The sequence below is a fragment of the Erythrolamprus reginae genome, chromosome 4 (genome assembly GCF_031021105.1).
Source record: "Erythrolamprus reginae isolate rEryReg1 chromosome 4, rEryReg1.hap1, whole genome shotgun sequence".
Classification (NCBI taxonomy): domain Eukaryota; kingdom Metazoa; phylum Chordata; class Lepidosauria; order Squamata; family Dipsadidae; genus Erythrolamprus; species Erythrolamprus reginae.
The window spans coordinates 133,010,379-133,082,467 of NC_091953.1; positions in this window are offsets into that span (position 1 = coordinate 133,010,379).

Below are 72,089 nucleotides of genomic sequence, written 5' to 3' on the forward strand. Positions count from 1 at the left end.
CATGTTTAAATTCAGTTACTGTGGATATACCAACCACGTCTGCTGGAAGTTTGTTCCAAGGATCTACTACTCTTTCAGTAAAATAATATTTTCTCATCTTGCTTTCGATCTTTACCCCAACTAACTTCAGATTGTGTCCCCTTGTTCTTGTGTTCACTTTCCTATTAAAAACACTTCCCTCCGGGACCTTATTTAACCCTTTAACATATTTAAATGTTTCGATCATGTCCCCCCTTTTCCTTCTGTCCTCCAGACTATACAGATGGAGTTCATGAAGTCTTTCCTGATATGTTTTATGCTTAAGACCTTCCACCATTCTTGTAGCCCGTCTTTGAACCCGTTCAATTTTGTCAGAACTGGACACAGTATTCCAAATGTGGTCTCACCAGCGCTCTATATTTATTGTTGTTCTATACTTCCAAGGTGAGTAAAATGAGGAGCAAGATTACTGGGGATAATATGCTGATTCTGCTTAGAGAAGGCCTGAAAGCACTTTGAAGAGGCATATAAGTCTAAGTGGTACTGCTATTGCTAGTTATTGAACTGATAATAAAAATATTTTCCCACAAGTCTTCCTTGTTTCTCGTAGCAAAATTCTGCACACAGAAAGTTAGCCACCCTCATATAAAGATCAGATTGTTCTGCTGAGCTTTTAATTTGGAACACACTATGGAAGTATCCTTCTTAAAGAAATGAGCATGTTGAGGATTTAATAGAGGACTTAATAAAATTCTACATGTCTTTGAGCCTGTACAGAACCTTAGAGATGATCTCAAGATCTTTCTGAATTTTTCTTTTTTGAAAATCGTCAGAAACGTTGCTCGCTGATTCAGTACAAAAGCTTACTGGAAACAATACCGAGGCAGCAGATAAAAAGTTCATCTTGACTCAAACAGGACTCTTAAATCAATTCAGCACAACATCCAAACTAAAGCTCCCTTGACCTTTTTTTTTTTTTTTTGTATTATTATTTTTTGCCTGATTGTTCCACTTCAAGGATGGGAACAATTTCTTGGTGACCTCTTCCAACATCCATTTATTAATGACGGGCTGTTATTTGATTCAGAAAATTGGCACTTTCTTCCAAAAGATTTTGGAAATCATTCCAGCTCGTAGCTACTAGCTTAATTCATGTGTGATGGAAAATTGCAGCGTTTATTGTGTTCCTCCCAATGTTCAGATACCCAGGAGTGAATTTTGCACTCATTATGTGATCTGACACATCAACAGGCTTAAAGACACACCATTATATTTAGGGGAGGGGGGAAGGAATAAATGTCTTTTCCTCTGCACTTTAACAGGCTTATAAAGAATACAAAACCCAACCCCTCTTGTTTCTGACAAAACAATTTATTAAAAGGAAAGGAGGGAATTTACACAGCCTTAGTTAGCTTCTTCTTGTTTCTGTTTTACACAGCAGAGATTTCCCCCACCCTTAAAAAAAAAAAAATCAGAGATATCACATGCTCTCTTTGAAAACTGTTTTGTCATCCTCCGAGTTCTTAAAGGAGAAAAAGATGAAAGGGAAAAGATGGATGCCTTTCCAGTGAGGGTAATGAAATCCAAAAGCTAATTCAAAACCACCGAGTACCTGTAGACAATGAACTGAAAGGAAGAAGTGATGCATAATAGGGCTTTAATGGAAAGAAGAGGCGGCGCCAATAAGCAAAGTGAGGAAAGGAAAGAAAGGTTTGTGCACACTGGAGGGCATCAAAGAAACAATGTGCATTGAATGGCACAGCAGAAGTGTTTGTCCTTTGAAGTAATGAGCTGGGGTGGTGCACTGGTTAGAGTGCAGAACTGCCGGCTATTGCTGCTAACTGCCGGCTGCCTGCAGTTTTGCAGTTTGAGTCTCGCCAGGCTCCAGGTTACTTAGAGACAGTGATAGGCTCCTACAGGCAAAACTGGTAAAAAATATTTGGTCAGGTACGCAGAACTCGTAGAAAAAAAATGATTTTTTTTCTTTTTTTCCCTTCTGGGCTCTGGTCTGGGTATTTTTATTATTATTATTATTATTATTATTATTATTATTATTATTATTATTATGTCAGTACAACACAGCAAACGAGATCACTATGCTGGATTTCGTATTTCATCACCAGTCGGGCACTTCCCAAGCACCTAGGACTGCATGATGTAGCGGCGAATTTAAAAATCGACCTGCAACCACTCTGGCATAAGCCAGTGAAAGTGGTCCCAGTGGTACTTGGCACGCTGGGCGCAGTGCCAAGGGATCTCAGCGGACATTTGAAAACCATCAGAATTGACAAAATCTCCATCTGTCAATTGCAAAAGGCCGCTTTACTGGGATCGGCAAACATAATTCGCCGCTACATCACGCATTCCTAGGTGCTTGTGAAGTGCCCGACTGGTGATGAAATACGAAATCCAGCAGTAATTGTGGGTCGCCCCAAGAAACAGGTTCTGATTGGACGGTACCCACCAACCTCTTGATGGCTTTTGCGTCTATTGTACCAGTTAAAGCTTCTGTAGACCTCTGTGGAGCCAACTCCATGGAGAGCATTTTACCATTGTATTTCAAATCTGGAGGTGGCTCCTTTGCCAACTATGTTCCTTGTTCATTTTAAACCCCAGTAGATTTTCAGTATATTGCTCCTGATATTGCTACTATTGCCATATCAAGGATATAGAATCTTTTTTTTCAGGCACACTCTGTTTAACTTCAGGTCTTCCTTTATCAGACGAATTCTCTGCTTGAAAATAGATGTTCTGGGGGAAGCTGTTGAAAGCATTTATTATTACTGTGGAATAGCAGCATTGCCTATTTAACAGGTGTGTCTTTGTATAGGCAGCATACGGGCACATTCACAGATGATAGCAAGGGCAGTTAGAGTTATATAATGCTTCCTAGTGCTTTACAGCCTTCGCTAAGCAGTTTGCAGAATCGGCGTATTGCCCCCCAACAATCCGGATCCTCATTTACCAGTTTAGGATGAAAGGGTGAGTCAACCTTGAACTGATCGGGATTGAACCTCTGGCAGTGAGTTGAATTAGCCTGCAATGCTATGCTATGCTATGCTATGCTATGCTATGCTATGCCATGCCATGCCATGCCATGCTATGTTATTTTATAACGCTTAGCAGTACTTTTCAGCCCTCTCTAAGCAGTTTAAAGAGTCAGTGTATTGCCCCCCAAAATTGCTCCTGGGTCCTCATTTTACCAACCTCAAAAGGATGGAAGGCTGAGTCAACCTTGAGCTTGGTGAGATTTGAACTGTCAAATTGTAAGCAGTCAACAGTCAGCAGAAGTAGCCAGCAGTACTACACTCTAACTACTGCCCCACTGTGGTTCACATGTTATGTTATGTTGTGTTATGTTATGTTATGTTATGTGACGTGACGTGACGTGACGTGACGTAGAACAATAAGAAAATGTTGATATTCTCATATTAATGCATATATGACTATACCTTGTAGATAGTTCCTTGTGAGTCTACATTTCTTTCTTTCTTTCTTCCTTTCTTCCTTTCTTTTTTTCTTCCTTTCTTTTTTTCTTCCTTCCTTCCTTCCTTCCTTTCTTTCTTTCTTCCTTCCTTCCTTCCTTCTTTTCTTTTTTTCTTCCTTCCTTCCTTCCTTTCTTTTTTCTTTCTTTCTTCTTTCCTTCCTTCCTTCCTTGGAGGAGCGACCTCATTCAAGCTGAAATGGCACATTGACAATCTTTATACCAAGCCCTGTCTTAGTTTCTGAGAAGGAAGGTCAACCTTTAAAACAATGCCTGACTATAAACATGACAAATCTGATTGAGTGCTCTGTTTTCATGCCGCTTGTATGCAGCTTGCACTGGTAACATGACTTGATGAAAATCATGACCTCCATCAGAAGCGATGGGTATAATGAACTCCTCATTATACTGGTATGCATTGTGTCGTCTGGAACACCAATCTGAGGCTTCTGTCTTTTGTGCAAATGAAGGGATGTTATGTGACAGAAGTGCAGGCTTCTCGGAGAATAATCAGATCCAAGGCAGACAGAAATTTAATTCGATGGAAAAGAAGATAAGATAAAGGCTGGGGAAGTTTCTGTATCAGTAGTATCAACAGCAAAACAGTGACAGGAGTTCAGCTGTTGAAACCCAAGTGGTGGTGGGTTCATCTTTATTTGGAGATGTTTAAATAGAGGGTGTATATCTATCTGTTAGAGATGCTTCAATTAATTGCGGATTCCTGCAGAAAGGAGGAGGTGGGTGACCTCGATGCACCTTCCAGTTTTATGAGTCTGTCAAATGAAGTGTGCAATGAATCAACAATCCGGTCCAGTCATTCCAATCTTCCAATCTGCAATATATTTTGTTCTCGACTTCACCGCAATCAATCCACCAGAATCTTCAGAAGCCGAAGGAGGCTGCTCACTAGTTCTGTGGCATCAAACAGGGGTGGGCAGCAGGCAGGATGGAGTGGAATGCAGTTCCACCAGCGGAAATGAAGATGGTTGTGCAGCTCCAGCTGATCGGCGGCTGTCACTTCCTGGATTACTGGTCTCGGTTCGGCTTTCCTTCCCCCCCCCCTGCTACCAGTGTTCCCTCTAATTTTTTTTTTGGTGTGGGCGGAAAAGTATAGTGTCTGAGCGGCAGTCCCTTTGGGACTGGGCGGCACAGAAATAATAAATAAATAAATAAATAAATAAATAAATAAATAAATATATAAACAAACAAACAAACAAACAAACAAACAAATAAAAAACCCACCCTGTTTTGCCTCAGAGAATTTCAAAATAAAATACTGTACTGTGTGTCTATAACAGTGAGCTCATAACAGGGCAACTCTATCAATATCAAAATGCCACTTAAATAGTTGAGCTAGTTTCAAACTAGATTTTGATTTTCTTTCTCTCTTCCTTACTCCCATTCTTTTTCTTTCTCTTTTCCTTCCTCTCTTTTTTCTATCTGTTTCTCTCTCTTACTCTCTCTCTCCTTCCCTCTCACTCTTTCCCTCTCGGCTTCTGGGCAGGTTTGCAAAACTCTGAGTTGATGATGATTTTTAAGTGAGCGATTGCTCACTGCTCAGCTTAAAGGGAACTATGCCTGCTACTGCTGCTGCATCTGCGCTCCTTGCTTTTTTCCTCTTTCCTCCTTCCTGGCCTTGGACAAGCTTCCCTCTCTCCTGCCCGGCTCCCCTCCAGCCTCCTGTGGCCACCTCTCACCTGAGGTGCAAGCAGAAAGCGTGGGTGGAAGCGGCGCTGGCAGCATTTATGCTTCTGGCAGCACCCGTTCGCCTAGCTACTCAGCCTGAGGTGGGGGGCGACCGAGGAAGGAGAGCGCGGGGAAATGCGAAGCAAATTGTTGCTCCAGCGAGCAACATTGGTGAGGTTGTAAGTCGAGGATTTAACAGTTCACTTGAACGATGATGATCATTCAAGCCACTCCCACCTGGTCACATGGCAAGCAAGCCCCTCCTACCCAGTCACATGACCATCAAAGCCACACCCACAAAATAAGCCACACCCACATTTTGGCAGTAAAAATTATCAATATCTTTTTGTAGGTGAGGTCCCCAGAACTGAACACAGTATTCCAAATGTGGTCTCACCAGCGCTCTATACAGCGGGATCACAATCTCCCTCTTTCTGCTTGTTATACCTCTAGCTATGCAGCCAAGCATTCTACTTGCTTTCCCTAACCCCTGGCTGCACTGTTCACCCCATTTTGAGACTGTCAGAAATCACTAACCCTAAATCCTTCCCTTCTGAGGTTTTTGCTAATACAGAACTGCCAATAAAATACTCAGATTGAGTATTCCTTTTGCTCAAGTGCATTATTTTACATTTGGAAACATTAAACTGCAGTTTCCATTGCTTTGACCACTTATCTAGTAAAGCTAAATCATTTGCCATATTACAGACACCTCCAGGAATATCAACCCCATTGCACACTTTAGAGTCATCGGCAAATAGGCAAACCTTCCCTACCAAACTTCCCCTATGTCACTGACAAACATATTAAAAAGAATAGGACCCAGAACAGACCCTTGCGGCACACCGCTTATAACCAGTCTCGTACAAGATTTCATTTCCTGCACATGCACAGAAGCCGAATCTCATCCGGGTGCGTGCGTGCATGCATCTGGATGCAGACATGTGTATGCATCTCCATTTTTTCTACCGGGATGATCCATGCTGCAGCCCAATATTGGGCACAAAGCCAACGGGATGTTCCTGGGCCAGTCAGTTTTGGGAAACCACTTCTGAAAAACCTGCTGAGAAACCAGTGGGATTTCATCCAGGCAGTCATTTATTTATTTGTTTTGTCTAGTACATAATGTAGGTATGTGGAGACATAATCATACTGATATACATGAATAAAATATTAGAATAACATTAGAAATGATAGTACTCATATACATGATGCTAGTAAAAAATAAAGAGACAATAGGACAGGGGACGGAAGGCACGCTGGTGCACTTATGCATGCCCCTTACTGACCTCTTAGGAATCTGGAGAGGTCAACAGTGGACAGTTTAAGGGTAAAGTTTTGTGGGTTAGGAGATGACACTACAGAGTCTGGTAGTGAGTTCCAGGCTTCGACTACTCGATTACTAAAGTTTAGTGATGGGCAAACCCAACGGTGTTCAGGTTCGGCAAGTTTGGATGAACTTTACGCAAAATTCGGCCGAACCCGAACCAAACCCAAACTCGAACCCAAATGGGGAATCCCACCAGGTGGAGCTTTGACGTCACCGGCTGGTTGCTAAGGACGCCAAGGTGATCACTTCCTGGATTCCATGGAATCCAGGAAGTGATCACCTTGGCATCCTTAGAAATCTGCCGGTGACGTCAAAGCTCCGAACGCCGAAGACGACCCTGAACTTTGCCCGAAGTTTAAAAAATTTTCAGGTTCGTGTTCGGCATACCGAACACCGCAAAATTCAGTATGGACCCGAATTGTGCAAGTTCGGTTCGCCCATCACTACTATAGTTGTACTTTTTGCAGTCGAGTTTGGAGCACTTTACATTAAGTTTGAATCTGTCGTGTGCTCGTGTGTTGTTGAGATTGAAGCTGAAGCAGTCATTGACAGGAAGGACGTTGTAGCATATGATTTTATGGGCTATGCTTTAGGTGACGTAGTTCTAAGCTTTCTAGACCCAGGATTGTAAGTCTAGTTTCGTAGGGTATTCTCTTGCGAGTAGAGTTTTATTCAATCTTTGAAAGACGATGAAGATTGAATGAAACAAAACAACACAACGGGAAACAGTGCAAACCCGAACGTATTTTAAGAGCATACACATTACCCAACATTACATCTAATTGACCTTGAGTAGTGCTCGGAAAGTGTCAATCACAGGGTTATTTTCAGTCCTGGCGAGAGAAATACAAGGGGTTGAACTGTTCTGCATGCCAAGCGTATAGACTTCCTTCAAGAGGTCACCTAACACAACAAGGACAAAAGATGCTGTGTAAATGCTATGGAATGGTCCATCAACGAAGGCATCAAGATGCTCTGATGGGACTGCCAGGAAAATAATTATCCTACATACTCTCACCTACCTCCCCTTTCCATTTTCTGCAGTATCAGGTTCTGACACTCTTCCGTAGGTTTGAACAAAACCTTAACGTTCTTGAGTTTCCAGAGAATGAGAACAGCTGCATTCAATTATTCTATCAAGGGTCACCTCCATGTTGCAGAATTACCGGCATATTTCCATTGTAAAAGTACATATTTATTTGCCAGTGGGTAGCCTGACATGAATTTGCACAGTCTTTTGAAGATAATTTGTGAGTGTGCATGTATAGAAAGCTGTGGATAACGTAGTGAACTTTAAATCAATATTAATTAACCCCTACACTTTTTCCTATATATAACTTCCCTTTTTTCATGCTTCACCCACCTTGGCAATTCTCACAGTTTTTCACCACTTAAAAATAGGGAAACAAGTATTTTGCCCAGGAATCTTAAAAAAAAAAAAAAGTTTCCCGAAAGAAAGTCCATTAACCAGAAAGTAATCACCTTTCCTAGATAATTATAGGAGAGAGAGCTATAAATTGTACCAATTTCAGAATAGCATATAATCACAATTGGAGAACATAAAATAAATAATGTACATACACAGTGGGCAATTTTCATCTAAGGTTATATTGGCTAAGGCTTGATTTTGCTGAATATTATGTGAGCACAAATGGTAATTAAAAGTTTGCCTGTTAGACTGAAGTTCCAGAAACTACTTAAACAATTATAAGGTTTTGGGGTTATGTTTTCACCGGATCAAATTATATATTTTTTTAAAAAAAACAGATCGGGGTTAAATATCTGGTCATTGCTGATAATTTGCTAGTTATTATTATATTTCTTTCGAATGTACATATTATAGGTATCTGTTGGTCGCTTTTGACAAACTACATAGGTTGTTATTAACTTCGCACACAGTCTTCGTGTGACTATAAGGTGAGGTGCAAGTCATTCTGATCAATAAGATTGGAAATAAAATAATTCAGGAAGCAAATTAGAGACTTGAACATTGGGCACTATCTAATAAAATGAAATTCAATGGTGAAAAAAGGAAGGTTCTACATTTAGGAAAGAAAAACAAAATGTACAGGTACAATACATGGCATTGGACCAGAATTCTTCCGGAACTGCCTTCTACCGCACGAATCCGGAACTGCCTTCTACCGGCCGATAAGGTCCCACAGAGTTGGCCTTCTCCGGGTCCTGTCAACCAAACAATGTTGTTTGGCGGGCCCCAGGGGAACAGCCTTCTCTGTGGCAGCCCCAGCTCTCTGGAATCAACTCCCCCCAGAGATTAGAACGGCCCCCACCCTCCTTGTCTTTCACAAGTTACTTAAGACCCACCTATATCGCCAGGCATGGGGGAACTAAGACATCTCCCCCAGGCTTATTATATTTCACATTTGGTTTGTATGTGCTGTATGGTTTTTAATTGTTGGGGTTTTTATATATTTTATTATTAGATTTGTCCCATTGTTATACTGTTTTTTGTTACTGTTGTGAGCTGCCCCGAGTCTTCGGAGAGGGGCAGCATACAAATCAAATAATAATAATAATAATAATAATAATAATAATAATAATAATAATAATAATATCTTGCTTAATATTGGTGACTGGTTCCCAACTTCTGGTGGGCCCAGTAGGCTCATGTTTCACCCTCCCCAGTCTCCAAAGGCTTCTCTGGAACCGAAATAAGGTAAAAACGCCCTCCCCATCCCTCTGGTGGCTCTCTGGAAGCCAAAAATGCCCTCCTGAAGCCTCTGTGTGAGCCAAAAATCAGCTGGCTGGCACACACATTTATTTATTTATTTATTAGATTTGTATGCCGCCTCTCTCTGTAGACTCGGGCCGTCTAACAACAGTAAAAAGACAATATGAACAAATCTAATATTAAAAGTAATGTAAAAAATCCCCTAATTTAAGAAACCAATCATACATACAGACATACCATGCATAAATTTTATAAGCCTAAGGGGAAGGGAATATCTCAGTTCCCCCATGCCTGACGACAGAGGTGGGTTTTAATGAGCTTACAAAAGGCAAGGAGGATGGGGGCAACTCTGATATCTGGGGGGAGTTGGTTCCAGAGGGTCGGGGCCGCCACAGAGAAGGCTCTTCCCCTGGGTCCCGCCAAACGACATTGTTATTGGAGCTGAGCTAGGGCAACAGCTCATGTGCCAGCAGATATGGCTCTGCATGCCACCTGTGGGACCCGTGCCATAGGTTCGCCATCACTGCTATAGGGTTTCCTGCCTAAGCAGGGGGTTGGACCAAAAGACCTCCAAGGTCCCTTCAAACTCTGTTATTCTATTCTAGGGATGCTGAATGAGTCCAGTCAGGTGCATATAGCAAAATCATAACAAGATGGAAATAGTAAGTCCTTCTTAAACACTCACGGATAGTCTATGGTGGCCTGTACGTTTTGCTCTACTGGGAACCATTGGCCTATTTTAGCACCATCTCATTTTTCTCTCCTCAAGGGCCTGTGATTGTATTGACCTGCTCTCTGCTAAACCCTTAAGCTAGAAGATGCTGAAGGAAAAAAATTAATCTCCAAGCACATCACCAACATTCAATTAGAGGAATGCTTGGTGGGAGAGTAATTATCATTGAACAAAATAATAGATTCTGAACTTTGGCAGGCTGAAACTTAATGCAAAGCAATAATGCCGAAAAAGCCAACACAGTTCTAGGCTACAGTAACAGAGGGATAGGATCAAGATCAAGTGAAGCATTAATACCATTTTATAATCCCTTGGTAGGGCCACACTTGGAATAATGCATCCAGTTTTGGTCACCGTGATGCTGAAAGGACATTGGGACTCTGGAAAGAGCGCAGAGAAGAGCAACAAAGATGATTAGAGGCTAAAACATATGAAGAACGGTTGCAGGAACTGGGCATGGCTAATTTAATGAAAAGAAGGACTAAGGGAGACATGATGGCAGTGTTCCAATATCTCAGGGGTTGCCATAAAGAAGAGGGAGTCAACCTATTCTCCAAAGCACCTGAGGGCAGAACAAGAAGCAATGGGTGGAAACTAAACAAGGAGAGAAGTACCGGACCAGATTATCTCAGGGACCGCCTTCTGCTGCACGAATCCCAGCGACCAGTGAAGTCCCACAGAGTGGGTCTTCTCCGGGTCCCGTCAACTAAACAATGCCGCTTGGCGGGACCCAGGGGAAGAGCCTTCTCTGTGGCGGCCCCGGCCCTCTGGAACCAACTCTCCCCAGAGATTAGAATTGCCCCCACCCTTCTTGCCTTTCGTAAGCTGCTTAAAACCCACCTCTGCCCCCAGGCATGGGGGAACTGAGATACTCTTTCCCCCTAGGCCTTTACAATTTTATGCATGGTATGTTTGTTTGTATGTTTGGTTTTATAATAAGGGTTTTTAACTGTTTTAGTATTGGATTATTATTATATGCTGTTTTATTGCTGTTGTTAGCCGCCCCGAGTCTGCGGAGCGGGGCGGCATACAAATCCAATAAATAAATAAACAAGAAATAAACTTAGAACAAAGGAGAAAAAAATTCCTGACAGTTAGAACAATTAATCAGTGGAATAAACTTGCCTCCAGAAGTTGTGAATGCTCCAACACTGGAAGTTTTTAAGCAGATGTTGGCTAACTATCTGTCTGAAGTAGTGTAGTTTCCTGGCTAAGCAGGGGGTTGGACTAGAAGACCTCCAAGGTCCCTTCCAACACTGTTGTTGTTGTTGCTGTTAGGATAGGATCAGGATCTCGTGAAGCATTGATACCACTTTATAAGGCCTTGGTAAGGCCACACTTGGAATACTGCATCTAGTTTTGGTCACCATGATGCAAAAAGGATGTTGAGACTCTAGAAAGAGTGCAGAGAAGAGCAACAAAGACAATTAGGGTACTGTAGGCTAAAACATATAAAGAATGGTTGCTGAAATTTGGTAAGGTAAAGGTAAAAGTTCCTTTCACACATACAGTACGTGTTAGTCATTCCCGACTCTAGGGGGCGTTGCTCATCTCCATTTCTAAGCTGAAGAGGTAGCACTGTCTGAAGAAGTGTCCATGGTTATTTGGCTGCCATGACTAAATGATTAAGGGGCATGGAACACTGTTACCTTCGTACCATAGAAATATAGAAGATTGATGGCAGAAAAAAACCTTCTGGTCCATCTAGTCTGCCTTTATACTATTTCCTGTGTTTTATCTTAGGATGGATCTATGTTTATCCCAGACATGTTTAAATCCAGTTACTGTGGATTTAATGTCTGCTGGAAGTTTGTTCCAAGCATCTACAACTCTTTCAGTAAAATAATATTTATTTATTTATTATTTTATTTTATTTATTTATTTTGTCCAATACACAATAATACACAATGAAGGTTATAGAGGATATAGTAGAGAAGAAATACAAGATATAGGAGAGACTATAGGACCGGGGACGGAAGGCACTCTAGTGCGCTTATGTACGCCCCTTACTGACCTCTTAGGAATCTTCCCTTCCCTTCCCTTCCCTCCCTCCCTCCCTCCCTCCCCTACCCTCCCATTCCATTCCATTTCCTTCCATTCCATCAAAGGCTGACAATCTCACAGGAAGAGAAGCCAAGGGGCTATTAAGTACAGTATAAACTGAAATGTGAGGAGTGGTTAACTATATTGAACTATATGGCCCAAGGGAAGAAGCTGAAAGGAACTCACAACACTACTGGAGCGCAGACAATTTTTGCGAGAAACAAGATGCTGCTGTGGGATTTATATACATGCATACATATATCAAAAAGATGGAGGAATATGAAGAGAAATGTCACTCCAATATAGGATGGCCTTTTCTTTCTTTATACTGAGGGTAGCAAGGGAAAGTTATCTACTCAAGAAATAATCCAGCAGTGCCCATTTGAGAGTAACTCCATTGTATCAACATTCGGAATGACAGAATGAAAGAATGAACACCTGAAGTGGACGACATAAACGTTTAAGGATGCTAAAAGTGATAGATGTCAATTGGCAGAGTGCCAAGTATGCAACAGAGCACACGGTTACAGCTTGCAAGAGAGATATTTTATAGAGAAAATTGGCTGGTGCGACTGAAAATTTTATTTTATTTATTTTATTTATTTATTTATTGGATTTGTATGCCGCCCCTCTCCGCAGACTCGGGGCAGCTAACAACAGTGATAGAAAACAGCATGTAACAATCCAATACTAAACAATTTAAAAAAACCAAACATACATACAAACAAACATACCATGCGTAAATTGTAGAGGCCTAGGGGGAAAGAGTATCTCAGTTCCCCCATGCCTGATGGCAGAGGTGGGTTTTAAGAAGCTTATGAAAGGCAAGGAGGCTGCGGGCAATTCTTATCTCTGGGGGGAGTTGGTTCCAAAGGGCCGGGGCCGCCACAGAGAAGGCTCTTCCCCTGGGTCCCACCAAACAACTTTGTTTAGTTTACAGGACCCGGAGAAGGCCAACTCTGTGGGACCTAACTGGTCACTGGGATTCGTGCAGCAGAAGGCGGTCTCATTTTCAAGTGGTAGGGTTTGTTTTTGTTTTTTCGAAGGAGATACATTTCCCGAGAACAAAGGAAACAATCATATTTTGTTTTGCAAATTTTTACTTTAACAAACAGCAATGCAATTTCATGTTCCTAATTTCCCTTGTTGCATTGTTAACTCCTGGTCAAATTATTCTCATTCTCTCTCTCTCTTTCTCTCTCCTTCCCTCCCTGTCAACAAATACAACTATTATTAAGACCTACCAGTTAATGGCATGATGACTCCATGTAACACAATTAGTTATGTGAATCTTTTCAGCTAAATTCTGATACTAATCTATTTTTTTCTACGGTAGCATTTCTTCCCAGTCTAATTCTAATTATGGCATCCAATAAATGTTTACAATCCTAAGCGACAATAAAATATCAATCCAAGCTTGTGTGTTCATTTTTCAAACAACTGATCTACAGCAACACCAAATGCCATGTTTATAGTGGCGTTTGATGTATATCAGCATTACGGTGCATGTTGAGTGATGAATCGGAAATGTCTTTAATAAATCAAAAGAGTGGGTTTTGATATCTATTCTGCTTTTGAAAATCCACAATAAAGCCGTGGACGGTGTGATTTTGATGCATTATAGATGCAAGGCTTAAGGCAATTATTTTAATTTTTATCACCTCTTACTTCTTCCCAACAGGACAGACCTCATCTTCTCTACACATACACACAAAGACACACTAACACAAACATAGTATGTTGCCCTTCTGTATCAAGTGTAGAAACTAGCTAAAAATTAGAACTACCTTTACCAGAAAATTTATCATGTCCACCAACTTATTAAGTCCAGAAACTGGAATAGGGACTGTAAAATAATACTGGATCCATGTAAAGTTTTGGTACTAGACTATTTAAATATTTCAAACTCAGTGTCTGCAGTTCAAAATATTTGTCTTCATGTGAATCCATATCGCCCCCCCCCCCCCGCCTTTTAATGGCTCAGTAATCCCTTGCATCAGAGTAGAGTTGTGGCAACTAAATGGGACTGAGCGTTTACTGGCAGGACGCCCTTCCTGATGCCTACAGAGTGCTCACAGCAGACATTTACTCAATGCGTCCAGAGACAGAAAGATTTGCCTCTACCTAGGATCAAGCTCATAGCTTCCTGATTGTGAAATAGAGCTCCACCATGCAGAATCCATATATTTTATTTATTTTTATTTATTTATTTTGTCCAATACATAATGAGGGTTTTAGTGGGTATAGTAAAATACATGATGAAGGTTATAGAGGAGATACTCATAGTAAAATATATCTAAGAAAGAATAGAAAAGAAGATAAAATAATAGAACATATCAATGAAAGAATAGAAGAAGAGATATAGGAATAGAAGAAAGGTATAGGAGATACAGGAGAGCAATAGGACAGGGGACGGAAGGCACTCTAGTGCACTTGTACTCGCCCCTTACTGACCTCTTAGGAATCTGGATAGGTCAACCCAACTCAAGTACAAAGTATTTCGTAATAATAAATTGAAGAGGAAATATAAAAGAACTATATAAGACCAAATATGAAATGTAAATGTGTTAACCGATATGAATAACTGCATAAAATGTAATAAGAAACAATTAAGATTGGGACATCCAAGAGAGAAATAAGAGAAATAAGAGAAATAAGATATTTCTTAGAAATAAGAGAAATAAGATATTTCTCTCTTTTTAAATGTTGTTGTTTCTGTGTTTTGCTTTTTTGGTTTGTTTGTTTTGTTTCTTGTTTTCTTTTTTGTCTCTTTTGTTGACTCGCTTGTTTGTTATCACTACCATTATTATGGTTATATATATATTGTAAGTTATTTTTGTAAATACATTACCTATGTAGCTTTTTAAAAATAATAAAACGTACTTAATTATTAAAAAAAAGGAAAAAAAATCATTGTGGTTGTTAAGTTACTAACGTGGCTATAAAGTTAATCTAACTTTTTCATTTTCAAAACTTTGAAAGTTTTGAGACAGATATATAGCTAGCCTCTGATAAAATAAAAATTAAATTCGCAGAAGGTATCATTTCTTTTGTATCTTTCTCATTTTGGTCAGGTGATTGCAAGGGTCTTTTGTATTTTATTGGTTTATTGACTTGCAGATTAACTTTAAACTTGAAGGAATAGATCCACATTTCTTTCTCAACAGAAACAAGCTATAAGTTTATCATATTTAATGGCATGGTTTTTCCATTTAAAAGTTTTTAGACAAAAGCAAAATTATTGAATAAATGATCCCACTACATCTATTTTACAATCCTTTTGATGTACAGGGTTTTTATAGTTTCATATAGTCTTTCATCAATCTACAGATTTTTTTAAAATGTGAATTTTCCCAGCTCTCTACATAGTTACAAATAATTTTCATCGGTATTCCGAGGAATCAAGAGATAACCACATTCTAGTTTGCATATAATTTCAGGTATGTGCAAATCATCCCTGAGCCATTCTTCAATCCATTTATATTAGATATTCAAAATTCAAAGTGAATAAGATTTAAGTGGAGTTAATGGATAAAGTTTTGAGAGCAAACTCATTCTCTTCAAGCTGCTTTGAAATTTGAAGCAACATTTATTCACAGGGTAAAACTGCGATCGGGCTTCTAAGCGAGAACATATGGCTAAGGTCTGAAATAATTTACTCTGAAATATATCAGAAGTTTGTAACCACCCCTTAAGTACAGCAGAAGTTGCTGTCATCAACTTTAATAGAGGACATGAACCACCAAAGTGATTTAATAAATTTAAATCCGCACTGGCTGCAATTATCGGCGTATTTTCTGAATACTGATAGGTTGAACATAGCCCATCATGTTTCAAGCTGTAATTCTCAGGCTACTCTATTGAAGAAATCTCATTGAAGCCTCATTGATCTCTGCAGAGTCAGCAACATGAACTAAAGCAATTTATTTTCATGTTCCATACTTGGAGCACTCAAATATTGTCAGGTGCAAAATAAAACATGTGGCTGTGAAGTGTGTGTGTGTGGTTTTTTGGCCTAGTCACCCTCGTATACCCAAATAAGGGAGGATCATACAGCTTTCTTTTTGCCTCTAAGACCCATATTTGGGTATATGCTCTTCCAATATGTGGGTATACCAGGGTGACTGGACAAAAAAAATATAACATATTTTATTTTATTTATTTATTTATTAGTTGGACTTGTATGCCGCCCCTCTCCGAAGACTCGGGGCGGCTCACAACAAGTAAAAACAGTCACAACAATCCAATTAATTAAAATATTTAATGATTTAAGAAAAACCCCATGTAATAGCAAACACACACACAAGCATACCATGTATAAATTAACATGCCCAGGGGAGATGTTTAGTTTCCCCATGCCTGACGGCAAAGGTGAGTCTTAAGGAGTTTTCGGAAGGCAGGAAGAGTAGGGGCAGTTCTAATCTCCGGGGGGGAGTTGGTTCCAGAGAGCCGGCGCCGCCACAGAGAAGGCTCTTCCCCTGGGACCCGCCAACCGGCATTGTTTAGTTGACGGGACCCGGAGAAGGCCCACTCTGTGGGACTCTCTTCCTTATAACTCTTCCTTGGTACAAGTTGATGAGGCAGAGAGCCTGTAGTCTAGAAGCTAAGGCCACAGCCTTACAAGGCCGAGGCTGCAAGTTCAAATCCCAGTAAGTGTTCTGATTTCTGGTAGAACTTTAGCTATTACAAATAACTCATACTAAATGCAGTGTTTCATAAACAAAGAAACTCCGTCTTTATTCTCTCCACTTCCGTATTCAAAATGCAGTTCATACTAGCACATTCCTTTCTCTCCCGTTATCTCTCTTAATTACATTCCTCATGCATTCCTTCCAGCCTCCTCCATTTACCAAGATTTATGTACTCACAGCATGATTGAAAAACAGCAGAAATGACTGTAAAATAACACAGAATGAATTTGCTTGCTTGGGAGCTGAACGGGAACACCTTTCATTTTAGCCCTACAACATTGAAACTCCACCCTTCTTCCCCACTGCTCCCCTGACGTACCAAATACATCACTCCAGTATTTAACCCATTCCTCCCCTTAATATCTTCTTCCAAACACCTGTTCCTTACATTTTTGAACCCTTCTGAATTTAGGATTGACCCAGAGAACGTCTGATTCTTCCTCGCTAGATTCTGGACTCATAGCAACATCCTGTGGCTTGCCTCCCACCTGTTCTACTACCTGTAACCCCGGGCCTACCACTAATTCATAAACACTATCTGTATCAGAGTCCTAAGGTTCTTCATCATCCTCCAACTGACCAGGAGTATGTACAACAGTAAGGGTATGGCTGGCTGACAAGAGCAAATAAGGTCAAAATAGATCTATACTAGCCTCCCTTCCTTTTTATTATCAGGAAAAATATGTTACACACACATTCCATAGGGCACAGGAAGTGGTGCTTCCCACCTTTCACGCCAGACTATCTCATTCCTCGGATAAAAGGTGACATAGGATTGACTGCAAGTATGTATGTTTTTTTTATTATACTATAGTTTTTAGCGCATTGTAGATGTTTGTTTATTTATTTATTTATTTATTTATTTATTAATTATTAGAGTTGAAAGGGACCTTACAACTCCCTGCTTAAGCAGGAAATCCTACAGCACCCCAGCCAAATGACAATCCATGTTATTGTTGTATTTTATTGCTCTTTTTATTACTATTGTATTTATGACTGCTGTTAGCCACTCTGAATCCGTTTTGGAGTGAGCGGCATACAAATAAATAAAAAATAAAAATAAAAACCTGATGACAGTAGACAGGATCTCTACTATCTAAGGCTGGGTAGGAGTACACATTTTTTCAACAAAGAAATCGATTATTTCTTTCTTCAAAAAACAGATTTCTACAAGTATATCATCCTTTGGAATTTCAAATCTTTCATTAGCACTGAACAAGGAAATCAAGTCAACATGCCCCCAGATAAACCTATTCATAAGCAGATGTAAACCTATTGATTTCCCCTCCTATAATGCATGTATAATTTTTTTTCTCTTTTAAAATTGCCATTCATGTAAATGTCTCCAGGTATAAACCCAATGTTGGGCGCTTTAAGCTTAACTTGTAACAATTAAACCTTTGATTGATCCAAATAATGCTGATTTTCCTTCCAAACTGCTAGATATTTTTAACCAGTATTTTTTTTAATAACACACCAAGCCTAAAGAAAATTATGCCCCATTGTTGGTTCAATTGTAATTTTCCTGCCAACCTTTTGGTTGCTAACATCCCCATGAATACTCCTTCATAACAGTGCAGCAAAACCTTCTGATATAGTTGTTCTAAATGCTACAAAAGTAAGAGAACCAGTGATTTAAATGTTTAGGCCACACACTATTGCATCAAGGAGCGCAGGGGTGTCAAACTCAATTGCATTGAGGGCCCCATTAGGGTTGTGTTTGAACTCAGGGGCCAGAGTAGGCGAAGCTGGAGTAGGCATGGCCAGGATGAGTGTGACCAACTCAGTGTCACTCATGTTGGGGGCACCTGTGGTGACCAAGTGAGACCCTCACTCACTCATTATAATCTTCCTTCCTTCCTTCCTTCCTTCCTTCCTTCCTTCCTTCCTTCCTTCCTTCCTTCCTTCCGAACCTGCGGCAAGCTAAGTTAGAACCTGCCCCTGCACAGTATGTATATATTTTCTCATTGTAAGCCTCCCAAAGTTGTTTATTGGTTTGTTGGTTGGTTGGTTCGTTCATTCATTGATTGGTTGATTGGCTGATTGGCTGATTGGTTGATTGGTTGATTGGTTCATTCCTTCATTCCTTCATTCCTTCATTCCTTCATTCCTTCATTCCTTCATTCCTTCATTCCTTCATTCCTTCATTCCTTCATTCCTTCATTCCTTCATTCCTTCATTCCTTCATTCCTTCATTCCTTCCTTCATTCCTTCCTTCATTACTTCCTTCATTACTTCCTTCCTTCCTTCCTTCATTCATTCATTCGGATTTCTATGCCTCCCTTCTTCATAGACTCAACGCAGCTTACAAAAATAGGAATAAAATACAAGATACTGTACAGCAAAGGGAAACCCAAACATAAAACTAGTGTAGAACCCCCAAAGCAGGGGTGGGCAGCAGGCAGGATGGGGTGGAACGCAGTTCCACCAGCAGAAATGAAGATGCGTGGGCAGCTCCAGCTGATCGGTGGTTGTCACTTCCTGGATTTCTGGTCTCGGCTCAGCTCTCCTTTTTTTGCCCCTGCTGCTGCTGCTGCATCTGCGCTCCTTGCTTTTTTCCTCTTTCCTCCTTCCTGGTCTCGGATGAGCTTACCTCTCTACTGCCTGGCTCCCCTCCAGCCTCACGTACTGCCTGAGTTGCAAGCAGAAGGCGTGGGTGGAAGCGGCGCTGGCAGAATTCATGCTTCTGGCAGCACCTGTTCACCTGACTACCCAGCCTGAGGTGCGGGGGTGACCCAGGAAGGAGAGCGCGCGATGATGATTTTTCAAGCCACTCCCACCTGATCACATGGCCATTGAGCCACACCTACAAAATAAGCCACACCCACAGTATGGCAATAAAAATTTTGGCTGCCCATTACTGCCCCAAAGTTATTAAAACCAGACATTCACATTCATTCTAACTACAGTCCTACATTTCTATCATCAGCCGGAGCGAGATGTTAATGCTCAACGGCCCAGGTCTGCCAGCAAAGGTGAGTTTTTAGGACCTTGCGAAAGGCCAGGACGGTAGGGTTGGTATGAATCTCTGGAGGGAGGGGTGGGGCTACCACAGAGAAGGCCCTTCCCCTAGGTCCCATCAGCCAGCATTGCTTGGCTGGTGGGACCTGGATAAGGCCAACTCTGTGGGACCTAGCTGGTTGTTGGGATACCTTGTGACAAGATGTTGATGATAATAGTAGTAGTAGTAGTAGTAGTAGTAGTAGTAGTAGTAGTAGTAATAATAATAATAATAATAATAATAATAATAATAATAATAATAATTTATTAGACCTGTATGCCGCCCCTCTCTGGAGACTTGGGGAGGCTCACAACAACAATTAAAAATATTGGTACAAATCTAATAATTCAAACTATGACTAAAACCCATTATCTTAAAAAAAAAACAATTGATATTGCACAATCAAACTGCTGATATTAACAATCATAACCACACATATATTTTAATGGTCAGAAGGGGGAGCTGTTCTAATTGCCCCATGCCTGGCGACATAGATGGGTCTTAAGGCTCTTGCGAAAGGCGAGGAGAGTGGGGGCAGTTCAAATCTCTGGAGGGAGCTGATTCCAGAGGGCTGGGGCCACCACAAAGAAGGTGCTGCCCCTAGGCCCCACCAGATGACATTGTCTGGTCAACAGGACCTGGAGAAGGCCAACTCTGTGGGACCGGTCTGGTCACTGGGATTTATTGTTTATTAAAGATGGACATTTAATAAACAAAGAACCAAAAAAATATACATTCTGCAATCTCATTGCTACGGAGCTCCCCAGTGGGCCACACTCTCTAGAACGTTTTTGATTGAAGCAACAATTTGGAGAAGATTGCTTGAGCTGATGGGCTATGCGGGTTCTAAATCAGATACGGCTCCAGCAATGATTGTTTATCAGCCTCAGGTCACCTCCTCCTCGCTGCTCAGTGAAAAGGAAACCTGCTCCTCATTCCCTGATTGCTGAGCTATGATAAACTGCCAGCACTTTTTAATTTGATACTTCACATACTCATTAGCAGGGTGGAAGGTCTGGCTTTCTTTATTTTCGTTTCCCAGGAGCAGTTTCTTCTGAAACGATGATATCATTTCCTATTGTAAAATCAGTTGCACTTACTAAAATAGCTTTCTTTCTTTAAAAAAAAAAAAACTAAAATATTGCTGGAATCAATAATGGGCTGCTGCCCCCATGGGGGTGACAATACAGTGGTGGTTACTAAGTTTATGCACTATTTATTGAATACTTAATAGTTTTTTTTTATTGTCCTACCTTCTCTAGTACCTTAGTATGATCCTTAATTACTTTTAAAATAATTAAATAGTATGTTTTTGTCCATAAACACTTTAATCATTTTAATCATTACCTAGAACTGAACGTTATAGCAATTAAAGAAAATTGAACTACTTGCCTAATCTGTTATCATACCGAACTTTGTGGGTTCAGTACAAAACCTTAAAATGTTACTGCGATCCTCAATAAATAATGCTGTCTATCATTTGTCCTTTTGGTAGCTGCTCAAATCATGCGACTTAATCGACTGAAAAAGAGTCCAAGCATCTATTTGAAAATTTATCCACTTCTACCCAGTCACATGACCTTTACGCACACCCAGTCACATGATTGGTCACATAGCCGGCAAGCCACTCCTACCCGTTCATATGACCATCAAGCCACACCCACAAAATATGCCATGCCCAAAGTGTGATAGTGAAACTTTGGCAGCCCATCAATGGCTGGAACCCTGTGGCAGCAAATAACAAAGTACTGAAAAATTAGGAGGGGCAATCAATTACAAATTGCTGATAAATGTTTCCAAATGTAAAATAATGCACTGGGGCAAAAGGAATCCTCAATCTGAGTATTGTATTGGCAGTTCTGTCTTAGCAAAAATTTCAGAAGAGAATGATTCAGGGGTCATGATTTCTGAAAATGGGTGAACAGTGCAGTCAGGTGGTAGGGAAAGCAAGTAGAATGCTTGGCTGCATAGCTAGAGGTATAACAAGCAGGAAGAGGGAGATTGTGATCTCTCTGTATAGAACACTGGTGAGACCACATTTGGAATACTGTGTTCAATTCTGGAGACGTCACCTACAAGAGTCTTCGGAGAGGGGCGGCATATAAATCCAATCAATCAATCCATCTATCAATCAATCAATCAATCAATCAGATATTGATAAAATTGAACGAGTCCAAAGACGGGCTACAAGAATGGTGGAAGGTCTTAAGCATAAAACGTATCAGGAAAGACTTCATGAACTCAATCTGTCTAGTCTGGAGGACAGAAGGAAAAGGGGGGACATGATCGAAACATTTAAATATGTTAAAAGGGTTAAATAAGGTTCAGGAGGGACGTGTTTTTAATAGGAAAGTGAACACACAAGAACAAGGCGGCACAATCTGAGGTTAGCTGGGGGAAAGATCAGAAGCAACACAAGAAAATATTGTTTGACTGAAAGAATAGTAGATGCTTGGAACAAACTTCCAGCAGATGTGGTTGGTAAATCCACAGTCACGGAAATTAAACATTCCTGGGATAAACATAGATCCACCCTAAGATAAAATACAGGAAATAGTACAAGGGCAAATTAGATGGACCATGAGGTCTTTTTCTGCCGTCAATCTTGTATAAGTTCTATGTTTCTATAAAATTGTAGATGCCAACGCAATGGTTGGTCGTAAGAGGCAGACGATGTTATTTCTTCTCCTCTCTCTCTCTCATCTCACCTTCTCCATTACTGTTGCTCTATTTTCCTCCCTGCATTAAAAGTTTGCCATTGTAATGAGTTTTCATATTTATTTATTTTTATTTTATTTATGAATGGTATGTTTGTATGTATGTGTGTTTAGAAAATGGGTTTTTTAAAATATTTTTAAATAGTAATTTAGATTTGTTGTAAATTGTTTTCACTTTGTTGTGAGCCGCCCCGAGTCTGCGGAGAGGGGCGGCATACAAATCTAAAAAATAAATAAATAAATAAATAAATAAATAAATAAATAAATAAATAAATAAATAAATAAATAAATAAATAAATAAATAAATAAATAAATAAATAAACAAACAAACAAACAAACAAACAAACAAACAAACAAACAAATAAATAAATAAATTTTGTCCAATACACAATGAGGGTTTTAGTCGGTATATATCTATATGCACATAATAAAATACATGATGAAGGTTATAGAGGAGATACTCATAGTAAAATATATCTAAGAAATAATAGAAAAGAAGGTATAGTAATAGAACATATCAATGAAAGAATAGAAGAACAGATATAGCAATAGAAGAAAGGTATAGGAGATATAGGAGAGCAATAGGACAGGGGACGGAAGGCACTCTAGTGCACTTGTACTCGCCCCTTACTGACCTCTTAGGAATCTGGATAGATCAACCATAGATAACCTAAGGGTAAAGTGTTGGGGGTTTGGGGATGACACTATGGAGTCCGGTAATGAGTTCCACGCTTCGACAACTCAGTTACTGAAGTCATATTTTTTACAGTCAAGTTTGGAGCGGTTAATATTAAGCTTAAATCTGTTGTGTGCTCTTGTGTTGTTGTGGTTGAAGCTGAAGTAGTCGCCGACAGGCAGGACGTTGCAGCATATGATCTTGTGGACAATACTTAGATCTTGTTTAACCCAATGCCGAAATCCTATCTTCTACGCAGCTATTAAAAGGTCTTGCCTTCTGTTTTGACCAAGACATTCAAGCCAATTACATACGTTGGCTCAAAGCCAAACGGAAACCACATTATGCCCTAACACAAGGACTGCAGTATAGGTGGCATCATCTTATTTGTCAACGTGTGACCGTTTAGGGGAGGAAAAAAAATAAAGGATGCTCCATATTCCTAATTCAAAATTGCCTGTTTTGAAAGCAGGAGTTTTTCACAGCCTTCCATTGTGAATGCACGACACAATACACCAGAGGATTATTTAACTATGCAAAATCCCATTGACATAATAGGCAGGAGAGAGTACCTTTTAATGCATACATAATCCACATATTAAAAGCTTCCTCAGTGTGATACGACATGACAAGCCATAATGCCCCTGAGCTTTAATAACCCATTGTGCTGATGACACACAATCCATAAATTATAGCAAAAGTGTCACTCGTGATTCGGTTATTATCTTTCGGCGTCCCTCCCTTGCATTTGCCTTTCATTAAAAAGAGGATAGATGAGAATAAAATAAAATATACAAGGGGATGTGATCACATGCAAAGCTGGGTAGGTATAAAATGAATCTGGTTGCAATGGTACGTGAAAATGACCTTGGGAGACTGATCCCAGAAATTATTATTATTTATTAGATTTGTATGCCGCCCCTCTCCGAAGACTCGGGGCGGCTCACAACAGTAATAGAAACAATATGACAGTGAGACAAATCTAATATTAAAATAAAACATATCTAAAACCCCAACAATTTAAAAGCATACAACACATACATACCAAACTTAAAATATAAAAGCCTGGGGGAGGTGTCTCAGTTCCCCCATGTCTGGCGATAAAGGTGGGTCTTGAGTAATTTGTGAAAGACAGGGAGGGTGGGGGCCGTTCTAATCTCTGGGGGGAGTTGATTCCAGAGGGCCGGGGCCGCCACAGAGAAGGCTCTTCCCCTGGGGCCCGCCAAACGACATTGTTTGGTCGACGGGACCCGGAGAAAGCCAACTCTGTGGGACCTTATCGGCCGCTGGGATTCATGCGGTAGAAGGAGGTTCCAGATGTATTCTGGCCCAATTCCATGTAGGGCTTTAAAGGTTCTGCCTTCTGATACTACTCTGGAAAATAGATTGACTCCCTCTTTTTTTTGGTTTAAAAAGTTACTCTTTTTAATCCTCAGATTTTTTTTAAAAAAAACTTTTAAAAATTCACGTGCCAGTCTTCAGTTCAAAGATAACCCCGTCTTTATGAAAACGCAATCCAATCAACTCTTTGGAGAACTATACGGCTACATAGCAAACAATCAGTGAAATACCGGAGAGACTGAGTTGATTTTAAGAAGTTCCCACTGATTGTTGATTTGCATCAAGTAGCCCCTTTGGCTTTGCACTCTTATTGTGTGGCTGGATTGATCTCGCTCTCTTAATGTCACGCTCCTCATCTTCCTTATAAAGAAACAGAGCTGCCTGAGATGCTCAGATTGCAGGACTGCAGAGAAACCAAATCGCTCACAGTTTGGCATCTCGCACAACGAAATACGATGCTTAATCGTTTGGCCTTCCTTCTCATTTTAGATCCAGTTTCCAGTATCAGGAAATGTTCCAATTACAATTTAGTAGGCTGTGTATATTTTCCCATGGCTTGGGAAGCAAACTGATCCTCAAATTTATTTATTTTTCTTTTTGGTGGGTTTTTGAGCTCTTTTTGTTGTATTGAGAGGCAACCTCAGAAAGGGCAGGGAAAAAAAGAACCCAAGGTTGTTGTGGTTAGCTCTGGCCCAGCTCCTGCCCCAAGGACTGTGGATGTGGGGGAGACATACACATGCTGCAGGCCTGTTTTGCCCCCGGTGGAATCTGCTGATGAAGGCTCCTCTGACCAAGAAGACATGAGTGACAGGGAGGAGGAGAGTGGGGCAGACAGCTCAGAGGGAGATCAATTATCTAGCTCCTCCTTGGATTCAGAACAAGAGTTAATGATACAGCCACACATGCGGAGAGCGATGCATAGGCAGCAACAACTGAGAGATTATTATCAAAGAAAATGAGGCCACCTGTGGTTGGGTGGGGCTGTGGTAATTAGTGAGGCTGCTATAAAGAGCAGCCTGTGGGTTTGGCCATTGTGGAGGATTATCTGATCGTTGTGTTTCGTGACTGCCTTGCTGACTTTGACTTTTTGTGTGCTGATTTTTCCCTGCTTTGAAACTAAACCAGAGCAAAGTGTGTTTCACTTTGGGAAAGAAGAAGGACTGTGAATTGCCTCACAGCTGCAAGCTAAGTATCACAGAACTGATAAGGGACTTGTACAAATTACCAGTTTGTTTGGAGACCAGTGCTCTTTGCTCTACAAAAAGAGGGCTTAGTTTAAATGAATTTTCATTATAAAGAACATTGTTTTGAAATTTCAAATGCGTGTGTGTCTGAAATTTGTACCTGTGAATTTTTGGGAGGATTCTACCAGAGAGCCCGACAGAACAAAGGTAAGAATAATGTCACTGTTAGTTGACCTTGTCTGCATCAGTTTCAGAATAATAGAATAACAGAGTTGGGAGGGACCTTGGAGGTCTTCTAGTCTGACCCACTGCTCAAGCAGGAGAACTTATCCCATTCCAGACAAGTGATTGTCCAATCTTTCCTTAATAACCTTCAATGATGATGCATTCACAACTTCTGGAGGCAAGTTGTTCCACTGATTAATTGTTCTAAGTGTCATGAAATTTTCTCCTTAGTTCTAGGTTGCTTCTCTCCTTGATTAGTTTCCTAACACCAAGGGAAATTTCTCTTTTCCCATGGTCCTAGGCGACCCCTGTGAAATGATCATTCAACCCCCAAAGAGGTCCCAACCTCCAGGTTGAGAACCTCTCGTCTAACACTAAGAAATAAGACGTGGAGCCAACTTTGCTGATCTTCAGCAAATGCATCAGCAATGAATCCTTCCATAAAAAGAAGTCAAAAGCAGTGTGTCCCCATAAATGATAATAATATTGAAATATGCTTTTTGCATGCGCTTCATATTCAACGGCAGGATAGGTTTCTAACTTTTTAAGTTTGGTTGTGTTTTGTATCATCTAATATCCATAGAACATTTTCCTTCCCTCCTCCCTCCCTCCCTTCCCTCCCCCTCTCCTTCCTCTCTCCCTTCCTCCTTCCCTCCTTCCCTTTCCTCCCCTTTCCTTCCTCTTCCTTTTCCCCCTTCCTTCCTCCCATCCTCCATCCCTCCATTCCTTCCACCCATCCTTCTTCCTTCCTCCCTCCCTCCCTTCCTTCCTTCCTTCCTTTAGATCCTTTCTTTTAAATATTAGATTTGTTATATTATCACATTGTTATTATCATTGTTGTGAGCCACCCTGAGTCTGCGGAGAAGGGTGGCATACAAATCTAATTAATAATAATAATAATAATAATAATAATAATAATAATAATAATAATAATAATAATAATTACAATTATTATTATTATTATTATTATTATTATTATTATTATTATTATTATTATTATCCATCCTCCCTCCCTCCCTCCCTCCCTCCTTCCTTCCTTCCTCTGTTATTCCTCATTACTTTTTCATAATTATACCCCTCCATACATAAACAATCTCATTGGACCATGCTCCATACTTTTGGCTGGCTGCCAATTCCCAGTGGGCAGCCGTTTCCCATGGTGCATTTTGAGCTGTGTTTTGTGTCCCATCTCAACTGGTGGCTTTTCTCACCATGGAGCCAGGAACTGGGGCTTAATTGCTTCGACACAGACTGCTCACAGGCAGGATTCATTGCTAATGCACATGCTTGAGCTGTTACACTTCTGGTGGTCCATGTCATTTTCTAAGGCACAGTTGTCCTATTGTTGGTGAAGTGCTGAAGACACTGTAGCTATTTCTTAATTCCATCATTGTCCTTGGAGGTGAATAGCTACGAAGCTACTTCAAGAAAAGGGAAGATTGAGCATTAAGGAGAAGGCAGGGGTGAAATCCTCGGATGTCTGCTTCCAGTTTGCTTCGCGCATGCTTTGTTCACCCATGCGTGCTGCAGGCAGTACTGTGCAATGTTGAAAAAGGAGCATTTGGAAGCCTTCTGCCACACGAATCCCAGCGACCGGTTAGGTTCCACAGAGTTGGCCTTCTCCGGGTCCCGTCGACTAAGCAATGTCATTTGACGGGACCCAGGAGAAGAGCCTTCTCTGTGGTGGCCCCGACCCTCTGGAACCAGCTCCTCCCAGATATCAGAGTTGCCCCCACCCTCCTTACCTTTCGCAAGCTCCTTAAAACCCAACTCTGTCATCAGACATGGGGGAATTGAAATTTCCCTTCCCCCTAGGCTTATAGAATGTATACATGGTATGCTGGTATGTATGAGTGGTTCTTTAAATTGAGTTTTTTAAGATTATATTTAATATTAGATTTGTTTACATTGTCTTTTTATATTGTTGTTAGCTGCCACGAGTCTTCGGAGAGGGGCGGCATTCAAATCAAATCAAATCAAATCAAATCAAATCAAATCAAATCAAATCAAATCAAATCAAATCAAATCAAATCAAATCACAAACAAATCAAATCACAAACAAATAAATAAAAAAAATCAGAGTCTGCAAAAGTAAGTAGAACAGTGAGGGGGGGATCAATTGTGGTCTGTGATTTAGATTACCTAGAAAGCAGGATCAAGCTAACCTAGATCACACAGCACAGCTGATTGTCGGATATACCAGTTTGACCGAACCTGTAGCATTTTCTACTACCAGTTCAGGTGAACTGATCTGAAGCGGTATCATTTCACCTCTGGCATAGTTCCCTCTAAGCTGAGCAGTGAGCAATCGCTCACTTAAAAATCATCATCAACTCAGAGTTTTCCAAACCTGCCCAGAAGCCGAGAGGGAAAGAGTGAGAGGGAAGGAGAGAGAGAGGAAGAGAGAGAAACAGATAGAAAAAAGAGAGGAAGGAAAAGAAAAAGAATGGGAGTAAGGAAGAGAGAAAGAAAATCAAAATCTAGTTTGAAACTAGCTCAACTATTTAAGTGGCATTTTGATATTGATAGAGTTGCCCTATTATGAGCTCACTGTTATAGACACACAGTACAGTATTTTATTTTGAAATTCTCTGAGGCAAAACAGGGTGGGTTTTTTATTTATTTGTTTGTTTGTTTATTTGTTTATTCATTTATTATTTCTGTGCCGCCCAGTCCCGAAGGGACTGCCGTTCAGACACTATACTTTTCCGCTCCCCCCCAAAAAAATTAGAGGGAACACTGACCTCTGGGTAAAGGGAATGCAAAAGAATTCCAGGGTATCGTAGGGACTGTAAGCAATGGAAGGTTGAGAGGGGACATGTTAGCTGTCTTCAGACATCTGAAGAGCTGTCACATTGAAGAGGCTTCTAACATCTTCTCCTTTGCTCCGTAGAGTAAGACTAGAACTAATGTGGTGAAACTTCAAGCATGAAGATACAGATTAGATATTAGGAAGAACTTCTTGTTCATAAAAGCAGTCAATCGGTGGAACAGATTGCTGTAGGAAGTGGTTTCTTCCCCTTCACTGGAGCTTTTCAAAGTGGGTAGTCATTTTTGTGGGATGGTTTAGTGCAGAGATCTTCAAACTTGTCAACTTTAAGTCTTGTGGACTTCAACTCCCAGAATTCTCCAGCCAGCTATGCTGGTTTAGTGAGTCATTGTGTTGAAGTTGACAACCCTTCCACGATTCTACGAAGACAGGTGCAGAGGGCTATCTCATAAAGGGAGGCAGGAATTTTAAAAGTTCTTCAACTTACAAATAAGCCAACCAATGTTTTAGATATGTGGGAAACATCGTATTATCCCTGCCTGCCTCTCCCCTTTCAGTGACCAAAGTCCTCTCTCTAAAAAAAATGTTGAGGTGAAAAATAGAAAGATAGAAATTGAGATACTAATACAGATGATGAAGAACAAGATAGAGATTTGCAACTTTTAAAAACTGAAAATAGAATAGAGTAGAGTGGAGTGGAGTGGAGTAGAGTATAGTAGATTTTGTTTACTGGCCAAGTGTGATTGGACACATAAGGAATTTGCCTTGGTGCATATGGTCTCTGTATACAGAAAAGAAAAAAAAATGTTATTTATTTATTTATTTATTTATTTATTGATTGATTGATTGTTAGAGTTGAAAGGGACCATGAAGGCCATCGAGTTCAACCCCCTGGCCAAGCAGTCAAGTGGCAGTTCAATCTTCTCTTAAAAATGTCCAGAGTGTTGGAATTCACAACGTCCGCTGGTAGGTTGTTCCATTGGTTGATCGCTCTGACCGTCAGGAAGTTCCTCCTTATCTCCGTGTTGAATCTCTCCTTGGTCAGCTTCCAGCCGTTGTTCCTCGTCCGGCCCTCTGGTGCCCTGAAGAATAAAGTGATCCCCTCCTCTCTGTGACATCCCCTCGTATACTTGTAGACTGCTATCATGTCCGCTCTGGCCCTCCTTTTCTCTAGGCTATCCATGCCCAGTTCCCTCAGTCTGTCTTCGTAAGTCTTGGTTTCCAGTCCCTTAATCATCTTGATTGCTCTTTTTTGCACCTTCTCCAGAGTTTCAATGTCTCTTTTGAAGTTTGTTCATCAAGAATCACAAGGCACAACACTTAATGTTAGTCTGGGTACAAATAAGCAATCCAATTATATTAGGAACCAGTCAATATAAATTGTCAGGATACAAGCAACAAAGTTACAGTTATATAGTCATTTGTAGGAAGAGATGGGTGATGGGAGTGATGAGAAGATCAATAGTAGTGCAGCCTTAGGAAATATTTTGACAATGGCGAGGAAATTATTTGTTTACCAGAGTGATGGAATTCATGAAAAAAAATTCTTCTTGTGTCTAGTTGTTCTGGTGTGCAGTGTTTGTAGTGTCGTGTTGAGGGTAGGAGTTGAAACAGTTTGTGTCCAGGATGTGAGGTGTCTGTAAATACATAAATATGTAAGAGCTGTGTAGTTTCTAGTCGAGGACATGTAACTATCAATAAGGGGCTTAAAATTTATTTATTTTATTTATTTATTTATTTTGTCCAATACATAATACACATTGAAGAGAAAGAAATCTAATAATATAAGTAAAGAAAAGAATAGAAGAAAAGATATAAAAGTATCGATGAACATATTTGAAAGGAAGAAAAGATAAATGAGATAAGGAGAGACAACTGGACAGGGGACGGAAGGCACACTGGTGCACTTATGCACGCCCCTTACTGACCTCTAAGGAACCTGGAGAGGTCAATCATGGATAGTCTAAGGTAAAAATGTTTGGGGTTAGGGGTTGACACTACTGAGTCAGATAATGAGTTCCACGCTTCGACAACTCGGTTGCGGAAGTCATAAATTTTACAGTCAAGTTTGGAGCGGTTAATATTAAGTTTGAATCTGTTGCGTGCTCTTGTGTTGTTGCGATTGAAGCTGAAGTAGTCATTGACAGATAGAACATTTCAGCATATGATCTTGTGGGCAATACTTAGATTGTATTTTAGGCGACGTAGTTCTAAGCTTTCTAGACCTAGGATTGATAGTCTGCTTTCGTAGGGTATTCTGTTTCGAGTGGAGGAGCGAAGGGCTCTTCTGGTGAAGTATCTTTGGACATTTTCAAGGGTGTTGATGTCCGAGATGTGGTATGGGTTCCAGACAGATGAACTGTATTTAAAAGTTGGATAAGTCGACCATTTTGTGAAGTTGCTCCCTGACTGCTATATTCATAAGGAAGCTTTGTAGAAGCATTTTGAAGAGATGGGAGAATAGTTCTGGCCCATTTTAATCTCAGCTTTTCTTTTTCTAGCTTATTCGCAGCACCGAATTTGGCCCGGTTCTTTTGAGTTTCTCAGAGATCCATCCTTCTGACGAACAGAGGAAGGATTTTTTTTCCCCTCAGAAAGTTTATTTCAAACATCCTGTTGGGGTGGAAAGAATTAAAAAAAGGATTTAAGCATTCATCTCAGCGAGAGTATTTTAATGGAATAATATAGAAAGGCTGATTAGCTGTCATCGTACCGGACACAATTTCCTCTTGTTGAACTTGTACAGAATAGTAAGATTTAAAGGATTGCAATGGATGCCTTATATCACCAACCACTTTTTATAAAGTTCTTACCAATGCCAACATCTCTCCAAAGTTGTTGGTGGTGGGGAGAAACTGCAATTAATACTTTTGAGATGAGAAAGCTGGGTTCTGATGCATACATCTTCAGCATTCTTTTATGAAAATTTATTTATATATTTTGTCCAATACACAATGAGGGATTTAGTGGGTATATATATTATTGTGATTCGACACAAAAATATGTAACCCTTCCCTGGTGCAGAGCTGAAGGGATTGGATACTGTAGCCTAGAGGATAATTCTCTGCCTTACAAGGCAAAGGTTGCAGGTTCAAGTCCCAGTGGGTATGGCTAGCTGATGAGGCCAAAATAAGGCCGAAAAAGATCTATCCTAGTCTCCCTTAATTTTCAAATTCAGGCAAAAAAAACAACATATACATAGCAAAATACATAATGAAGGTTATAGAGGAGATACTCATAGTAAAATATATCTAAGAAAGAATAGAAAAGAAGATATAGTAATAGAACATATCAATGAAAGAATAGAAGAAGAGATATAGGAATAGAAAAATGGTATAGGAGATATAGGTAAGCAATAGGACAGGGGACGGAAGGCACTCTAGTGCATTTGTACTTGCCCCTTACTGACCTCTTAGGAATCTGGATAGGTCAACCATAGATAATCTAAGGGTAAATTGTTGGGGGTTTGGGGATGACACTATGGAATCCAGTAATGAGTTCCACGCTTTAACAACTTGGTTACTGAAGTCATATTTTTTACAGTCAAGTTTGGAGCAGTTAATATTAAGTTTAAGTCTGTTGTGTGCTCTTGTGTTGTTATGGTTGAAGCTGAAGTAGACGCCAACAGGCAGGACTTTGCAGCATACAATACTTAGATCTTTTTTAAGGCATCTTAGTTCTAGGCTTTTTAGGCACAGGATTGAAAGTCTAGTCTCGTAGGGTATTCTGTTATGGAACATTTCCTGATATCATGATATGAAGGACCCTGTCTAAAGGGGGGAGAGGGAGGGAGGAAGATGGCCTAGTGCAGTGATGGTGAACCTATGGCATGAGTGCCACAGGTGATACTGTACATGGAAACATATCTGCTGGACATGAGCCGTTGCCCTAGCTCAGCTCCAATATGCCTGTGTGGCTGGCCAGCTGATTTTTGGATCACACAAAGGCTCTGGGAGGATGTTTTTGGCTTCCAGAGAGCCTCCAGGGGGATGGGAACAGGAGTGGGCAGCAGGCAGGATGGGGTGGAACGCAGTTCCACCGGTGGAAATGAAGATGCATGCGCAGCTCCAGCTGATCAGCGGCTGTCACTTTCGTGATTACTGCTCTCGGTTCACTAATCCTTTTCTCACCTGCTGCTGCTGCTGCGCTCCTTGCTTTTTTCCTCTTTCTTTCCTACTGGTTTCGGATGAGCTTCCTTCTCTCCTACCCAGCTCTCCTCCAGCCTCATGTATCCACCTCCCGCCTGAGGTGCAAGCAGAAGGCATGGGCAGAAGTGGAACCTTTTATGCTTCTGGCAGCACCCGTTCGCCTAGCTACCCAGCCTGAGGTGGTGGGGGCGACCCAGGAAGGAGAGCGCGAGAAACGTGAAGCAAATTGTCACCCCCAAATTGACACTGGTAAGGTTGTAAGGGCCAGGACTTAACATTATTATCTCAGGGACCGCCTTCTGCTGCACGAATCCCAGTGACCAGTTAGGTCCCACAGAGTGGGCCTTCTCCGGTTCCCATCAACTAAACAATGTCGTTTGTTGGGGCCCAGGGGAAGAGCCTTCTCTGTGGCGGCCCCGACTCTCTGGAACCAGCTCCCCCCGGAGAGTAGAATTGTTCCCACCCTCCTCGCCTTTTGTAAGCTCCTTAAAACCCACCTCTGCCATCAGGCATAGGGGAACTGAGATATTCTTTCCCCCTAGGCCTTTACAATTTATGCATGGTATGTTTGTTTGTATGTATGTTTGGTTTTACAATAAGGGTTTTTTAGTTGTTTTAGTATTGGATTGTTACATGCTGTTTTTTATTACTGTTGTTAGCCGCCCCGAGTTTACGGAGAGAGGCAGCATACAAATCCAATAAATAGATAGATAGATAGATAAATAATTTCACTTGAATGATGATGATAGTTTAAGCCACTCCCACCCGGTCACATGGCTGGCAAGCTACTCCTACCCAGTCACATGACCATTAAGCCACTCCCACAAAATAAGCCACGCCCACAGCATGGCAGTAAAAATTTCAGATGGGAAGGGTGTTTTTACTCTCCCCCAGCTCCAGGGAAGCCTATTGGGCCCACCAGAAGTTGGGAAACAGGCCATTTCCGGCCACCAGAGGGTCTCTGGTGGGTGGCGGAAGCTGTTTTCACTCTCCTCAGGCATTGAATTTTGAGTGTGGGCACCCGATGATAAAAGGTTCACCATCACTGGCCTAGTGGTAAAAATGCTAGAGGAGAGGGGAGCTCTTCAGCATGGGAAGGAAGAGGAAGCAGGTAGCAGCAGCAGCAGGAGCCAGCTTTCGGCAGCGACTGTCCTCCTCTTCTTCTTCTTCTTCCTCCTCCTCCCAACCAAATTCTGAGCTTTTCTTTCTTTCCTAATGGTTTTGCATGCATTATTTGCTTTTACATTGATTCCTATGGGAAAAATTGCTTCTACTTAAGAACGTTTCTACTTAAGAACCTGGTCACTGAACGAATTAAGTTCTTAAGTAAAGGTACCACTTTATATTGGTAGAAAATGATATATTCACAAAAAATATTCATTCAATGGAAAAATACTCATTTAATTAAACAATTAAAAGGGATGTAAGTATAATTAGTGCATTTTTGTTTGAATTAATAAAATGTTTCATTTATTTACGTTGTATTTTTTTTCTTAATTTTTTTCATCCTCCTTTTCATTGTAAAAATATTGGTCACCTTAACCTAACAAAGCTATCAATGTCCCCAGGAAATCTTTTCTAGTACATAATCAAAATGTTTACACTTTGTGTTTTATTGCTGCAAGTGAAATTGAGTTATTAGTAACTCAGAGTACAGTGGTTTGGACACCACAGGATAATCAAGGCCAGTATAAACTTGTTAAAAACATGTTTGTATAATTAGCAATGCTTTCATCTCGAGCTATCAAATTTGCATAACCCTGATCTAAAATGTTAAATAGGATCCTCTGAGAAACCTTTTTTTATTATTGTGGCAATGGCCAAAGTCCATTTTAATGTGTGAAATATTTGAAAATGTATCAAATTTAGCCTTGTGTAACTACAATGCTTTCAAGGCCAGGAATGTAAAAGCCCCTGCATTTAAATTCCTGCAGTTAGGAGTATTATTTTGTATTTAGTTATTTACTGATTTCATCAAGTCATTAAACAGTTGCATATTTACACATCCTTTTTATGAAACTCATACTCATTGGCTCCACAATTCAAGGAGAATGGTTTGGATGTACGGTATATCTCAAATTTTCTTTCAACAACTGAATAAAATACTGCTGGTGACCTTTTACCGCTGCACCATAGAGAGTATTTTAGCTTACTGGTCTTGTGTATGGTTTTCTAATTACACAATGGCAGATAGGACAGCACTTCAGAGGGTTACGGTCATTGTTCAGAGGATCATTGGTGGCCCTCTCTCCTCTTTGGGAGACCTTTAGCTGCCTTAAGAAAATTCAAAACATTCTTAAAGATCCATCTCAAGCCCTTTTTTAAACTATTACCATCTGGCAAACGGTACAGGGCAATAAAATCAAGGACCAATAAGCTGAAAAACAGCTGCTATCCCAGAACAGTAACTATATTGAATTCTACTATAGAGCATAACACTAATGCTCTAATAACTAGAGCCAGGGTGGAGCAGCAGGTAGAGTGCTGTACTGCAGGCCACTGAAGCTAACTGTAGATCTGCAGGTCAGCAGTTCAAATCTCATCACCGGCTCAAGGTTGACTCAGCCTTCCATCCTTCCGAGGTGGGTAAAATGTGGACTCGGATTGTGGGGGCAATGGGCTGAGTCTAAGGAGAAGGGCAGCATAAAAATCAAATAAGTAAGTAAGCAAGCAAGCAAACAAACAAACAAACAAACAAATGAATGAATAAATAAATAAATAAAGTTTGTTGCAAGACTCAAAACCAGAAGCACACATAGTTGACTGATTCAGCTGCATTCAATTACTGCTTTATAAACATAATTACAGATGAATTTACAATACCATTAGTAGAGTTCTTCTTCAAGCAGTTACAGATAGTTACATTTCAGCAGATTCCAGAGTGGAGGAGTACAGAATGGGGAAGAGTGGGGTGAGCCAAGCCCAACCTTAAGATTAAGTTCCAATTTTGATTCTCTGCACAGACTCAAAAGTGACTAGCTCCTATTGGCTGATTCATTTGTTATGCCTATTCATTGGCTGACGTTGTTATAATCACTTCTAGGCCACTGAGTAACAGCATCCATCTCCAACCTAGAAGTGATGAATTTTTCCAGTACGGTGGTACCTCTACTTATAAATTTAATTCATTCCGTGACCAGGTTCTCAAGTAGAAAAGTTTGTAAGAAGAAGCAATTTTTCCCATAGAAATCAATGTAAAAGCAAATAATGCGTGCAATTTGGGAAACCACAGGGAGGGTGTAGGTTCTGTTTCCTCCCAGGAGATTCCTAGAGAGGCTCCACAGAGGCTTCTCCCCACCTTTTCCGGGCCTGTTTCCTCTTAGGAGATTCCTAGAGGGCCCCCACAGAGGCTTCTTCCTGCCTTTTCCAGTTACAGTTTCGGAGGTTCGGGTTTGTAAGTGAAAAATGGTTCTTGAGAAGAGGCAAAAAAAATCTTGAACACCCGGTTCTTATCTAGAAAAGTTCATAAGTAGAGGCATTCTTAGGTAGAGGTACAACTGTACTGGGGTTTTAAATTGTTGTATATTGTTTTATTGTTGTACACTGCCCAAAGTCCATCAAGAGTTGGGCTGCCTACAAATTTAATAAATTAAATTAAATTAAATTAAATTAAACATTGACTCTCCCAGTTTATGAATATCTTACCATAATGCAAATTATTTTTATTCAATTTTTTTTATGCCGCCCTTCTCCTTAGACTCAGGGCGGCTTAGAATATGTTAGCAATAGCACTTTTTAACAGAGCCAGCATATTGCCCCCACAATCTGGGTCCTCATTTTACCCACCTCGGAAGGATGGAAGGCTGAGTCAACCTTGAGCCAGTGATGAGATTTGAACCACTGACCTGCAGATCTACAGTCAGCTTCAGTGGCCTGCAGTACTGCATTCTACCTGCTGCGCCACTTTGGCTCTTCAGGGGGTTTCCAATTCAATCATATAGAATGTGAAGGATGTGTGTTTTGGTTTAATTCTTCTTTAGTTTTCTTATTTATGATGTACACTAAAGGTGGCATTTAATTTTGTTGTACAAGGTGCAATGACAATAAAGTAAACTTAATAGATTGTAACACTGAAGGCAATGCAGAGCTGACTCCGTTCTGTGATATATTTTTTTTAATGTTCCAAAATGCACCGTTTGATATTTCTGTAAAGGCATCACGGAAAATACTTGTAAAACATGTCTGGGATTTAGTAGAAGCGAATGGCATCACGGTGTGGAACAAATTATGGAGAGCCATGTAAAACCGATGAAAGGATGCTAGAGATCGTGGACTGGCAGCTCTTCCTATGCTTCAAGCTTTAAAGAGATTTCTTCCTTCCAACCAAGTAGATTTTAAAGAATATTGGAAGACATGGAAGGATCCCTATAACATGGAAGAGGAGACCCAACAGACTCAAACTCAACCCTGATAAGACGGAGTGGCTGTGAGTTTTGCCTCCCAAGGACAATTCCATCTGTCCGTCCATTACCCTGGGGGGGGGAATCACTAACCCCCTCAGAGAGGGTCTGCAACTTGGGCATCCTCCTCGATCCACAGCTCACATTAGAGAAACATCTTTCAGCTGTGGCGAGGTTCACCTGGTGCACCAGTTGCGGCCCTATTTGGACCAGGAGTCACTGCTCACAGTCACTCATGCCCTCATCACCTCGAGGTTCGACTACTGTAATGCTCTCTACATGGGGCTACCTCTGAAAAGTGTTCAGAAACTTCAGATCGTGCAGAATGCAGCTGCGAGAGCAATCATGGGCTTTCCCAAATATGCCCATGTCACCCTCCCCCTGTGACATAGCCCAGTTCAGGGATTGCTAAAGTCAATAACAACTGAGGGAAATGGGTCTAGCCACATGTATGCTGTGGACCACACCTTATCATAACTCTTTAGGGGACTGGAGGCTAAAATATACAATGAACAGTTAGAGGAATTGGACATGGTTAGTCTAACAAAGAGAAGGACCAGGGAAGACATAATAGCAGTGTTCCAATATTTGAGGGGCTGCCACAGAGAGGGGGTGGGTGGGTTAAGCTATTTTCCAAAGCACCTAAAGGCCAGACAAGGAATAATGGATGGAAACTGAACAAGGAGAGATTCAACCTGGAAATAAGGTTGACATTGACAACAATCAACCCATGGAATAGAAGTTGCCTTCAGAAGTTGTGGGAGCTTCATAACTGGAGACTTTGAAGAAGGGACTGAACTGCCATCCGTCAGAAATAGAAACATAGAAACATAGAAGACTGATGGCAGAAAAAGACCTCATGGTCCATCTAGTTTGCCCTTTTTACTATTTTCTTTATTTTATCTTAGGATGGATATATGTTTATCCCAGGCATGTTTAAATTCAGTTACTGTGGATTTATCTACCACGTCTGTTGGAAGTTTGTTCCAAGGATCTACTCCTCTTTCAGTGAAATAATATTTTCTCATGTTGCTTTTGATCTTTCCCTCAACTAACTTCAGATTGTGTCCCCTTGTTCTTGTGTTCATTTTCCTATTAAAAACACTTCCCTCCTGGACCTTGTTTAACCCTTTAACATATTTAAATGTTTCGATCATGTCCCCCCTTTTCCTTCTGTCCTCCAGACTATACAGATTGAGTTCATGAAGTCTTTCCTGATACGTTTTATGCTTAACACCTTCCACCATTGTTGTAGGGTTTCCTGCTTGGGTGGGGGGTTGGACTAGGTAACCTACAAGGTCCCTTCCAACTCCGTTAATCTTTGTTGCAGTTGCAACAGCAGTAATTTTAGGAGAGAAGGCAATGTTTGTGTCCCTCCTGGTACTAAAACAGGTAGGAGTTATACCCCCTTTGCATATGTAGGAGAATTCTAGTGTTTCCTCTTATGCCTTTTTATGTGCACCCTGCTTTTCTGTCCTTAGGAATTGTGACACAGCTTTTTTTTTTTTCTTAAAAACCACAGGATCCAAAATGATGTGCAGAACTTATTGCTGATTGATAACATCAGGGGGGGGGGGGCATTTAACCAAGAAATGGATCTAAAGGCAATTTGACTGCCTGGACATTGCTAAGATTCATCAATAAATTGCTTTTTGCTCTTTGGAAGAAGAGGAGAAAAATGGATCATTATAATTCTATCAATCTACCTACCTACCTTATTTGGGGGTGGTTACAACTTCAAGGAAACAACAGATCAAGAACACTTATTTCTACCCCAGTCGCTCGCCATTTTGAGTCCCTGAGCAGCTGAAAGATTATCTGCTTATTGTTATACATGCCAGATTCCAGTATTGAGAACAAGGGGGAAGAAATGAATTACTGCTTTGTTCCAGAGCAAAACAAATGGAATGGAATGAAATTAAATAGCATACTATTGCATTTTGTGGGCCCCTCGTCATATGCTAAAGAGAAGTGGGAAGCTGCCAAAACACTTGCCAATTTTACTTAAGCTTGCTTTGACTGTGCTACTGAGTAGGAGCTGTGAAACTGACAAATAACAGGATCTAAAGAGTGAGAGTTGTAGAAGAGTGAAGCTAGGGAAAGGAAGGAAGGAAGGAAGGAAGAAGGGAGGGAAGGAAGGGAGGGAGGAAGGGAGGAAGAAGGGAGGGAGGAAGGAAGGAAGGAAGGAAGGAAGAAGGGAGGGAAAGAAGGGAGGGAGGGAGGGAGGAAGGAGGGAGGGAGGGAGGGAGGGAGGGAAAGAAGGGAGGAAGGGAGGAAGAAAAGAAGGAATTTGCTGTGGTTGGCTCTGACCCAGCTCCTGCCCCAGGGAATGTGTAGGTGGATGCTGGGGAAACATCAACATGTCATAGGCCTGTTTTATTGCCGACAGAGTCAGGTAGTGCAGTTTCCTCGGACGAAGAAGAAGGTGGGGGAGACTTGGAAGAGGGGGGCTTGGCACATAGCCCAGGAAGCCAATCTCCATTATCTTCGGTCGATTCGGATGAAGAAGTGTGAGACCCACGCAGGCAAAGAATTATGCATCGAAGAGACCAATTGAAGAAATATTACAGGAAATAAGAGAGACAACAACACATGAGCACACAACAGATACAAACTTAAAGTAAACCATTCTAAACTTGACTGCAGGAAATATGACTTTAGTAACTGAGTAGCTGATGCATGGAACTCACTACCTGACTCTGTGGTATCATCACCTAACCCCCAAAACTTTACCCTTAGACTATTCACTGTTGCTCTCTCCCGATTCCTAAGAGGTCAGTAAGGGGCGTGCATAAGTGCACCAGCGTGCCTAAAGTTTCTCTCTTACTAGTATCATGTACTGTATATAAACATTGTTATATCTTTGTATGCCACCAATAAGTTCTTGACAAGACAAATAAAATTTAAAAAAATTAACCGGTGGAACCTCTTCCCTCCATAAATCATGGGCACACCATCACTGGAGGTTTTTTAAGAAGAGACTGGACAGTCACTTGTCTTAGATGGTATAGGTTCTCCTGCTTGACAGGGGGTTGGACTAGAAGATCTTCAAGGTCCCTTTCAGCTCTATTTTATTCTGATTGCTGTTTGTGAATCAACTACTAACCCTTTCTCCTCTCATCAGAAGCAACTTTGTCCACTTCGCCAACGATGTAAAACTCTTCAACACCACTGATAACACAACTACTCTCCAAAAAGACCTTGATGCTGTTTCTGAGTGGTCTAACACATGGCAACTCCAAATCTCAACTAGCAAATGCTCTGTCCTACACATTGGGAAGAAAAATCTGAACTCCATATACGAACTGAATAATCAAATTATCACAGATAATCCCCACTCGGTTAAAGACCTTGGTATACTAATAACAAAAGATCTAAGTGCCAAAGACCACTGCAACAATATAGCCAAGAAGGCTTCAAGAGTTGTAAACCTAATCCTACGTAGCTTCTGCTCTGGCAATCTCACACTACTTACCAGAGCTTACAAAACTTTTGCCAGACCCATCCTCGAATACAGCTCATCTGTTTGGAACCCATATCGCATCTCAGACATTAATACCCTTGAAAATGTCCAAAGATACTTCACCAGAAGAGCCCTTCACTCCTCCACTCGAAATAGAATACCCTATGAGACTAGACTTTCAATCCTGGGCCAAGAAAGTTTAGAACTAAGATCTAAGTATTGCCCACAAGATCATATGCTGCAACGTCCTGCCTGTCGGCGACTACTTCAGCTTCAACCACAACAACACAAGAGCACACAACAGATTTAAACTTAATATTAACCGCTCCAAACTTGACTGTAAAAAATATGACTTCAGTAATCGAGTTGTCGAAGCATGGAACTCATTACCGGACTCCATAGTGTCATCCCAAACCCCCAACACTTCACCCTTAGATTATCTAATGGTTGACCTCTCCAGATTCCTAAGAGGTCAGTAAGGGGCGAGTACAAGTGCACTAGAGTGCCTTCCGTCCCCTGTCCTATTGCTCTCCTATATCTCCTATTCCTTTCTTCTATTCCTATATCTCTTCTTCTATTCTTTCATTGATAAATTCTATTCCTATATCTTCTTTTCTATTATTTCTTAGATATATTTTACTATGAGTATCTCTTCTGTAACCTTCATCATGTATTTTACTATGTGTATATAGATATATTTATGGAAACTGCAGTTTAATGTTTCCAAATGTAAAATAATGCACTTGGGGAAAAGGAATCCTCAATCTGAGTATTGCATTGGCAGTTCTGTGTTAGCAAAAACTTCAGAAGAGAAGGATTTAGGGGTAGTGATTTCGGTCTCAAAATGGGTGAGCAGTGTGGTCGGGCGGTAGGAAAAGCAAGTAGGATGCTTGGCTGCATAGCTGGAGGTATAACAAGCAGGAAGAGGGAGATTGTGATCCCCTTATATAGAGCGCTGGTGAGACCACATTTGGAGTACTGTGTTCAGTTCTGGAGAGCTCACCTACAAAAAGATATTGACAAAATTGAACGGGTCCAAAGACAGGCTACAAGAATGGTGGAAGGTCTTAAGCATAAAACGTATCAGGAAAGACTTAATGAACTCAATCTGTATAGTCTGGAGGACAGAAGGAAAAGGGGGGACATGATCGAAACATTTAAATATGTTAAAGGGTTAAATAAGGTTCAGGAGGGAAGTGTTTTTAATAGGAAAGTGAACACAAGAACAAGGGGACACAATCTGAAGTTAGTTGGGGGAATGATCAAAGGCAACATGAGAAAATATTATTTTACTGAAAGAGTAGTAGATCCTTGGAACAAACTTCCAGCAGACGTGGTTGGTAAATCCACAGTAACTGAATTTAAACATGCCTGGGATAAACATAGATCCATCCTAAGATAAAATACAGGAAATAGTATAAGGGCAGACTAGATGGACCATGAGGTCTTTTTCTGCCGTCAGACTTCTATGTTTCTACCCACTAAAACCCTCATTGTGTATTGGAATGAATGAATGAATTAATTAATTAATGAATGAACGAACAAACAAACAAACAAACAAACAAACAAACAAACAAACAAACAAACAAACAAACAAACAAACCTGTTAAGTCTTCATGGCGAGATTCCCTGTTTCTACCCACTAAAACCCTCATTGTGTATTGGAATAAATAAATAAATAAATAAATAAATAAATAAATAAATAAATAAATAAATAAATAAATAAATAAATAAATAAATAAATAAATAAATAAATAAATAAATAAATGGATGGATGGATGGATGGATGGATGGACGGACGGACGGACGGACGAACGAATGAACGAACGAATGAATGAATAAACAAACAAACCTGTTAAGTCTTTATGGAAAGATTCCTGTTTCCTTCCCACCGTTATCGCTATCTCTCGTGCTAACAGGGCTGCCACTGTGGGGCTATAAAGATCTAGCATCTTTTTTAAAACTAGTGCACATTTCCAAACAAGGGAACAGCCTCAGATAAGGAAGAAGTTGAACATGGCACCGTTCAAATTGTAGACCGAGTCCGTGGAGATAAACAATCATTAATCTTTAATAAGATGTGGATTTCTTGAATGTATACCGAGCGTTAACTTTTCGTCAGCACTTTGGAGTCTCTTGACGAATTAGGGAGAAAAAACCCCCTCCCCGCCTTGGTCTACCCTCCTTTCCTCCTAACATTGGGCTAGGGGGCAAACCAAGTGCATGTTAGAGCAAACAATAAAAGATACATAACTATAATCCCCCCCTGTGTTAAATAATTCAAGATATACTCCGAGGTACTTGACCTAACTTGGGTTGATTTTTAACAATGGCAGACCACTTTACATAATTTATAGCACTGCCTCAATAATAATGATCTGTTTTATTTGCCCGTTTTAATCTTTTGCCTACAGTTCTTGTAAATGCTGGAGTTATGGTTAATGATGGATACAACCCATATGGTGGAAGTCGTCTCTACTGTCAGGGGATTACTGAACGCCTGCAGTATTTTGTCATAAAACAGTTTTCCTGATCAACCATTACCCCTTCCCCCCTAAAAAAAAAAAATCCTTCTTTGTCTATTCTTTGAGAAGTCTGATCATTTTGTTACCAAACAGATGGCCAAATATTTGAACGTTTTTGCCATGCCTACTTGCTTCTGCTGTGATTGATAGGAACGTTGGACACTGTCTTAGAGGGAGTTGGTGCAGCAGTTCAGTAATTTTCTGTTGAATAGGAACAATACAAAATTATCTGAGCTTTAGCTCAGCGTTTCTCTTAAGCTAGCTGCGATAACAAGGAATTAAAACTGAAAAATTAGCATTGTACTGTAGGTTAGCTTCCCAATGGAGTGGCCTAACAGTTAAAAGTTGGTGACATGATAGCAATGTTCCGATATCTCAAAGGTTACCACAAAGAAGAGGTATTCAGGCTATTCTCCAAAGCACCTGAGGGTAGGACATGAAGCAATGGATGGAAACTAATCAAGGAGAGTGCAATAGGGTTCATATTCCTGGAGGCAGCTGTAATATGGCAAATGATTTAGCTTTACTAGATAAGTGGTCAAATCAATGGAAACTGCAGTTTAATGTTTCTAAATGTAAAAGAATGCACATGAGCAAAAGGAATCCTCAATCTGAGCATTGTATTGGCAGTTCTGTACTAGCAACAACTTCAGAAGAGAAGGATTTAGGGGTAGTGATTTCTGAGAGTCTCAAAATGGGTGAATAGTACAGTCATGCGGAAGGGAAAGCAAGTAGAATGCTTGGCTGCACAGCTAGATGTATAACAAGCAGGAAGAGGGAGATTGGGATCCCACTGTATAGAGCGCTGGTGAGACCACATTTGGTATACTGTGTTCAGTTCTGGAGACCTCATCAAAAATTGAACGGGTCCAAAAACCTGCTACAAAAATGTTGGAAGGTCTTAAGCATAAAACATATTAGGAAAGACTTCATGAACTCTATATGTATAGTCTGGAGGACAGAAGGAAAAAGGGGGACATGATTGAAACATTTAAATATGTTAAAGGGTTAAATAAGGTCCAGGAGGGAAGTGTTTTTAATAGGAAAGTGAACACACACGAACAAGAGGGCATAATCTGAAGTTAGTTGGGGGAAAGATCAGAAGCAACGTGAGAAAATATTGTTTGACTGAAGGAGTAGTAGATGCTTGGAACAAACTTCCAGCAGATGTGGTTGGTAAATCCACAGTAACTGAATTACACATGCCTGGGATAAACATATATCCCTCAAAAAAATTTGTGTTCGTGTTCGGCATACCGAATACCGCAAAATTCGGTACGGACCCGAATTGTGCAAGTTCCGTTTTCCCTTCACTAGTTATGTATTGATATGCTGGCTAGAAAATATATCTATTTTAGTACGCATTCCGCACATCCACTAAACAGAAAAGCCCTTGGCTTTCTTCCACCATAGTTTTCTTTGTTAGTAAAAAAATGAAACTTCTTCCTTCACGGGCAACCTATAAGGATTAATTAAGGCTTATAAAGCCTTGTCATTTTCTTCAATAGAAACCATCTATAATATAGCTTTATAAGGCTGCATTGTTATTTCTAAACCCAATGCATCTCGGGCATTTGGAAATCAGATGAAAACACCTGTTCTTGGGAGATTTTTAAAGTGATATTTTGGAGCTAAGTTGCTTGGATAAGTAATAGATAAGCATCTGCACTTACTGGATGTTTATCGGAATTGAAAAGCCCAGAAAAGCAGAGGTGGGAATTCTTCCTAATAATCACTGAAAGAAGCAGAAGTAGCAAGATATAAACAAAAAAAAAAGGAAAAGAAAAACAAATTTCTTAAACTCTGTTTCCATAAACAGAGAACCATCTCAGCAGAGATATCCTAAGGACCGATTCATATATTTTCAATGCCATTTTCAAAATTGAGAAAATTGCTTAAACCTGCAGCGAGGAAACGTCTCAGGAGAAAGCAAGATGGAAACAGCATTTAAAATCTAGTTGCTTCTAAGAGACGTCAGCTGGCTTTGACAGTTCTACAGTTTATATAATTTGGGGATTCTGAAAAAAAACCACACTTGAGACTCTGTATCTCTTTTATTTGTCTTATCAAAAACATGCAGTGTTGATAAAGCATCGGGTTCTTGAAGGAGAGTAGTTTATCACTCTGAGTCATCGGTAAAAAATTTACTCGTTAAGCATGATTGAAAAATATCTCCAGTACAGAGGTGGTATTCTGTAGCAGAGGTGGTTTGGATTGGTTTGGGTAAACTGGTAGTAACAACCTGTGGGTAGGCCTGCCCTCTGCCCCTCCGCCCTGGCATTACGCCATCCTATTTAGCCATACCACATCTCAGACATTAACACCCTCGAAAATTTTTATTTATTTATTATTTATTCTTTGTCCAATATACAATACATATGGAAGAGAATAGACATTAAGTAATATATATAATGATAGAAAGTAAAAAGAAGAGAAGTAGATGGGAGGGAGAGAATATATATGATATAAGAGATAAGGAGAGAATATATATGATATATGAGATAAGGAAAGACAATTGGACAGAGGACGATAGGCACATCAGTGCACTTATATACGCCCCTTACTGGACTCTTAGGAACCTGGAGAGGTCAATAGTGGAGAGTCTAAGGGAGAAGTGTTGGGGGTTGGGAGTTGACACTATTGAGTCCAGTAATAAGTTCCACGTTTTGACAACTCGATTGTTAAAGTCATATTTTTTACAGTCAAGTTTGGAGCGGTTAATATTAAGTTTGAATCTGTTGTGTGCTTTTGTGTTGTTGCGGTTGAAGCTGAAGTAGTCATTGACCGGAAGAACGTTGCACCATATGATCTTGTGGGCAATACTTAAATCATGTTTTAAGTGCCGCAGTTCTAAGCTTTCAAGACCCAGGATTGTTAGTCTATTTTCGTAGGGTATTCTGTTTCGAGTGGAGGAGTGAAGGGCTCTTCTGGTGAAATATCTTTGGACGTTTTTGAGAGTGTTGATGTCTGAGATGTGGTGTGGGTTCCAGACAGATGAGCTGTATTCGAGAATGGGTCTGGCATAGGTTTTGTAGGCTCTAGTCAGTAGTGTGAGATTGCCAGAGCAGAAGCTACGTATGTCCAGAGATACTTCACCAGAAGAGCCCTGCATTCCTCCCCCCGTAACAGGAAACTATACAAAACTAGACTTACAATCCTGGGACTAAAAAACTTAGAACTAAGATGCCTTAAGCATGATCTAAGTATTGCCCACAAGATTATATGCTGCAATGTCCTGCCTGTCAACGACTACTTCAGCTTCAACCACAACAACACAAGAGCACATAACAGATTCAAGCTCAATATTAACCGCTCCAAACTTCACTGTAAAAAATACGACTTTAGTAATAGAGTTGTTGAAGCGTGGAACTCATTACCGGACTCCATAGTATCATCCCCTAACCCCCAACATTTTACCCTTAGTCTATCCATGGTTGACCTCTCCAGATTCCTAAGAGGTCAGTAAGGGGGGTGCATAAGTGCACTAGAGTGCCTTCCGCCCCCTGTCCTATTGTCTCTCCTATATCCCATATATCTTCTCTTCTATCCCTATATCTTTCTTCTATTCTCTCATTGATTATTTTATCCTATACTCTCTCTTCTTCTATTCTTTCTCTAATTCTATTTCCTCGAAGGTATCCTCTATTACCTTCATTGTGTATTATTGTGTATTGGACAAAATAAATAAATAAATAAAATGTTTTCAAGCCATGCGCATGCATGCAAGACATGTGTGTGAACAAAGTGCCTCCGTGGAAGGTTGTGCATATGCGCAGAAGGCGAGCGCATGCCCAAAGCTCATGACCAAAGTGAGCCTGTATGTGCACACTCACATTTTTTGGTGCTGGGTAAACTTGTATGGAAATTATATGAATATCTTCTCACTCAGATATTATGAACCTTATGTGGTTTTTAAGTTGTAGTAAGCCGCTATGTAGTGGCACATAAGTCAAAATAATGCACAACCTTAAGTGAGACCATTGGGATATGTATAGTTTGCAGTCTTACTCAAAGAATACTTGGGGAGGATTTATTTATCATTCAGTTTGGTGATAGACTGATAATGACAACACACATGTACACAAACCCTTCTCCAAAGGACCTGCGGGCAGGACAAGACGCTAAACAACGAGAAAGGTGGAAACTAAACAAGGAGAAATTTCCTGACAGTTACAACAATTAATCAATAGAACAACTTGCCTCCAGAAGTTGTAAATGCTGCAACACTGGAAGTTTTTAAGAAGATATTGGATAACCATTTGTCTAAAGTGATGTAGGGTTTCCTGCCCAAGCAGGGTTAGACTAGAAGACCTCCAAGGTCCCTTCCAACTATGTTGTTGTTTTTGTTTTTGTTGTGCATATGGTTGTCGTTAGTATTAGTATTAGTATTAGTAGTGGTACCTCTACTTAAGAACGTTTCTAGATAAGAACCAGGTGTTCAAGATTTTTTTGCCTCTTCTTAAGAACCATTTTCTACTTAAGAACCCGTGCCAGGAAAAATTTCCCAGGAAATTTGAGAGTGGCACGAAGGCCTGGCCAGTTTCCTGCCATTCCCCCTTTAATCCCGGCGATCTTAGGCTTTTCTGGGCTGCCAGAGGAGCCTTTTAGTGGCACTTAAGGAGGCTTTGGCAGCCCAGAGCGAACAAAGCATTTTCCTTTCTCTGGGTGCTTGGCGAGGGAATAAACCTCTGCCAGCGCCCAGAGAAAAGAAAAGCTCCCTTCGCTCTGGGCAGCGACTATCTTCCTCCTCCTCTTCTTCCTCCTCCTCCTCCCACCCAAATTCCAAGCTTTTATTTCTTTCCTAGTGGGTTTGCACACATTATTTGCTTTTACATTGATTCCTATGGGAAAAATTGCTTCTACTTACTTAAGAACCTGGTCATGGAACGAATTACGTTCTTAAGTAGAGGTAGCATTGTATTAGTATTATCAACATGGGACAATACAATCACCCTCGTCTCCAAAAGAAGACACTGTTTGGGTATTGATTAACATAGGAGAAAAATCTTAGGTGCTCATTTATTCTTTCTCATTCATGCCCCAAGCATAAAATCCCCACCAAGTCAAGCAGAATTATGCCCACCGGCCACATCCCTAATTTTGGATGCACCTGAACACCTTCCCTGTTCCTAGACATAAGATTTTTTATTACTCAATTACATTTATCTGTATGCCTGAAACAGCTGTGCAAATTTTAAATACATGTTTTTGTCATCCCCCGATATATAAAAGTATGTTTTAGTTTTATAATAACGGGTGATGTTAGTTCATAATGATATTTCAGCCAGTGGAATGAGAAGAAAAGAGCAGCAACCTCGGAAAACTAAATTACAATTAACTGACTATTTGGCCCCGAACAAAGGACATTGTTATTTCTAAGGAAAAAAAGACCCACTTTATCTTTGACCGTCAGTTTGAGAAAATCTTTGTCTTTATTGTGCATTTCCTCCAAGGACCAAATGAAGGTCAAGTTATTAAAACGGGACAATAAATTATAATATTTGTGTTAATTAATTAAGCTCATCATCTCGAAAATTCTTTCTCCGTTGGCTCTTTTGTTCCTCTCCTTTCCAAATATGATAGTGACCTAGAAAGAAAAACACAAATCCAAATTTGACCATCAAGAAGAAACATTCAACAGTATCCTGTTAACTAGTGTTGGGCAAACTGAACTTGCAAAGTTCGGGTTCGTGCCGAACTTTGCAGTGTTCGGCATGCCGAACCTGAACCTGGACTTTTTAAAAAGTTCGGGTAAAGTTCGGGTTTGGCGTTCTGTTGAACACTGCGAAACGCCGCCGCCCAGGAGGAGAGTGGGAAATCCCACAATGGGATTCTAGGGGCGGGGCTTTGACGTCACAGAGACTACTTCCTGGCCAGCCAAAACGGGGAGGAAGGAGCCTCTGTGACGTCAAAGCCCCGCCCCTGGAAGCCCATCATGGGACTTCCCACCTCCTTTTGCTTGCACTGCCACTGCGGCATACTTTTCTGTAAAAATAAAAGGAAGCAAAAGGAGGTGGGGAATCCCCCACCTCCTTGTTTATTTTTACAGAAAAGGACGCCGCAGCGGCGCTGCTGCTGTTCAGGTTCAGGTTCGGGTAAACTTCGGGTTCGGGTTCGGCGAACTCATCCGAACTTCACGGCAAAGTTCGGGTGAGTTCACCAAACCCGAACTTCGTTGAGTTCGCCCAACACTACTGTTAACCCAAAGGTGTTTTTTCAAGAGGCAACTGGACTTTCTAGTTTTTCTTAGAAGACCTTTCCCTTCTCATTCAAGAAGCTTCTTCAGCTCTGACTGGATTATGGGGGAATAGAAGGAGTTACAGGTATGTTATAACCTGTATAATCCTTGCAGACAGCTGGTCATTTACATTCTTCTAGACCAGTAATGGCAAACATCCGTTTTGCCTGTTGGGTTGTTTTTTGGACTCCAGGGCTTCAGGATGTTTCCCTGAACCCTCCAGAGTGCAAAAAAACCCAGCACAACAGGCAAAACCGAAATACGTTTTGGGAACTTCCAGTTTGTCAATTGGGTAGGGGTTTTTTTGCACTCCAGGGCCTTAGGGAAGCTTCCTTGAAGCATCCGGAGGCCGAAAATCAGCTGGCCAGCACACACATGAATGCTGGAGCTGACATAGAGCAACATCTTGTGTGCTCTCTGATATGGCTCCATGTGTCACCTGCGGCACATGTGCCATAGTTTCCCCATCATAGTTCTAGATGGTCATTGAGGCCACCTGGAGGTTTATCTGTGTCCTCAGGGTTATCTGAGTGGTGCAAATGGGCATGGAGTCTTCTTGGAACTGTTGGAAGGACTGTATTTTAGATTGGAGATAGATGATGTCATATTGAAAGAAGGCTGCTCAGTTTTGACACAGATGGTCACTTTAACTTCTCTTTCAAACCAGCAAACCCCTCTGTCCAAATTATGGACTCTTTGTCTCCAAAATATTTTGATTTCAGGCTGATTCATATAATACTTGGACTAAAAGAATTCTCAATGCATCTCATTGTAAAACATTAATTTCTCCTTTAACACTTCAACTCTGCACGCAGTTTTCTTCTACTCATCATTATTATCTCAGCAACTAAGTAGATAAGCTTGGTAGTAACATAAAAGACATTCCACAAGTCATTCTAAAATTTATGGCTAATTAGGGCTAGCCAGGAGTCATAAAGACACAAGTAATAAATCACACATGATAGCTTGCACTTCGGAGCAAGTTCAGGACGTGGCCATTCTTATTTTGCAAGATTGAAAGAATTCAACGTCTCTTCCGTTTTACACCTGGATGTGAAGAAATTCATTAATTAATTTCTAATATCTCCTCCCTCTTTCTTCCCAGCATTTCTGAAACCTTCTGAAATGAGCATCCCTCCATCTGTGATCTCCCTCATTTGAGTCACTCGAACTTATGTCTATGTCATTAGCTCTGTGGTCTTCACTAACATTGCTATCTGTTGGTAGAGCAGGGAGATTTATAATGCATAAATCCCACTCATCATCCGAATCTGAAAACTCTTCACGCTGCAAGGGAATACACACAGCACAAAAGAGTGGAGTGTGTCTTTTAACTGAAGATGGAATTGCAATCATTTATCTACAACACAGTCCTTTCAACAGTTCCAAGGAGGCTCCATACCCGTTTCACCATTCAGGTGACCTTGAGGCCATAGATACAACTCCAGGTGACCTTGATGACTTCCCAAAGGAATGCAAATGACCAACTGTCTACAAGGAGTATAAATCCTGCCATTCCTCCACTATGCAGTCAGAGCTGATGAAGCTTCTTCAATGGGAAGTGAAATGTCTTGAAAGAAAAAAACCCCCAGAAAGTCCAGGTACCTCTTGAAAAAAAAAAAGCACCTTTTTGGACCACCTGGATTACTGAAAATCTCCATAGACAGTATCTTGTAAAGAATGAGACATTGTCAATCTTGTATATTCATGTCAACCTTGTATATTCATTATCTTTTCCCCTTCATCCCTCCTGCTGTCTATATTTTTTAATCTTATTTTTTAATCATAACCCAATAAATTCTGGTGCCACACAGGGATAGTTCAATTTATTGTAATGCCCAACTAGGTGGCAATACCTAGTCGAACCTAACTGTGATTTAATGTGATTTTTTGTGCAATTAAATTTCTAGGGTTTTTTCAACTCGCAGTCCATTGTATTTTGAAGCACATCTTTCTAACACACATCATTTTGCAAATAGTATTTATGCATTTTTACTTAAAAAAATGATGTCCCAGTACTCATTACAGCATTGAAAGGTGTGCAAATGCTGGTCTTTCAACATTAGAATTAGGTCAGTTCACTTAAATTCTTTTTTTTTAAAAAAAAACCCTTTTCTTTGTTCCCTAATTTAGGGATGGAATACTTGAATTACTTTTTTAAAAATGCCATTACTTTTCAAGAGATTAAAGCAGCACAGATTATGTTTAAAATTGGCCTTATCATAGGTTAATAAAATTTGGTTTTATCTTTAGAATATACATGACTGGGAGAGCCAGTGGCAACAAGGTCAGCCAATGGGAGCTAGCCACTTCTGAGTCTGTGCAGATAATCAAAATTGAAATTTAGGCTTAAGTCTCATTCTCTCCTCTGTTCTGCTCTGCTGAAAGGAAGCTAACTCCTGCTTGTGTTTCCTTGAAGAAATAACCTGCTAATGGTATTGTAAATTCATCTGTTATTAAGTTTATGTAGAAGTAATTTAATCCAGCTGAATCAGTCAGCTGTGTGTGCTTCTGGTTTTGATTTTGCAATAAACTTTAATATTATCAACTTTTGTTTTTGGTTTTTAAGCACAATGTGGCAATTGTACTGCATTCCTTAATGCATTGCAATAAAAAGAAAGCAGGACTGAATTAAGCACCATAGAAACATAGAAACATAGAAGATTGACGGCAGAAAAAGACCTCGTGGTCCATCTAGTCTGCCCTTATACTATTTCCTATATTTTATCTTAGGATGGATATATGTTTATCCCAGGCATGTTTAAATTCAGTTACCAACCACGTCTGCTGGAATATACCTTCTAGGGTAAATATAAATATACCTTCTAGGGTGAGAATGCTAGATTTTAAAAAAGAGATCTATAACTTTTGCTTCCAGATGCCCACATCTCATGGAGTATAACCAAGAACTTTGAAGATCAACTGGGAAGTTTCAAAATTTGGACAAATTTCAAAATTTCTGGGTAGGAAATAATAAGAAATAATGTAATTTTGAGGCCAAACATATATTTTTTTTTTGCTGTCACTGACTGTCCAATGCACAGAAGCACACATACTCACTATACACTAATGTGGTTGCTACCTTCATTCAAAGACAAACTTCTTAATTGTAATCATTGTACAACAAAGGTATTGTTCCATAATTGCCAATGTCGGAGACAACAGGCAACAAAATGGCCTCATTGCTATAGTGTGGTGTAAATTGTACTAGGGCCACCAAGAGAATAATCTGTTGCTCAAAGAAGCATTTATACAGTGGTTACCTTTGGAATTAAGCACTTGGAAAAATGAACCATCAGACAGTTCTCCTTCTATTCTTTTCCCCCTGCTGTTTCTCTTTTACCTTCGCCTATGCAGAAATAAACTCATGATTCATTTCTATCACAGTTCAACCCCAAGATACAAATGTTCTTCTTTTTGGTATCAAGATAAGAATGTTACAAATAGACCCAAATAGACAGGCAAATTACACAATTGGCTGAAGCCAGCTCTGGCAATTGGTGTGACATTTCTGGTCTGACACATCCTCATTTATGGAATTGAACAAGGATTCCTTGGAAACATATCCACCTGGATTTGGCAAGAACATTTTTTGAGCATGGGTTTTCTTGTAGAGACAGATGGTTCTTGCAAATGGCCAGGGATATTTGGCATGGCCATTCAAGGCTCAGACAAACTGCCTGGCTGAGGAATGATGGAGCGATGGCTTCCCAAATAGTTCTGAAACAAAATGGCATCCTGCACTCGACATCTGCACCATATTGTCCAGGCACAAATGGATAGGTAGAATGCTTTTATTAATGCCACGAATTCGCCAGAATCCGTCTCTCTGAAACTCTGCATTGACTAATGTCCTCTTTGTACTGAATATCTGAAATTGATCTCAAATTCTGATTGAACTTGTTGAATTCAGGTGAGATAGTAGACAGAACATAGAATAATAGTATTGGAAGAGACCTCCAAGGTCTTCTAGTCCTACCTACTGCTTGAGCAGGAAATCCTATATCATTTCATACAAATTGTTGTCCAGTCTCTGTTTGAAATCCTCTGGTGATAAGAGTATTCACAATTTCTGGAGGCAAGTCATTTGACTGGTTGATTGCTCCCACTTTTAGGAAATTCCCCCTTAATTCTAAGTTGTTTCTATCCTTGGTTAGTGCCCAAACATTGTTTCTTGTCTTGCTTTTGGAAAAGAGTTTGACCTCCTCATTTTTGTAGGATCCCCTCAAATATCAGAGCACTTTTATCATGTCACCCTAGTCCTTTTTTCATCAAACCAATTCCTTCAACTGCTCTTCATATGTTTTAACCTCCAGCTCCCTAATCACTCTTGTTGCTCTTCTCTGAATTCTTCCCAGAGTACCACCGAAAGGGGTGGCATACAAATCCAAATAATAATAATAATAATAATAATAATAATAATAATAATAATAATAATAATAATAATAATAAATTTATTATTTTATTTATTTATTTAATTTATTGGATTTGTATGCCGCCCCTCTCCGTAGACTCGGGGCGGCTAACAACAATGATAAAAACAGCATGTAACAATCCAATCCAATACTAAAATAACTAAAAAACCCTTATTATAAAAACCAAACATACATACAGACATACCATGCGTAAATTGTAAAGGCCTAGGGGGAAAGAATATCTCAGTTCCCCCATGCCTGACGGCAGAGGTGGGCTTTAAGAAGTTTACGAAAGGCGAGGAGGGTGGGGGCAATTCTAATCTCTGGGGGGAGTTGGTTCCAGAGGTCCGGGGCTGCCACAAAGAAGGCTGTTCCCCTGGGTCCCACCAAACGACATTGTTTAGTTGACGGGACCCTGAGAAGGCCCACTCTGTGGGACCTAACTGGTCGCTGGGATTCGTGCAGCAGAAGGCGGTCCCTGAGATAATCTGGTCCGGTGCCATGAAGGGCTTTATAGGTCATAACCAACACTTTGAATTGTGACCGGAAACTGATCGGCAACCAATGCAGACTTCGGATAATAATAACAACAACAACAGCAACAAAACAACAACAACAATAGTAATAGTATTAATAATAATAATAATAATAATAATAATAATAATAATAATAATAATAATAATACACTCCTCTGTTTGCAACAGAATACCTGATGCCAGCAGACTTGAAATTTTGGGCCTACATAATTTAGAACTATGCCACCTTCAATTTGACCTAAGTGTATTTTCTGCTACAATGCCCCTACCTGTCAATGGCTATTTCAGCTTCAACTGCAACAATACACAAGCTCACAATAGATACAAACTTAAGGTAAATTGCTCCAAAATTGATTGCAAAAAAATCGACTTCAGCAACAGAGTGGTCAGTGCCTGGAATACATTACCTGACTCTGTAGTTTCTTCGCCAAACCTCCAAAATTTTAAACCCCATTCCTAGTAGGTCTACGAGGAGTTCCTAAGAGTGTGTGCATATCATCTCTGTCCTAATTTACCCAATGTATTCATAAAATTTCTTGTACTCATAACCCTGCTTGTACTTCTTATATATTCACAACCATGTTTGGACTTTGTAGTTTGTAGTCATATACACGCATGACAAAATAAATAAATCTTTTATATATATATTGCGGTGACCCGAATTGGATACAGTATTCTGTGTGGTCTTACTAAGGCTTTATGAAGCAGAATCAGAACTTCACATGATCGTGAATCTATCCCGCAGTTTAGGATTGCATTGGGGTTTTTTGGCTACTGCTAAAAATTCAATTTGAGACAGCTGCTGCTTTGCCTTACCTGTTCATTTTATGCAAAAACTTTCACCACCTTTTGAACTGAATGGTACAGTCATACCTTGGTGGGTTTGAATTTCCCAACTCTGATTTTTTTTAAAAAAAAATAATAATCACAAAACAAATGAATTACATGGATGACTCTGATTTTACATTATTTTTGTACTTTTCCATTGGTCAGCCAGAAGGAGTGCTGGTGATTTAACACACCACCCTCAGGAGCTGTCTCAGCAAAAAAATAATTGTGGGTCACCTTTTTAAAGTGTTTCTGTGAATTTAGCGAATGAAAACAGTAGTTTTTTTCTTTTATTTCAATTTGCAGACTCCTCTGGAATGGAGACAAGATTTTTTTCCCGTTAAAAAAAGAAAAGAAACATTTCCAGCTAGTTTTTTTCTCTTGCCTTGAGAATATACTCTTTTCAAATACCTCTCAGTCAGCAAGTTCCCAGCAATTCTAATTGCAGGTGTAGGTTTTTAAAGAAAAATGAAAGTTTGCTTTGCTAATTGAGTGAATGGGAAAAAAAAGTAAAGGGCAATTTCAAATCTCCCCTTTGGTTGGTCTCTGGTGCTGTAGCTTTCTTCAGTCTTTGTCCCTCTTTCAGGTTGAATCTCTCCTTGGTCAGCTTCCAGCCGTTGTTCCTCCTCTGGCCCTCTGGTGTCCTGGAAAATAGAGTGACCCCCTCCTCTCTGTGGCAACCCCTCAAATACCTGTAGACTGCTATCATGTCTCCTCTGGCCCTCCTTTTCTCTAGGCTATCCATGCCCAGTTCCCGCAGTCTCTCTTCGTAAGTCTTGGTTTCTAGTCCCTTAATCATTCTGGCTGCTCTTTGCTGCACCTTCTCCAGAGTTTCAATGTCCCTTTTGAAGTGTGGTGACCAGAACTGAATGCAGTACTCCAGATGTGGCCTGACCAGGGCATTATAGAGTGGTATTAATACCTCTCTGGTCTTGGAGTGTATCCCCCTCTTGATACAGCTTAGGATTGTGTTGGCTTTTTTAGCTGCTGCAAAACATTGCTGGCTCATGTTTAGTTGATTATCCACCAAGACTCCGAGATCTCTTTCACAGTCACTACTGCTAAGGGGTTTCTCCCAGGCTGTATGCGTGTCTAGGTTTTTTTCTTTTACCTAGGTTGAGGACTTTGCTCTTGTTGATGTTGAGCAACATTTTGCTAGTATGGGCCCACAGTGATTATCTAGGTCTTTCTGTATTTTGAGCCTATCCTCTGGGGTGCTGGCTACCACCGTCAGCTTGGTGTCCTCTGCAAATTTGATTAGTTCCCCTTCTATTCCTTCATCTAGGTCATTCCTGCACTACTCTTCATATGTTTTAGTCTGTAAAAGAGATTCAATGATTCAAATGATTGTAAAAAAAATTTCAATCTGCCAGTAATGAAAAACTGGTGTGAAAAAGTAGTCATTAATGAACAAATTAAAATATTGTGGGACTTCCGAATGCAAACTGATCAAATCTTGGCTCTTAACACGACATTTTTTTTACTGTGGTTGAAAAGAAAATGAATGAAGTGTGGATAATTGATGTGGCGATACCAGAAATTGCAGTCTAGAAGGCCAAGAATTGGAAATCACAAAGTATCAAGATGTGAAAATTGGAATTGAAAGATTGTGGCATAAACCAGCCATGGTCATCCCAGTGTTTACTGGCACACTGGAGACCATACCAAAAAAATGTTGGACAGCACATAGAAAATCTGTGTGTCGACAAAGTTTCCATCTGTCAATTGCAAAAGGCCAAACTGCTTGGATGTGAAAACGAAACAAACAAAATGTTAAAAAGTTATATTTAGGAAGTCATTTATCAAGCACATCTACATTATGTTAAATTAACCAAAATATCTTCACAATCTCTGAGGCATGCCAAAACTTTTGAGCATCTCTAATGTTTGGAAATTGAAAGTCGAAAAATATGACATGCCCTATATTGCATATCTACAAGATTGATACCTTATGACATCCTGGGTTATATGGATGAACTAGATGACCCACAGCTAGTGTTGGGCGAAGTTCGGGTTCGGGTTCGGGAGAGCACTGGGAAGCACCCTGGCTGTTTCAGAAGGAGACAGCTGGGCGGCGGCGCTTCCTGGTGCTCTCCCGAACCAGAACCTTTTGACGAACTTTTGCAAAAATTTGGATTCAGGTTTGGGAGAGCGAACCACGCCAAGTTTGGTACGAACCCAAACTTTGCAGGTTTGGTTCGCCCAACACTACCCACAGCAGTTAAAAAACTGATTGTTGTAATTTCACAATAGAGTGTGTGTGTGCGTGTGTGTATGTGTGCATGTGTGTAAACAAGCACACACATATAGTTTACATATAGTTTATATTTATATGTCTGTCTGCCTGCCTGCCCCCTGCTCTCTCTCTCTATTTCTTTCTTTCTTTCTTTCTTTCTTTCATCTATCATCTCTCTTTCTTTCTGTCTAGCTATCATCTATCATCTATCTGTCTATCTGTCTATCTGTCTATCTATCTTCTATCTATCTATCTATCTATCTATCTATCTTCTATCTATCTATCTATCTATCTATCTTCTATCTATCTATCTATCTATCTATCTTCTATCTATCTATCTATCTATCATCTATCTATCATCTATCTATCTTCTATCTATCTATCTATCTATCTATCTATCTATCTATCTATCTATCTATCTATCTTCTATCTATCTTCTATCCATCCATCCATCCATCCATCTATCTATCTATCTCTCTCTCTCTCTATCTTCTATCTATCTATCTATCTATCTATCTATCTATCTATCTATCTATCTATCTATCTCCCCCTCCCTCTCTCCCTTCCTTCCTCTCCCTCTAATCTATGCCTTCCCCCTGCTCCCCTCCTAACAGGGGCCTTAATTAATATGAACTAAATATCTATGATGGAAACAAGCCATAACACTGGCAGAAGGAGAAGGAACAGATATAGAAGCAATTTCTCAAAAAACCTGCTACCTCCTGGAGGAATGTGTCAATTCTGCTTCTCTTACCTCCAAGTAAAATTTTACAGCTTAAAAAAAAGAAAAATCCAGATATCACAGATGATGAATATGTCTCAAGAATCATGCCTGATGAGCAGCTATAAAGATAGGTGATATTAAGCTGAGGCAGAAACGGTGTTTTTCCCATTTTATTTATGGGATTAACATTCTGATGGTTGTCAAGACAAATAGGAATCTATTAAGTGAGATTCTCTAATCATCTCAGTTCTGGTAACGCTTGCTTCTGGGGAGGAAGCCTTTGTACGTCATTGGTAGCAATGAAGCCTCAGCAGGAACATGCCACGGATTAAAGAGGAATGACTTACTCTTCGTCCTGGACAGGTTACATGAAATAGCGACACCTTTTTGCAGCCAATATTAGCTCAGTGCTGCCTGGTTTACTACTGTAAAATAGAAAGGGGGAGGGAGGCAAAAAATTGGAGTGGTGAGTAGTTTCATCAGAAATATTCTATTCTATTCTATTCTATTCTATTCTATTCTATTCTATTCTATTCTATTCTATTCTATTCTATTCTATTCCATTCCATTCCATTCCTTTCCTTTCCTTTCCTTTATTCTTCTTTTTAAATTTTGAAACATAGAAATAGAGAAGATTGACGGCAGAAAAAGACCTCCTGGTCCATCTAGTCTGCCCTTATACTATTTCCTGCATTTTATCTTAGGATGGATAGTATGTTTATCCCAGGCATGTTTAAATTCAGTTACTGTGGATTTACCAACCACGTCTGCTGGAAGGGTGGATGGATGGATGGGTGGATGGATGGATGGATGGATAGATAGATAGATAGATAGAAGATAGATAGATAGATAGATAGATAGATAGATAGATAGATAGATAGATAGATAGATAGGCAGGCAGGCAGGCAGGCAGGCAAACAAACAAACAAACAAATAAATTTGCCAGCTGTTTCTCTATCAGGGCGCAAAGAAAAATAATTGTCTTCTGTGAACTCTGCATAGGCATCAGGCAGGGCATCCAGCTACTAAACTCTCAGCTCCATTCAATCACCCCATTTCCATCCCAGTAAAAGAGATTATAGAGTCATAAAGAAGAAAAGGGAAAAAAAAACTTTATAGACCAGACTGCTTTCCAATAATAACTGGCCAACACGAATGCCATTGTAAAGCTTCAATTGAGTCAAATTCCTTACATTCCCCACAACACTCTTCCCTTGTGAAATATCTCTTCACACAAGCACATTTTCTTTTATTCTGCCCACTTCAAATATCTGAATATTTCTTTGTTCGGCACCAACCTGTAATGCTCAAGTAGCTTAATCCCGATTTGTTTTTTAGCTCCTACAGAATTCTTGCTTGCTGCCTTAGAACTACTTATCTAACCCATCCTTGTATTTTGCAAAGAATTCTGTCTGGCTCCTCCAGACACAGTTTAATTTTCTGGTTTATCAGATCAATTTGTCACAGAGAACAAAGCCAGGTGAAAGAGCAGATCATCAATTCCTCCTGTGTTCAGGCCGGGATAGCAGTGAAATTGCTTTGCATTAGAACTCGATGCTTGCTAGGGAAGGGAAGGAATAAGAAAGGAAAGTGATCTATTATGTACAGGGCTGATCTTCAGTGAGCAAATTCACTCAAATCCAAATCGAGGCGAAAGGTACAAAAAGCAAAACCTCTCTGCACCGCACTGTCGTTGTAGAATTTTAGTGATTCACCATAGAAATACACCTATAGAAACATAGAAACATAGAAGACTGACCGCAGAAAAAGACCTCCTGGTCCATCTAGTCTGCCCTTATACTATTTCCTGTATTTTATCTTAGGACGGATATATGTTTATCCCAGGCATGGTTAAATTCAGTGATTGGATTGATCAACCATGTCTGCTGGAAGTTTGTTCCAAGCATCTACTACTCTTTCAGTAAAATAATATTTTCTCATGTTGCTTTTGATCTTCCCCCCAACTAACTTCAGATTGTGTCCCCTTGTTCTTGTGTACACTTTCCTATTAAAAACACTTCCCTCCTGGACCTTATTTAACCCTTTAACATATTTAAATGTTTCGATAAAAATATGCAAGAATGTACCAATGCAGAATTACTTATTGTATTTATTATGATTTAGGGTTTTTTTTAAATGAAAAATGAATAAACTTTATTTTTAAAAAATGTATTGGAAAAATGCACACAAAATGTACATAAATGCTTGTCAAATAGGTGCATGAGTTGTATTTAACTAGGCACTGAGAATGTTAGAAACATAGAAGCATAGAAGACTGACGGCAGGAAAAGACCTCATGGTCCATCTAGTCTGCCCTTATACTATTTCCTTTATTTTATCTTACAATGGATATATGTTTATCCCAGGCATGTTTAAATTCAGTGACTGTGGATTTACCAACCACGTCTGCTGGAAGTTTGTTCCAAGCATCTACTACTCTTTCAGTAAAATAATATTTTCTCATGTTGCTTTTGATCTTTCCCCCAACTAACTTCAGATTGTGTCCCCTTGTTCTTGTGTACACTTTCCTATTAAAAACAATTCCCTCCTGAACCTTATTTAACCCTAAATGTTTCCATCATGTCCCCCCTTTTCCTTCTGTCCTCCAGACTATACAGATTAAGTTCATGAAGTCTTTCCTGATGAGTTTTATGCTTAAGACCTTCCACCATTCTTGTAGCCCGTCTTTGGACCCGTTCAATTTTGTCAGTATCTTTTTGTAGGTGAGGTCTCCAGAACTGAACACAGTATTCCAAATGGGGTCTCACCAGTGCTATAACCTGTTGTGGTTAGCTCTGGCCCAGCTCCTGCCCCAAGGAATGTGAAGGTGGATGTGGGGGAGACATCCACATGCCGCAGGCCTGTTTTGCTCCCAGTAGAATCTCCTGATGAAGTCTCCTCTGACCAAGGAAGTGTCAGTGACAGGGAAGAGGGGAGTTTTGCAGACAGCCCAGGAGGAGATCAATCATCTGTATTACCCCTGGATTCTAAACAAGAATTAATGACACATCCATGCATGCCTAGAGTGATGCATAGGAGACAACAACTGAAGGATTATTACAAGAGAAAATGAGGCCACCTGTTTTTGGCTGGGGCTGCTGTAATTATTGCTACAGATAAAAGTGCAGCCTGGTGTTTTAGCCTCATGGCAGTTTATCTGATTCATTGTTTTGTCAAGATCGTCGTTTTTGTTGTTCAGGATTGTGTGTGTGGACTCTCTGGACTTTAGAATTGGACTCAATTTCCCAGTTATTGGGTGAGCAATTGGACTGCATTTAGTCTGTGCCTTGTGTGTACCAGAAAATCCCTTTGACATTTAAAAAGGGAGCTGTTTCTCTTTTTCTGTTTATAAAATCTTTTGGGTTTTCCCTTTATCGTGTGGTGTGTGTCTTCCTGGACTAATTACCCTGTAATAACGGGCGGTTGAGACACGCCGGCAGAACATAACCTAAGATGACATATGTAATAGATAATTTTATATATTAAGATCAGGGGTGAAATTCTACCAATTTGGCTCAGTTTGGGCACACCAGTAGCAGTGGTTGCTGGTCATTCAGATAATCAATAGCAGAGGCAGTACCAAACCAGACAGTTGTAGAGGTGCAGACGACAGACTCAAAATTGATAGTTCCTAGAAACTTGAAGGTCTCTACTGTTGCTACACTGTTGTCTAGTATTGTGAGTGGTGGTAGTGTAGGAGGGCTTCTCATTAAATCTACTGTCATTACTATGTATAAATAAAATATCCCTGTATTTTCTGCTATATTATCTATCTATCTATCTATCTATCTATCTATCTATCTATCTATCTATCTATCTATCTATCTATCTATCTATCTATCTATCTATCTTTCTATCTATCTATCTATCTATCTATCTATCTATCTATCTATCTATCTATCTATCTATCATCTATCTATCTATCTATCTATCATCTATCTATCTATCATCTATCTATCTATCTATCTATCTATCTATCTATCTATCTATCTAATCTATCTATTTATCTATCTATTATATTTGTTTGTTTGTTTGTTTGTTTATTCATCTGTCTGTCTCTCCATCTGTCCTTCTTATCACTCATAGCCCCCATGCCCGCTGGCAGAGGTGGGTCTTCAGAGCTTTATGAAAGACCAGGAGGGAAGGGGCGGTACATATCTCTAAAGGGAGTTCATTCCAGAGGGCTGGGGCCACCACAGAGAAGGCTCTTCCCCTAGGTCCCACCAGATGACATTGTCTGGCCGATGGGACCTGGAGAAGGCCAAGTCTGTGGACCTAACTGGCCACTGGGATATACAAGGCAGAAGACGGTCCCGAAGGTTGATCCTGGAACTAAGAAACAGAGGTTTTGTTGTGCCTTTGTAGGAAGAAAAATCTGAATCACCTTGTACCACAATTAGGCTTATGGTAAGCCCTGCAAACAATCTCCCTGGTTCTTGTTGCTAGGCAGAATCAAAAGGAGTACAAAGTAGATGAAAGTTCAGACCATATTTAAAAGGGGAAAAAAACAGCTTTGTCATTGATGAGTTCAGTTTTCATTCCTGTTACCCACACATCATTTTTTAAAGTTTTATCTGTCATGTTCTAGAGATGACTTCCTTGTCAGGAAATCATGAATCAGCCACGCTCTAGACGCAGACTGTCCTTCAGGATGGAGACCCTGAACATTGTGATCCATAGCTCTCTAACAATAACTCTGACAGCGAAATGATTCATACTGGAACGTCCTCAACCTTTATCAAAAAGAATGCTGGTTTTGTTTGGTTTTGGATGTAAAACTGGAGATATAAAGACTAGACGGTGATACGACAAGTAAAACTTGAGATACCCCTTCTCATTTGGCCTAGAATACTAAATATTTCCAGACATGGTGTATGAAATATTTGGAGATACTGTTGGGGTTTTCAGGGGTTCAGGAGAACCTATTGCTAAGGTTCTGTGCAATTCATAGAACCCCCAACTCTCACTCCTGGCTGGCCTGCCCAATCCACCTCGCATACGAACATAAGTAGAGCCATGCTGAATCAGGCCAAAGCCCATCGAGTCCAGCATTCTGTGTCACACAGTGGCTCACCAATTGTCCAGGGGTATCTTGAGCAGAAAGAGAAGGCAAGACCCTCCCTTTCCCTTGACCGCCAACAAATGGTACCCAAGGGAATGCTGCCTGCTTCAACCAACATAGAGGTCACACTTGGACATCAGTTTCAATAGCCACCTATGATACACTTAGCATCCACGAATCTGTCTAATCCTGCCTTGAAGCTATCCAGGCTGACAGCTGTCATGACCTCTTCTGTAAAGGAATTCCATCAACCAAGGACCCCCTGGGTGAAGAAATATTTCCCTTGATTTGTCCTCACTTTCTTACCTATGAGCTTTAGGGAGTGCCTCCTCGTCATAGTATTGTGTGCTAGAGAAAAGAATTTTTTCTCTATCCACTTTTTCTATCCCATGTGTGATTTTATACACTTTGATCAAGTCACCCCTTAAACGCCGTCTTTCAAGGCTGAAGAGACCAAGGCGTTGCAACATGGTTTCATAAGGGAGGGGCTCCATTTCCTTGATCATACTTGTTGCCCTTTTTTGCACCTTTTCCAATTTCATTATATCCTTCTTGAGGTGCAGTGACCAGAACTGTACACAGTACTCCAAATGTGATCTGTATGATTTATGGTCTCACCATCAATTTGTCCCCTCTCAAGAGTCCCTACATGGCCTATTTGGATGCAGGTAAGTGCATGATGCATCCGAAGGCTCCAGAGTGTTAAAAACGGCTCTACCAGAAGTTCATGAAGAGGGCCTCCGGAAGTTGGGGAATCCATTTTCACTCTCCCGGAGGCTGGAGGAAAGCCTCCAGAGCTTGAGGAGGTCAAAAATGCTCCTCCCCTCACTGTGTTGCAGGAGGCCAACTAGGCCACACCCACTATGGCCACACCCACCCAGCAACAAAGCAGAGAACCCCTTGTTAAAAATATTGAAGGCTATATACATATTATATAATATATATCTTCATAACAAAATGGATAAGATTTTAAAAATAAATGCTTGATCTGAAGAGGTCCAGTGCAACTGTATCTTCTTTGAAATAGCAGACAATAATATATATTTCCAGAAATCCACATCGGTTTTAAAGAACTGTAAAAATATAATCTGATATGTAGCAGTGTCCTGTTTTAGTATTAAGATAAGGCAGCTGAGCTAAACCCTGACTTATTCATGTTTGGAATAGATCTATTTAAATAATTGGGAGGAGTTAGTGTGAGTACATTTAAGGAAACTTTCAGGCATTAACATACTGCCATAGTGTACATTTCTCCAATTCTTTGCTATTTCTATGGGTCAGACACACATGCACAGAAATACAGAGCAAATAGTGTATATCGCTTGTATTATTTGCTGTTTGCTAGGAGGCAAATTGCTGGGAGGCAGAGGCAGAATTCCCACCTTGTTTCCCTCCCTCCAAAACTAAGGTGTGTCTTATACTCTGAAAAATACAGTAATTCATCGCATGAATGGTTGAGGGATGCATGGGGAAAGCAATGCAAAAATGGCATGTACATTATCGAAGACGAAGTTAATAGAGAAGTACTAGCAAAAAAAGAAAGAAAGATAAAAACCAGAGAATTAGCTGATTTCCATTCAGTTGTAACAGAGTCCCTACATTTATATCCCCAAAGGAATTGATGTGCACTCTAATGGCAATGCGAGGATTTATCTCTTTTTATTGTAGTTGGACATGGTTCCATTTTCCCTTCTTGCTAGGAGCACAAGCAAATGATTGATAGCTAATCAAGCATGCTTCATACAGTATATCTTAATGGCAATATGCTTAAATGGAAATTTCTTTTCCCTGGACATTATGTGAAGAGATGGCTATAAATCAGGTCTATAACTTCAAGCAGATACCTTTATTGATTTTCAAGACCACATTGCTCAGGGTTTATTTTTCAGAAATAAACAACTCTGCAAGATGAATTTAAATTGTGAATTTTTCCAAACGCATTTGAAGGATATATATGTGTACAGTATCTTTGCGCCTCTCTCTACAGCATGCGTGCATAAACAGAGAGATAATATTTCCCCCACTCCAACTGGATAATTTTTGCCATCTAAACTTTTTTTATTTAATATTGCCTTAGATCAAGACAATTACTTTTTAAAAAGATTTGCATATATTTAAATGAATTAGATAAAGTATGCAAATTAAGAATAGCCGTGGGAGATGTGGAAAGTATCACTAGTAAATGATTCTGAATATGATTAACAACCTACTTAGGTTTTAATTGCAAGCTAATGAAAAACAGTAAATTAACAAAAATATGTAATTAACTATTGAACTTTGGATTTAAAAAAAGATAAAAGAAATTTGCAGATCACAGATTCTGGTTTTCCAGAGGAATTATGTTCTCCTAAATGGGTCTTGAGGCATAGTTTCCGATGGTAATCGAAGAATCAAAATTAGGCAGGTCTAAACTGTGTTTTATTATTATTATTATTATTATTATTATTATTATTATTATTATTATTATTATTATTATTTATTAGATTTGTATGCCGCCCCTCTCCGAAGACTCGTTTCCTGTTGGAGAGACCCAATTCCACAATATTCTACTTCTTTCCCCAAACATCCAGATTCCTTCCAGATAGATGATATCTGAACCAATAGATCAAATAGTTTGTGCATTTTCAAATGTTGATTTTTCTGCCGTAGATATTATTTTGTGGAGTTCTAAAATAAATTCTGGCTCAGAATGGCTCCCTTCCAAAGATCACAAAACCACCACATTCTCCCACTTTCAAAAATATCTGAGCAATCCTCTACCATGCTTAGCTATGTTGCCTTGCACAATATAGTTTATTATATTATTATTATATTCTTATATAATTATAAGTATATTTATAAATATAATTATAATTGTAAATACGGTATATTATTATATTCTTACAGAAAATAATGCACTTGGGGAAAAGGAATCCTCAATCTGAGTATTGTATTGGCAGTTCTGTGTTAGCAAAAACTTCAGAAGAGAAGGATTTAGGGGTAGTGATTTCTGACAGTCTCAAAAGGGGTGAGCAGTGTGGTCGGGCAGTAGGAGAAGCAAGTGGGATGCTTGGCTGCATAGCTAGAGGTATAACAAGCAGGAAGAGGGAGATTGTGATCCCGCTGTACAGAGCACCAGTGAGACCACATTTGGAATGCTGTCTTCAGTTCTGGAGACCTCACCTACAAAAAGATATTGACAAAATTGAATGGGTCCAAAGACTGGCTACAAGAATGGTGGAAGGTCTTAAGCATAAAACGTATCAGGAAAGACTTAATGAACTCAGCCTGTATAGTCTGGAGGACAGAAGAAAAAGGACAGAGGACATGATGGAAACATTTAAATATGTCAAAGGGTAAAATAAGATTCAGGAGGAAAGTGTTTTTAATAGGAAAGTGAACACAAGAACAAGGGGACACAATCTGAAGTTAGTTGGGGGAAAGATCAAAAGCAACGTGAGAAAATATTATTTTACTGAAAGAGTAGTAGATGCTTGGAACAAACTTCCAGCAGACGTGGTTGGTAAATCCACAGCAACTGAATTGAAACATGCCTGGGATAAACATATATCCATCCTAAGATAAAATACAGGAAATAGTATAAGGGCAGAATAGATGGACCTTTAGGTCTTTTTCTGCCGTCAACCTTCTATGTTTCTATGATTGATCCAGCTCAGCTCTAGTATGCCTGGGTGTGTTGTCCAGCTGATTTTAGGCTTGTGCAGAAGCACCGGGAGGGCATTTGCAACCTGCAGCAGGCCTCCAGGGGGCATTTATAATATAAATAAATATATTATATAAATATAATATATAATATGTCTAATAACACTTAGACTTTATCTACTGCTTTTCAGCCTTCAGAGCCTGTAAACTAAGCAGTTTGCAGATTCAGCCTATTGCCCCCAAAAATCTGGGCCCTCATTTTACCCACCTGGGAAGGATGGAAGGCTGAGCCAACCTTGACCCTGGTGAGATTTGATCTGCCAAATTGCAGGTAGCCGGTCTGTAGAGGCAGCCTGCAGAAGAGAGTTTATTACCTTAACAGTAGGGTATAATTTAAGATATCTCGAACTGCATGTTTGAGGAAGATGAAATAATAGTTAACAGTAAGTAAAAATAAAAATCTTACAGAGATACGGGCAAAACTATTACTCCATAAGAGTCATTTTATTCTTTTCTTAAAGATATTGAAATATGAAGCATTGATGTTAGGATTTTTTTTAAAAAAAAATGGATTATGCTAGGTATTCAAATGCGAGATGAAATATTATTCGTTCAAGGACAATGCTATCAAAGAATTGGATATGATGTTCTTGTTCCTGAATGCAGTCAATTTACAAACTGATCTCTCTTTTTTTTCCACGGTGTGCCCAAACCCAGAAAAAGTTATCTATATGCATATCACTTGCAGCAACAGGAATGATATCTGTAAGTCGAAAACAAAATGAACTGTGCATAAGAATGTAGGTTCCTTATAAGAGCACTCAGTATCCCTAATGTGATACACATCCAAAAGTACATCTTCGACTACAGATTGAGGTGCAAATGTTTTTCAGTTGTGTATGAAATGCACAGCCACGGCCAAATTCGGCGAGGATTAAATTTCTTGGAAAATACTTATTCTCTTGATGTAAAAAAGGGAATATGCAATGAATCCTGTTTTGCAGGAAAGAATATAAATGTGCTGGCCGACTGTCATTTAGGACAACATTGCCAAAATGCATCTAGGTGAGATGCTTGATTTAAATCTGGTTTCAAGGACAATTAGAACCGAGTGAGTTTCCGACCAGAACAATAAGGATATTTCCATTTTTAACAATACCAAACTTGCTAGGTGGAACATTTATATTACAGCCTTTGCTAAAAAATACTTATTTTTCCTGATAAATAATATTTTGCATACACATTTTGAAGCAAATGGGCTTTTCACACACAATTACGGAAGATATTGAGCCAGCAGTGGGCTGCAGCTGCCAAAAAACCCCAATACAGTTCTATGTTGCATAAACAGAGGGATAGAATCATGATCACGTGAAGAGTTAATACCATTTTATAAAGCCTTGGTAAAGCCACACTTGGAATACTGCATTCAGTTTTGGTTGCCACGATGCAAAAGGGATATGAGACTCTATTATTATTATTATTATTATTATTATTATTATTATTATTATTATTATTATTATGTCAGTACAACACAGCAAACGAGATCACTATGCTGGATTTTGTATTTCATCACCAGTCGGGCGCTTCCCAAGCACCTAGGACTGTGTGATGTAGGGGCAAATTATGTTTGCCGATACCAGTAAAGCGGCCTTTTGCAATTGACAGATGGAGATTTTGTCAATTCCGATGGTTTTCAAATGTCCACTGAGATCCTTGATACTGCGCCCAGCGTACCAAGTACCACTGGGACCACTTTCACGGGCTTATGCCAGAGTCGATTTTTAGATCTTCGTATTTCACTAATTTCTCTAGCTGCTTCTCCTCAATTCTGCTGTCTCCTGGGATTGCGATGTCGATGATCCATACTTTCTTTTTCTCCATGATCACAATGTCTGGTGTGTTATGCTTCAGAACTCGGTCAGTCTGAAGTCGGAAATCCCACAGTAGTTTTGCTTGCTCATTTTCGACCACTTTTTCGGGCTTATGATCCCACCAGTTCTTTGCCACTGGTAAATGGTAGTTCCGGCACAAGTTCCAGTGGATCATCTGTGCCACAGCGTCATGTCTATGCTTGTAGTCAGTCTGTGCGATCTTTTTGCAGCAGCTGATTATGTGATTGATTGTTTCATCTGTTTCTTTACAGAGTCTGCACTTTGGATCGTCTGTTGATTTTTCAATTCTGACTTTGACAGCATTTGTTCTAATGGCCTGTCCTGGTGCCGCCAATATTAGTCCTTCTGTCTCCTTTTTGAGTGTTCCACTTGTAAGCCATGACCAGTTCTTTTCTTTATCCACTTTGCCTTCAATCTTCTCCAAGAACTGGCCATGCAATGCTTTGTTCCACCAACTGTTCATACGACATTATTATTATTATTATTATTATTATTATTATTATTATTATTATTATTATTTATTAGACTTGTATGCCGCCCCTCTCCGAAGACTCGGAGCAGCTCTAGAAAGGGTGCAGAGAAGAGCAACAAAGATGAACATATGAAGAACGGTTGCAGGAACTGGGGATGTCTAGTTTAACGAAAATAAGGACCAGGGAAGACATGATAGCAGTGTTCCAATATCTCACGGGTTGCCACAAAGAAGAGAGAGTCAAGCTACTCTCCAAAGCACCTGAGGGTACAACAAGAAGCAATGAATCAGGGAGAAGAAGCAACCTAGAACCAAGATCAATTAACCTGTGGGACAACTTACCTCCAGAAGTTGTGAATTCTCCAACACTGGACGTTTCTAAGAAGAAACATAGAATGTTAACATCTACTGTATGTTGACATGTACTGAAAAAAAATACACCATCAAAATCTGATTTCTGAAAGGATATTTCCCATCCCGTCCCTACAATACACAACCTCCCAATTACATTTGAAGACTAACAATGGGAGATAGATGAAAGAGAGAGGGAGACTTAAAAACCCCCAAACATCTAGAGTTTGTATTCTGTAGTTGTATGCAGAATACAATGTATGCATTCTTCAGTTGGTTGCATGGTCTTGAGATGTAACGGTCCATTAGGTCGATGAACTATCCTAAGCCTTAGAAAAAGCTCATGTTCATTCAGCCCTTACATCTCCCCATAGACCAACAAATAAAACAGAGCTAATATTCCATTTAATTTGTTTATTATTCTTTTGAAAACACATTTAATTTACAGCGTAGGAGCCTTGGTGTTTCGTTTGTATGAAGTCGAACTCTTCCTACAAAGTTTTCATTGGGCCGTAGGGGAATAAGGGTAAAGGAACAACTGGTTCCCGGTTGCTTTGATTACTGTAGAATTGGAACTATGATGATATTATAATGGGGAGGGAGGGAAAGAAAGGGTTGCCTTTGTGCTATAGTGATAAAAACACCCATTGTATCACAACATTGGAAAAAAGGAGACATTCCGACAAATCTAGCCATCATTAGTAAAATTATGGAATGTGCCGAACTAACAAAATTAACAATGGAAATTCAAAACAAAAACGATTCAGAGTTCTACAAGGCCTGGGAGAAATGGTTCAGATGGCTATCCAATTCTAAAGACGACAAAGCGAAAAATAATTAAAATCGCTTAATATAAACCAAAATAAAGATACACATAATAAAAAATCAGACCAAAATCAATACAATCCCTGTCTGAGTTCAATCCACTTGATAATTACTAGAAAACTACTAATATTACAATCTATGATTAAGTTCCACTAACAAAAATAACAAACACAATTAAACTAAGACGTCACAATACAAACGCCTGCTTGCTTGCAGATACTACTTCTCCTTTTTCTCTCTCTCTCTTTCTTCTCTCCTTCTTTCTCCTTTCTTTCCTTTTCTACCCCTTTTCTTTTCCTGTTATTGTTGGATTATCAAATATCACAGCTATAAGATTATTCAAATAAGAATACTGAATATGAAATATTTACATATGGACAAATACTTGGAATGTGTAAACAATAATATATATAAGCTGTGATATAACAACACTGTTTACCCCATTCCCCTCCCATTTCTTTTTTTTTTGTACTCCCATCCCCCTTCTCCCCTGTTTTACCTCCTTTTATATAAACCAATAAAGTATATTTAAAAAAAACCAACACCCATTGTACCAGCATCTGAAAAAACAAAGAAAAGGCCTTAAACCAGAATAAATATCAATAGATTTGCAATCCAGTGTTCTGAGAATGGGTTTAAAATTTTCTTTTTAAAAAATAAATAAATTGTTTTAAATTATTTTTTAAAATACAAAATAATTTCCTTTTACAACATTTACATATCGATATACTGTACATTCACAGTTTTTCATCTTCCCCATTCCTATTAACATATTATACACGCAAATATATTCATATACTGTTTTATAAACATTCTATATGTTTATACCACCTTACTGTTAATTCCTAGTTTCCATCTGTTAAGTATTTTCTTCTTTGCGGTTCCTATCTTCGAAATGTTGCAGCTAAATGAGCTCACCAGCTTCCGGAATGAAGACCACAAAGGGATGGAGCAACTTAGATTTATTGTGTACACAGGTTTAGAGTGTTCTCATGACAAAGTCTGAACGTCAGGTTCTGCCCAACACAGTAGTCTTATACCTTACGCAATGATATGTCATCAAAGGTATGTCATTAATCTGCTTGGCTGCATAGCTAGGTGTATAACAAGCAGGAAGAGGGAGATTGTGATCCCGCTGTTTAGAGCGCTGGTGAGACCACATTTGGAATACTGTGTCCAGTTCTAGAGACCTCACCTACAAAAAGATATTGATCAAATTGAGTGGGTCCAAAGACGGGCTACAAGAATGGTGGAAGGTCTTAAGCATAAAACGTATCAGGAAAGACTTCATGAACTCCATCTGTATAGTCTGGAGGACAGAAGGGAAAGGGGGGGACATGATCGAAACATTTAAATATGTTAAAGGGTTAAATAAGGTTCAGGAGAGAAGTGTTTTTAATAGGAAAGTGAACACAAGAACAAGGGGGCAAAATCTGAGGTTAGTTGGGAGAAAGAACAGAAGCAACGTGAGAAAATATTATTTGACTGAAAGAGGAGTAGATGCTTGGAACAAACTTCCAACAGACGTGGTTGTTAAATCCACAGTTACTGAATTTAAACATGCCTGGGATAAACATATATCCATCCTAAGATAAAATACAGGAAATAGTATAAGGGCAGACTAGATGGACCATGAGGTCTTTTTCTGCTGTCAGTCTTCTATGTTTCTATAACAAATTATAGTTTATAACATGTCCTTATACAGAAAAAGGAGAATTAAGTATGAAAACAAATCATATTCTAAATAGGAGAAATATACCTAATAACATATGTTCTACCT